The 71,136-nt window shown below is 41.4% G+C and overlaps 4 protein-coding genes, 2 long non-coding RNA genes and 1 other non-coding gene across 8 annotated transcripts in view; 3 read left to right on the top strand and 4 right to left on the bottom strand.

The window, feature by feature from the left end:
* LOC132510711 (AP-2 complex subunit beta-like) overlaps positions 1–10,413 on the bottom strand; it is a 79,545-nt gene extending 69,132 nt beyond the window's left edge. The window contains 2 exon segments of the mRNA XM_060132947.1: positions 9,811–9,979; positions 10,380–10,413. The gene's annotated coding sequence lies outside the window, so the exon portion shown is untranslated.
* Positions 10,414–10,543: 130 nt separating this feature from the next.
* On the top strand, positions 10,544–14,230 carry LOC132511343 (peroxisome assembly protein 12-like). The gene is made up of 3 exons (XM_060134468.1): positions 10,544–11,171; positions 11,467–12,020; positions 12,841–14,230. The coding sequence occupies exons 1-3, from the start codon at positions 11,049–11,051 to the stop codon at positions 13,238–13,240; spliced, it is 1,077 nt and encodes a 358-aa protein (XP_059990451.1). The 5' UTR covers positions 10,544–11,048; the 3' UTR covers positions 13,241–14,230.
* A 499-nt stretch (positions 14,231–14,729) lies between these two features.
* Positions 14,730–17,526, bottom strand: LOC132511344 (uncharacterized). The gene is made up of 3 exons (XR_009537596.1): positions 17,252–17,526; positions 17,052–17,143; positions 14,730–15,258 (listed from the first exon to the last, which is right to left on the bottom strand). It is a non-coding gene; the product is annotated as an uncharacterized LOC132511344 (long non-coding RNA).
* On the bottom strand, positions 15,380–15,476 carry LOC132512432 (Z30 small nucleolar RNA). Its single transcript, XR_009538161.1, has one exon. It is a non-coding gene; the product is annotated as a Z30 small nucleolar RNA (small nucleolar RNA).
* A 7,636-nt stretch (positions 17,527–25,162) lies between the features above and the next one.
* Positions 25,163–32,447, top strand: LOC132510802 (protein SLFN14-like). Its single transcript, XM_060133191.1, has 4 exons — positions 25,163–26,222; positions 27,661–27,789; positions 28,691–29,405; positions 31,613–32,447. The coding sequence occupies exons 1-4, from the start codon at positions 25,163–25,165 to the stop codon at positions 32,445–32,447; spliced, it is 2,739 nt and encodes a 912-aa protein (XP_059989174.1).
* On the bottom strand, positions 29,478–45,706 carry LOC132510803 (uncharacterized). Of its 2 annotated transcripts, XR_009537434.1 has the most exons (4): positions 45,401–45,706; positions 43,996–44,059; positions 35,011–35,173; positions 29,478–31,928 (listed from the first exon to the last, which is right to left on the bottom strand). It is a non-coding gene; the product is annotated as an uncharacterized LOC132510803 (long non-coding RNA). The 2 variants fall into 2 exon arrangements; XR_009537433.1 differs by lacking the exon at positions 43,996–44,059 and having other exon boundaries at positions 45,401–45,704.
* A 9,355-nt stretch (positions 45,707–55,061) lies between these two features.
* SLFN11 (schlafen family member 11) lies at positions 55,062–61,890 on the top strand. Its single transcript, XM_060133800.1, has 4 exons — positions 55,062–56,124; positions 57,043–57,171; positions 59,622–60,345; positions 61,005–61,890. Exons 1-4 carry the CDS (start codon positions 55,062–55,064, stop codon positions 61,786–61,788), a joined length of 2,700 nt encoding a protein of 899 aa, XP_059989783.1. The 3' UTR covers positions 61,789–61,890.
* The last annotated feature ends 9,246 nt before the right edge of the window (positions 61,891–71,136 follow it).

The raw sequence follows: 71,136 nt of genomic DNA, 5'->3' as shown, positions 1-71,136 counted from the left end.
AAAGAAAAGCCTAGATTAGTAGGACAATACTCTTTCATGACAAACACCTAGAGGCAAACATCTAGAGAGGTGTTATGCATGGATTTTCTTTTTAAATTATGGTTTTCATATTTCCAACAACCTACAATTCCCCCGAGTATTTCCCAAAACAAAAAATATCAGTTTACAGTTAAAAACAATGCAAAAAACTGAGATATTTGTTCAGTCACACTGAGTGCTAAAGAGGATCAGAACTGGTGTTAAAACTTAAAAGAACATGGATCCCAGCTTCAATTTAACTTTTCTGTTCCTATTTCCAGAATTAATCCAGTTGACATAAGTCTCCATTGGTAAAACGAAAACAGCATGGACTGATCACACTTCTCCCCAAATAATGAGACAATGTTTTCTGATTTGAGAAACTCTAAGATTTTGTCCAATGTACTTGACTTCTTTAAATACATTAAAACTTTCTTTTAATAATATTCCTGCTGCACTCAAAAATGAGTATCTTCTGGGATTTCCCTGGTGGCACAGTGGTTAAGACTCTGCGCTCCCAAAGCAGGTGGCCCAGATTCGATCCCTGGTCCGACTAGATCCCACATGCGTGCCGCAACTAAGAGTTCGCATGACACAACTAAGGAGCCAGCAAGCCTCAACTAAGGAGCCTGCCTGCCACAACTAAGACCCGATACAACCAAATAAATAAATTGTTAAAAAATGATTATCTTCTTACTGACCACCATCATTAATAATACTTATCACCAAATTTTGGACAGATGCCCTGGCACCTACTCATTATTTTCTGGTCAAAACAACATGAGTGATAATATATTTGGCAAACTTGAGCAATAATATCTCCACAAACAATGGTAATTATGGATCTGAGAAAAAAGACCTAAGCCCTCAACAAATCAATGCAATTAAGGAAAAAAGCCAGAAAATCATAAAATAATGAAAAAAGGTTGGCTCTAGTTTGTTCTCTAAAATGTACTACTTGGACTATTTAAGGGAAATTAGACTCATCTGTTATCTTTCCAAGGAGCTACTTAATGTTTATAGTACTGATCCTTATACAATAGTGCTTTTAGGTTGTGCAAGAATTTCACTGAATTTACCTTGTTAAAAGAAGTGAGCTAGAACTCACACAAATCATTATAGAATACAGAAATTTCTGATTTGACACTATTTGTTATAACTTAAAGTGAGCCTGTAACAGAGGCTTGTCTTATGTAGTATTTTCACAATGTCTTTTCTAGCTAAAATTCAAAGAATTATAATCTTTTAATCCATTTCATCACTTAATCCATTCACAGTGTAAACTAAATGTGAAGTAGGCGAACTGAAAAAAGGAGTCCTTCACATAAAAGACCTGGAAGAGGGACTTCCCTGGTGGTGCAGTGGTTAAGGATCCGCCTGCCAATGCAGGGGATGTGGGTTTGAGCCCTGGTCCAGGAAGATTCCACATGCCACGGAGCAATTAAGCCCGTGTGCCACAACTACTGAGCCTGTGAGCCACAACTACTGAGCCCACGTGCCACAACTACTGAAGCCCACAAGCCTAGAGCCCGTGCTCCGCAACGAGAAGCCACTGCAATGAGAAGCCCACACACACCGCAACTAGAGAAAGCCCACGCACAACAACGAAGACCCAACACAGCCATTAATTAATTAATTAATTAAAAAAAAGACCTGGAATAAATGTGAAGTTATCATCTAAGAACTTATATATACAAAGAGGAAAACCAGTATACAGAAATGATTACAGTACTAGAGCCTGACAGGAGGGCCACAGCTCAAGGCCATTATAGTCTATCCAGGATGTTGTTACACCACTCTAATCCTTTGGGATCATCAAAAGTTAAAACTTGCTTCACATTTAAAGACAAAAGCTGCCTGGAATTTCTCACTGTTTCTTTGAAAAAGGGCACCAAAATCGTTCTGTTTTCTAAAGCTCTCATACACATTCACATATATTAAATTTTTAACAGAAAATTTCAGCATGATCTGTTAAATATTAAATTAACCTAGTCTTAAATCGTACCTTTATTAGTGACCCACACATTTCATTACTTCCCCTAACAAATTTCATCATCGAGGACTAGATTTCTGTCCTTTTACACTGTGAGCACTAAGTTCTTACTAGAGAATAATGTACCAGCCCACAAAATTTCAGGGAAGAGGAGAGAATCAAGTACATGATCTTAGACCCTAAATTAAGAACCCCTGCTTTTGAAGAGAAAGGAGAAACACACCACTCTCTTATCTCGCACTGTCCTACACAACAGTAATGAAATATCCCTTACACATATTGGCAGAGCAACATTTTATCATGTCAGTTCCTGACTTAAGCCAAAAGAAACTCCCCCAAAATAAAAATAAACCAGCCTAAACAAAAACAAATGAGAAGAGTCGGGGTTGCACAACACTGTGAATGTACCAAATGCCACCAAACTGCTCACTCTAAAATGGTTAATTTTATGTTATGTGAATTTCACCTCAAAAAATTGCATATGTATGCATTTTTTGGCTGCGTTGAGTCTTCGTTGCTGCACGTGGGCTTTCTCCAGTTGTGGCAAGTGGGGGCTACTCTGCGTTGCTGTGCGCGGGCTTCATTAGTTGCAGGATGCAGGCTCAGCAGTTGCAGCACATGGGCCCCAGAGCACGTGGACTTCAACAGCTGCAATGCGTGGGGCCAGTAGTTGTGGCGCACGGGCTTAGTTTCTCCGTGGCATGTGGAATCTTCCCAGACCAGGGATCAAACCCCATGTCCCCTGCATTGGCAGGCGGATTCTTAACCACTGCACCACCAGGGAAGTCTCTGTATATATTTTTAAATGAGACACTGTTTTTTTGTTGTTTTGTTGTTGTTGTTTTAATGAGATACTCTTAATCACATACCAGAGATGAATATGGTCAGATTCTCTAAAACATAAGATGGTGAAAACTGTTGTCTGGGGCTTCCCTGGTGGCGCAGTGGCTGAGAGTCCGCCTGCCAATGCAGGGGACATGGGTGCGTGCCCCGGTCCGGGAGGATCCCACATGCCGCGGAGCGGCTGGGCCCATGAGCCATGGCCGCTGAGCCTGCGCATCCGGAGCCTGTGCTCCGCAACGGGAGAGGCCACAACAGTGAGAGGTCCGTGTACACCAAAAAAAAAAAAAAAAAAAAAAAAAAAGCTGTTGTTTGCTTTAGAAGCCAAAGAAAAAGCAGCCAAGATAGAGTTCAAAGAATAAGTCAAGTATTTGCTGAAGAGCCTCAAAAATCAAGTTCCTTCTGGGAGCTGGGGGAGAATTTATTCCTCAGGAGAGTCCCAGGGCAAAGCCAAGCCATCATGGAGCTGGAATTCACACTACCTTTTTAGCAGATCAAACTAGAGAAGTCACCGGCTGCTCTGAGGACCTGAGGTATGACCTCAGGACATTGTTAAAAAATAATAATAATAACGCTGCCACAGTCAAAAGCACAATCACTCTAACTTTCCTAGCCCAGAGTATGTCACTGCATTTCAGAAAAGGTCTCCCTGTACAGGATTATACATCTAGATTTAACATAACCTAGTTTCTACTAAATATAGCTTGTAAAAGTCCCTTCTCAACTATTCCTCCCTCCTTCCGGTGCCCGTAAAGAGAATAAGGCCAGAAAAAAATTAATAGGGTCTTAATTTCAAATGGCTCTCTGGGAAATGGCAGCTAAATTAGAGTTGGCGAGGCCACTAAATCCCCTCTTCGCATAAAGTAGGACTTTACACAGTTGGTGCTAGTAGGGAAAAAGTGAACAGTTGACCAAATTATAAAGCAGAAAGGTCATCTCAGCAATCTTTCATTACAAGGGTGAGAGGTGCTAATCAGATATTTCAATAATGCAAAGACAATGGCATCTTCAGGTATCATTTATTGCCTAAGAAATGACAGCAGACAACTCATTACAACAGACACACCTGCAATTTCCATTTAAAAATGACCACAAAATAATATGTTAATATTATCCGGTAAGAAAAAAGCTCAAAAGTTTTACATCCAATTCTTAACTGAAATAAACTCTGGAAAACTTAGGCCTGGAAGGAGAGAAAAGAAGGAAGAAACGAAAATGCATCCTACCTGATTCGTTCCCTGTTCAGCTTGGTTCGTAATATTTTAAAATACGGGTGTGTCAAAGAAGAAAAAGAAAAGATGGAAGAACTGGACTTTCTTGAGTCTCTTAAGTCACAGAATGTTAGTTTTGTATTACCTTTACCACCCAATTTTCAGTGAGGTTATTTGCAGAACACACTATACTTTCTGCTTCTTTGGGAGTTTAAAACTACTAAGATACCTGCAAACAGTTCTCATCTTACCACCACACTTAGTCATCATTGGAATGTGTTACACGTTTTCTTGTACAGCTGCATCTCCTTCATCTGCTGCTTTCTATTATGACTCTGTAAGTGTACCCTGAGGCTAAGCAACAGAATTATACCAGGGAGGTGATTAATAATTTAAATTGTTCCTCACTGAGACCACTTCCTTTGTCATTCTTCCTTTTCTAAACTTACTGAGTTTTCTTTACTTTCTCTTTTAAACCACATGATTATAACAGTGTTTGGCATTTAAAAAACACTTCTTAAAAGTCAAAGTTTAATGAAGCATTCACACTTTATTCACACTGCTTCATAATGAAGCAGCCAGGTGAGTTGAAAAAAAGTCTGCCCCGCAAATGGGCACTGTTTTCAGTGCTCTGAAAACAAAGAGCATGAATCAATTCTTTGGATTCAAAGAATATGGAATAACAGGAAGTTCCAGTTTCTTTACCTCTGTCTTAATCTACAGTCTTTCCTCAAACCAGACCGCTCCTTTTAAGACCAGAAAGAAAAAACTCCGGGCTAAGATTTACTCCCACCTGCTTCCCCCTCTCTCACAACGGGTCAATTCTGGAGGTTTCTCTTCCCGTTCTCCAATGTCAGGAATTCCTCTTTTTTCCCCAGGTGGTCAAGATTCTAGGGATATGTTCCTCCATTACGAGGTGAGGGAGAGGTGTCTCAACCTCAAATTACAGAAGACGGGTGAGGTCTGCCCACCTATGAGCAAAACTCTGGGGGAACCCCTTTCCCCTTCTGGTACCTGGACACGTCCCAGCCTCTCAGTGAACGACGCCAAACTGGGAAGAAGGTTCTCCCCTCGGCCTCCAGTCTCTACCGGCCACACCCCTGGCCTCTGGCCCTCCTAACCCCCCACTTCGAACATCTTTTCCCTAGTGCCCCCCAACTCCCAGTTGCCACCCCGCGGATTCCCTCACCCCGCTCCAGCGGTGGAGTCCCTTTCTCCAACCCTCTTCCTCATAACGGTCACACCCGACGGCTCACTCCATCTTCAACGGTCACGCTCCTAAGACTGCTCTCCTCCGCCCGTCTCCAACCAAGCGTGGCTCCCTTCCCCAAAAGAGGGACACACCCCAAAGTTAGCCGCCCTGAACTCACCGGAGGCAAGGGCAGGGGTGGCAGCAGCAGCCAGAGAGCAGTGCTGTAATGGTTTCCTGCACGCCACGACTCCTTCTCCAGGTCTAAGCCACTGCGCAAAACCCACTTTGCCAGGGACAAACATGGTGGACAGGAAACTCTGACGTCAGACGGCCTCGCCGTGTGACGTCATCCAGGCGCGCGCGCGCGGGAGAACCAGAAAGGCGGGCATCTTGGTCGCCTTGGAGACGGAAAAATTTTGCGCAGTCGGGAAGTGACCTGAGGTTCGGGCCTCGAGGAAGTTCACTTACGATCGGAACGGATCTATTAAACAAGCTGGCATTCCCTGGATTTGTTTCCTCGCACAGGAGTTCTCTAAAAACTTACACATAGGGCTAGTGAAACATCCTGTTTTCTTAAAAACAACACAAACAAAAAAACCCAGCTAATTTCCCTGGCCAGTTCAGGAATGTGGACAATGGTGATCCAGCCCAAGACCATACAAGGGCAGTGGGACTGGAGGAGAGTGGTGCAAGGAAAAGAGGTTGACATGGCCTCAGATCTGAGTTTGAATCCATCTGAGATCGAATCCCTGTCCTGAATGTGATTAGCAAAGTTACTTAACGTCTCCTCAACCTTAGTCTTACTTGTGAAATAAATCCAGTGATATAACTCTCTCCAGCTTGTGAAGCTTAAAGTAGGTAAGGCGCCCAGCATGTAACAGGCGTGCTTACACAAAAGTAAGTTCCTTTCAGAAACCAAGACCTAGATATCTCTGTACCTTCCCCTCAAAACGAAAACTTCCCACCTAAAACTGCTCTAAGTAATAATAAAGTCTTTAACCAAAAAAAGAAGAAGAGGAATGTGAAGAATGAGAGCCTGAGGCAGAAGTTGGGAAACCAAAGTGCAAAGGGGACTGAGAAGTAGAGAGGCAGAAGGAAAAGCTGGTGGTCATAATCATTTAGGACATTTTTAGAGTTCTATGAAAGTATAGGACCTATATACTATATCTCTGAGGCCTAGCCGCCCCCTCTCCAAAGTTTGTTGAATGGATAAATGTATGAGTGAGTGGTCAACAACAACAGTTGCTAGAGAGAAAAGGAGGAAGGGCCGAAAAGTGTCCAAGGATTTAGCAGCACAAAGGTCTTCGATGTCATTGCTGAGACCATCAGCAGAGATAATGAAGGCAAAAGCCATGCTGAAGAAGTGTGAAGATAAATGGGAGGTAAGGAAATGAAAACAGATAACTCCATAAGAAAGTATAGCTGAAAGAGAAGAGAGATAGGATGGTGTCTGAGGGAGAAAGTAGCAAGCATTTTATTTTTAAGTTCTATATTCATACATTTTCTTTACACTAACCCTTTAGCAATACCATGGGTTCAATCATTTTTCCTACCCATATGACTCCAAAATATCTATCTCTAGCCTTGACCTAGTCCCCAAATTTCACCACCAAATTGCTAACCGCACTGATCGTAAGTCTGCACATATGGCCCACCCAAATTAAGCAAATCATAAAGAGTATTGGGGGAGGTGTTTAAAAACTGTGGTTCCAGGTACAACTCACAGAAGACAGAGGTGGATTTTGTAGAGATGCCACCAGAAAAATCTTTGATTCATACCTCTCCCCGGTTCAGAAACTTTCAACAGCTCCTCATTTCCTAATTGGTACAGAACCTATCCTTCTCCCAGTTTTCCCCATTTCTTTGCTCTTTAGTTTTCTCATCTACAAAATGGGAGAAATACTAATATCCAATCATAATATTATTACAAGGATGAAGTGAATTAGTGTACGTAAAGCACTTAGAACTATGCCTGCACATAGTATGGACTGTGTAAATATTTGCTATGATTGCAATTATTTGAACAAATTACACTGCCAGAAATTACTAGCCAGAAATCTGGGGGTCATTCTTGATTTCTCTCTCCCTTAACTGCCACATTCATTCCATCTACAAGTTGTCAATCCTACCTTCAAAATATATTTCAAATTCATCCAATCCCTTCTATTCACCTCATTATTCCAAGCCACCATCGCCTCTTGCCTCAACTACTAGAAACCTCAACTCTCTTCCCAACCATTATTCATACAGCAGCCAGATTTTTGTTTCACTTTTTTTTTGAAGTATAAACTAACATTCCAAAAAGTACACACCAAAAATATAAAGCTTGATGAATTTTCACAAAGTAAATGTAACCACTAAGGGGTCATCTTAAAAATATAAACCTGGTCATGACTCCGGTGTATAAATCCTTCAATGACCTCCCATTATACTTTGACTAAAATCCAGTTTCCTTCCCATGGCCTATGAGTGGTTAGGCTCCTGTCTACCTCTCTTAATATCATTTTATCCTTTTCAGTCACTCCTCATTTCCTCTTCATTTCACCTCTTGTTAGCTTTTGCAGCTCTCAAATAGGCCAAGCTCTTTCCCATCCTAGGGCCTTCACAACTACCGCTCCTCCTACCTAATATTCGTTTTCCCCAACTCCACACAGGCCTGGCTGGCTTATAATTTAGGTCTCACTTTAATTGTAATCTCATAAAGGCACTCCCTGATTACCCAGTCTAAAAGGTTCTTCTCTCCCAGGCCCCACTGCCACCCCCATCATAGCCCTCTTATTCCATTTGTAAATTATATATTAGTCTCTTTACTTGTTTAGTATCTCTCTCCCCAACTAGACTGTAAATTCCATGAGGGCAGATACCAAGTCTGTTTTTATTACTACTGTCTACCCAGCACCTAGCATAATGCTTGGCGCACAGGATGTATTCAGTAATAAATGAATAAATAAATTATTCAGGAATAAATGAATGAATGTCCACAAGCAAAGTACTAAAACTAGCATTTAAGAGCCTCTATATTATGGTCAACAGTATAGACTATGTATTATTGGTCTATTTTCCTCTCTATATTTAAAGCAAACAATTTGACTTTCTCCAAATGTACTCATCTTTTGAGGTCCACCTAATCCACAAAACCTTCTCAGTGGACATCTGGTCCTGATATAAGATGCAGGAGATACCAGGTTACATCGCTGTATTAGAAAGCAACTGGCAGAAAGAAGCTGAGATAAAACGTGAGGTTAAAAACGATCTTCCCCTTGGTTACAAAGGCCAATATAGCTTCTGTTTAAGCTAGTTTGAACGGCCTCATTTCTCCCAGCTCTTATTGTCTCTTCCTCTAAACTCACCATATTAACCTATCTGATGGCTCTTCACACCTTTTAACATAAGTGCAATCCATTTCTGTGTCTTGCTTATTACACCATAAACCTGGGAGTGGGATTTGTGATGAGGTGTTTATTATTTATTGGCTGTAATAATTGACATTGTTATTTTTGACTGCCTTTTTTCTCACATAACAACATCAGTTTACTTTTGGAATATTCTCAAAGGACTATTAAGGTGTCTTGCACTCTTCTGGCTAAGAGTGAAACAGCGAGTGGAGATGAAATCTGAACCAAGGTCAGTCAATAGGGATCTGAATCATAAGTACAGTGACAGAAATTTGTTGAAGCTCGTTCATTGCAACAGCGATGCCTGTATGACCCTTTGCTAATTCTTGCTAGAAACATCCAGTAGGACTGTGTAATTCCTGTTCCCTCAGAGTTGGTTTTCCTTATTTTGTTAGCTACTCCATATTCTTCTAATAAATTTTTTAGTTTAAATTAGCCTGTTTTCTGTTGCTTGTAACCAAAGAACCCTGATACCAATGTTTAACTAACTTCCCACTCGTCTTAGGTGATGCTATTTCTCAACTTTGTCTTTTTGCTGTTCACTTAAGAAAAGCCTCTCTGTAAGAGATACCACTGACCAAGAAGCTACAGCTAGGTGTTTTATGTAGATACATTATCTCTACTCCTTAAAACTCTGTAAGGTAAAATCTTCCATCAATGTGACTTTCTCCAGCAGGTATCCAATCAGACTATAAAACACTTTTTTTTTTTTTTTTTTGGCCACGCTGCATGCAGGATCTTAGTTCCCCTGGCCAGGGATCCAAGCCATGCATCCTGCAGTGGAAGCACAGTGTCCTAACCACTGGACCGCCAGGGAATTCCCTGAAACACTTTTTGGAACCACAATTAAGGTTAATTTGCAAGATTTTATTTCTCCTATTGAAACAACTAAACCCAAACCTTGTTCCAGCGTTCTCATTATGTGAAACAATTAACTGTCTTTATACCATAACGTCCTCTATGGTATAAAGTAAGCAAACTTCTACTTCTAGCTATTTAGCCCAGGGGTTGAGGGGAGAGGTTGGAGAGAGAGGAGATGAACTTTAACTATTATCCAAATTCAGTAAACCTGCAGCTACTCAAGGCAATTGCATAACATGTAAAAGTAGTTTGCAAAAGGTCAGGTTAATTACATTTACTTTGGTATACAATGAAAAGTACCTTGTCTGCCAAGCCTCCCCAATTCATGCGAGTTAGAATTCAACAGCATCACTCCGTTTTAGCACTGTATTCATATCGCTAATGTGACGCATCCTACCGTGTTCGAGGGTAGGAACCATTTTCATTTAGTGTTGCAAGTGCCTAGAGTTCTGCTTGAACGTAACCTAACCTAGAAGACAATTAAGGTACCAGCTTGAATGAAAAAAATCGTCCCAAATTCTGAACAACAGCAGGAAATTTTTTTTTTGTTAATAATTGGCAGCCATAAGGCTAAGGCTTCTATCTCGGCTTTGTCGCTTCAAATCCTTCCCGAAGGCGGCAAAAATAGTGAGCCACCACACCCGCCGCAAGCAAAGTGAGCCTTCCATCTCCACATTCCCTTGGGTCCCTCGCTTCTCTATCGCCCCAGGGAACAAAGGCCTCAGCAACAGGCCGAGCTCTGGCTCCGGGCGCCAGACGTCAGTGCGGCGACCCAACACCTTGCCAAAAAGACTCTGTAGAGAGATATCAGAGCCGTGGCTTTCCAACAAGACAGCGATGCAAAACCAGCTAAGAAAAGTAAAACCTACCAGCGGAAAACTCCTCTCCAACCGAGCCCGCTGGGGGCGGAAGCGGAAGTCCCTGTGAGATCATAGAGTTCTCTAGTTCCGGTCGCGGGGCCGCGTTCGGGGCTAGAGCGCCTCTCCACGGCCATCGGGCTCCAAGCGGCTTCTATTTCCGGTTGCGGCTTCTGACAGAAAGCCGAGACCTCCTCTTAAACGCGGCGTCGCGGGCTCCTCGCCCCTCGCCTGGGGTCAGTTCGCAAGGACTGGCGCGGGCGGCGGGATTGCACAGCCCACAGCTGAGCCAGGCCGTTGGGGCCGGCCTGCACTGGCACCTTCGATCCCTCAGAGCCGCCTGGCTTTTGAGCCCTCCGGATTGGGAGTCCGTGATTGGCCGCCTCCAGGACTGCCGCTCGAGAGGCCAGCGCTCCTTCGCCGTACCTGTCCCCCCATAGTCACGCTTTTCCCTGTGAGGTGCAGCATTAATCAACTCACCTCTTCCACACACTACTTCCCTAACGTGGGTGTCCGCGTTGACTTCATTCTTCACCTTCCCTTGAGACCCCTCCCCTCTGCCTCCGGAAGAGGTCTTTTTTGCCCAGTTCCTGTAAAATATCACCCATCTGGCACCCCCAGAAAGTTCATGCTTACTAGAGAGTCTGTGGGCAAAGTAAAACCCAGTGCACACACGAAACTATGGCTGAGCACGGGGCTCACATCACAACTGCTTCGGTGGATGACCAGCCATCCATCTTTGAGGTGGTAGCACAGGACAGTTTAATGACAGCAGTGAGACCTGCTCTTCATCATGTGGTCAAGGTAAGGATTTAATTCTCTGAAAAGTTTTAGGAACGTCCGGGTAAAAACCAAGCCAATAATCTGAATTTATTTCTTGGCCTAAGTTTTGAAATAACCAATTAGCATATAATGCACATCACATGATTTAATGGTTATGGAGTCTCTTGTTATGTGTACTGAATACCTAGCACTAAAGGGAGGTTAAGGTAGACCCAGAAAGAAAAGTGTGGAAATTCAGATGGAAAAAAAGGAAATATAAATACAAGGCATAGTAGCTGTGTAATGGAATGAATTTCATTTATTTATTTTGCTTTAGGTTCTTGCAGAATCAAATCCTGCCCGCTACGGCTTCTTGTGGAAGTGGTTTGATGAAATCTTCACGCTGCTAGATCTTCTGCTCCAGCAACATTATCTGTCTAAAACCAGCGCCTCGTTTTCTGAAAACTTTTATGGCTTAAAGAGGATCGTAATGGGAGACACACACAAGCTTCAGAGATTGGCCAGTGCTGGTCTCCCAAAGAAGCAGCTTTGGAAGTCAGTTATCTTCCTGGTTCTTCTTCCCTATCTGAAAGTGAAGCTGGAGAAGCTGATTTCTAGCCTGAGAGAAGAGGATGAATATTCCATCCATCCCCCTACTTCCCGCTGGAAACAATTTTACAGAGCCTTTTTGGCAGCCTACCCATTTGTTAACATGGCCTGGGAAGGCTGGTTTCTTGTACAGCAGCTTCGATACATCCTAGGAAAGGCTCAGCATCACTCACCACTGCTGAGTCTGGCTGGGGTTCGGCTAGGTCGACTTACAGTTCAGGATATACAAGCTCTGGAGCACAAACCAGCCGAAGCCAGCATGATGCAGCAACCAGCTGGGAGGTAAGGCTTAACATTTCCCCAACATATTTGATTAATAAATCCTAAAATCTTATCCCAATTTTATGAAATTTACCCCCTTCAGTCCACTTTGGGGTATTTCATAAAATCATCGAAAAATTCTTGTGTCCATAAAACAAGGATTTCCATCCTGGTAAAATTCCTCATCATACTGGCTACATTTTTGCACACACTTGCTATGTACCAGGCCCTGTGCTAGGTGTTTACATATATTATCTCAATCCTCATCACAGCTCAATGAAATAAATGCATTAGCACCATTTAACAGTTGAGGAAACTAAGTTCTAACATTTGAGTACCTTGCCAAGGCCACACAGCTAACAGGCGGCAGAGCTGAGATTCAAGCCAGATCAATACAATTCTAAAGACTGCTCTTAACCATGGTGCTATCCCGCTCCTAGTGTCTGTGTTCTCTGACAAGTTCAAATATATTCCTCAGTACTGCTGAGTTGTTTTTTAAGTGAGTTATTTCTTTTTCTGGATATACTATCTTCCACCCCCATAAAAGGTCTATATAATCAATGGCTCATTAATTTCTTTCTCAAAACACAAAGCAACAAAGCCCTAGTCATTAAAAACAAAGCTTAGCTCCTAGAACTCCTAAAATACGGTAGGTCAGAAAGAGGAATTGTTTCGAATAGACACTTACAAGAGAAAACGCCAGTCCAGCAACTATTCAATCCCCAAGCTGAATCAACGATTCTAATGAAAAGTGTAAGAATTACACGCGTATTAGTTTTTCTGTGATTGTACCTAAATAAACAGTTTCTCCTTTTGCCTCCTTGTTCTGTTCTCCAAACAGCGTTGGCGAGAAGATAAAGTCAGCTCTGAAGCAAGCCGTGGGAGGTGCCGCCTCATGCCTCTCTACTGGCCTTTCGACGGGTGTATTCTTCCTGCAGTTCCTTGAGTGGTGGTATTCATCCGGAAACGAAGAAACCATCAAGTCATTGACTGCCCTGCCTACTCCACCACCACCAGTACATCTAGACTACAATTCTGATTCTCCCCTGTTGCCCCAAATGAAGACTGTGTGCCCACTCTGTCGTAAAAACCGCGTGAATGACACCGTTCTCGCCACCTCTGGCTATGTGTTTTGTTATCGCTGTGTGTTTAATTACGTGAGGAGTCACCGAGCTTGTCCCATCACAGGTTATCCAACACAAGTACAGCATCTGATAAAACTGTACTCCCCTGAGAACTGAAAGGGATTAGCACCTTGTCTCACAACGAAATGACTGCGCTATAAGGCCAGAGGGCTGCTTTTCCGCACGGTAAATAGCATTGTTTGATCATCCTCAATTAATAATGGTATGAACTTTAAACAGCCACATGGATTTCTTTAAAAGGATGTACTCGTTGATCTTAACCTTTTAGCTTGCTCCGTAGACACCTCTACTTGGAGTTGACCGAGCTGGTCAGAGTGAGAGAATCAGGACTGGCAGGGGATGTGAGGGTCAGCATAGAGAAGGGGATCAAAGAGGGTACTCGGCACAGAAGCTTTTCCTGTCCCCTTCCTTAAAGGACAAGAGGTATACAAGCTTTCAGGAAAAACCCAAGTTAGACCTCGTAGAGTGGGTAGTGAAGGGGAAGCAGGCCTTTTGAGAAAGGAAAGCATTTATCTGCCTATTAGGAATAGGTTTTATCGGTTTGCAAACAGTATGAAATATGGACCTGCTTTATTTTATTTTATTTATTTTTTTAATACAGCAGGTTCTTATTAATTATCGCTTTTATACACATCAGTGTATACATGTCAATCCCAGTCTCCCAGTTCATCCCACCACCACCCCACTACCCCTACCATGGACATGCTTTTTATAGAAATACTTAGAAACACTTTCTCCTTCCATATGCTGAGACTCATTTGTTAAGTAACATTTGCTATAGTTTATCACCTTTTAAAGATCCCTTTGTGAACCACACATATCTTCCTTGGGAAACTGGTTACAGGAAAATAGGGGTTGAATGTATATACAGAATAGTCTGAAGACTTCAGTGTGAAAGCAAAGCTATTAGTGAAGAGATGAAGTAAAATACTGCCCTAACTATGACTGTGTAAAGACAGGATCTTTTCATAAGCTCTTTCTGCTTGCTGTTAAGAGTTTGCTAAGCTGACATGAATTATTCTGGCTATTACTAAAGTTTCTACGAAACGCTTAAGTAAATTTTAAGAATAAATGTTTTTTGGCAAAGAGCTGTTCCATGTCATGATTATGTGGAAACTGAAAGATTAGTCGAGGTATTTAAATTTTTCATTCAGGCCACCTTTGACTTTTTTTTTTTTTTTGCGGTACGCGGGCCTCTCACTGTTGTGGCCTCTCCCGTTGCAGAGCACAGGCTCAGCGGCCATGGCTCACGGGCCCAGCCGCTCTGTGGCATGTGGGATCTTCCCGGACCGGGGCACGAACCCGTATCCCCTACATCGGCAGGCAGACTCTCAACCACTGCGCCACCAGGGAAGCCCCTACCTTTGATTTTTTGAGGCATTCTGTATTAATATTTTGCTTTTTTTGCTAATCCAATATTGGAGAGAAATCCTATTCTCCAACAGCAAGACTTCAATCTTGAGTGAAATACCTTATTTCTCAAGTGAAATACTGCACAAACACTTAAGTTGCCACTGGATTGGCAGGGTTAAACATACAGGTTAAAAACATACGGGTTAAAAAAAAAAATCATTACTACAAGAGGAAGGATGAAAATGATTTTTAAGTGCCTCTGCTGAGACAGGTGTTGTCCAATACAACTCATTTCAGCAATTCAAAGCACATTTTCTGACAGCACTAAGATAATAGAACTAAATTTTGAAATAGAATGTCCTATAGATTTTAAAATATTAACACTTTTATGTACCAAGAGAAGAATATAATGGATATTTGCAAAAATTCTTATTAAACCACAAGGTTTTACCAGAACAAATAGCATAGTTAAGTAAACTTTTTTTTTAATTTAAAAATTTTTTAATTTGTTTCAAAGTTAAACCCAAGACACACTGACTTCACAGGAAATCCAATGAGAAATGTTTTTCTAGGCTGAACACCTGTTTCCCCTTAGTCTCCCCCCCAAAAAACATGTACATGTTAATTACTTTCATTTTACAATCACTGCTAAATAAACATTTTTAATATAGTAATAAGTCAATAAGGGAACCGAACCAGATTCAGGATTGAAATAATGCAGTTTTCCATGAAGACATCAAAGCCATATTTTTCACCTCAACCTACAAAGAAAAACAGAAAAGTATCAGTAATTCAAAAGAATATTAAACACTCTTACATATAATAAAACCAGTATCCTAATAGGCTAAAACATTACCAATGTGGAAAAACCACAACCAGAATCAGCTCAGAGAGAAGATTAAGGGGTCATACCCTGGTCAATGCCAACACTGAAGCAATGGCAATACCAGGTCAGACTGTACTTCACTCATCATTGCATCATTGCTTTTCACCTCCTTGTATTATCTAAGAGCAGCCCAACACCCTATTTTCACATCCAAGAAAACTTAGGTTTGCCCATGAGAAGAAAAGACTTCTTTTTAGATAAGTTGCAACCGTGGGCTTTCAATATTTGCTCTTCTACTATTCACCTCAAGCAACTCTGCTGTACAAAAATGCAAACTTGAACAAGTTTTGTTTTGGAGGTGCTTTTTTAAAATTTTTGAAATGCAGAGTAGAGTGGAGAAGCGTTTACAGTTCAAAAACATTTCTTGTTTTGGTGAGTCCAAACACCATGCATGATAAAATCTCAGGGATGTCTGTGAAAGGATTTATAATCTAGTTCTAAAGCAAAATCTTTAGAAAAGATTTTCTCCTAAAATCCTTTATAAAGTAAACTCCAGTTCATTTAACATACAATTTGATTTACAATTCTGCTGCCAACAAAGATGAAAAGTATAGTCATAAAAAATTTTATACAAGAGTCTGCTAAAGAGTCCAAGACCCAGGGAGGCTAGGATTTGACAAAGGTCCATAGCAAAATAACAGCAATGCTGGAAAGAGAAACTGAGGTCTGATTACCAGATTTATATTTTTCCACTACCAGCTAAATACAAGGTTTAATTTCATTTTTCTCCAGGCCATGGGCAAGATAAAGGAAACAATGCAAAGCCTGGGTAATTCACAAGATGGATGATCAATTTCTGAATGAGAAAGCTGCCTGCATTTTATTCTAAATGACACCTCGTAGTTTACTATCGCTGACATGCTATGCTAAAGTACTAGGATCACAAACAATATCAACCTCTCTAGCTTTTCAGCATTGTATCTAAATAACAATTCCGGAGACACAGCATGCCTCCTTCAGCCATTTATAAATGTCAATAGCTTGATACTCCATAGTTAAAAACGTACAGCTATGGTCTGTGTTCTCCATTCAGCAACTGAATTCCACAAAGAGAGGGAAACTAGTAAAGTGCCTGTTTAGAGGCTCGAACCTTTATCTCATCAACCTGTGCAGAAGTAAGTACACGTTACAAAAAGCAAACAGGCTAAGAGAACTTAAATAACCTTGTCTAAAAGCATGAAACTTGTGAGCAGAGCTCCAAGTGTGCTCCAGCCACACACAGAGGGCACACTTTCCTAGTTCTCTTCCTCAGTACGCTTTCCTCTGTCTGGAGCGCCTTCTCTACCCCTTTCAATCTGGAGAAAGTCTGTAGTTCTAAAACCTTGTTCAAACGTCACCTTCTCTGTTAAGTGGTCCCTAACTCCCTCAGTCATCCCCTCCTGACTCCCACAGCACTTTTTCCCACCACAGTACGCATCACACGCCAATTATTCACCCATTCACGTCCACCACCTCCCGTCTCTCCCACCAGCCCCATTACGCAGAGCTCCTAAAGAACCAGGACTTCCTCTTACTGGCCTTTGCATCCATTACACTCAGAATGATGCCTGGGACACAGAAGGCGGCTCAATAAGCGACAGTTTAATTCAGTCAGTGAACGACCCTCCCTACTAAACCCTAACCGCCTGGATTATACAAGCATCAGCACGGTTTATAAAGCCGACTTACCTCCAACATTTCACATAGGTTAAGGACGTCCCTCAAGCATCTCTAAGCCCTCCGTCCTCCAGCTTCTAACTCATGGCATTCTGCATGGCGTCCTGCGCAGGACCACCAATACTTATACACGGTGTATCCTCAAAACGATAATAATAACAACAATAACAATACTACTGCTGATAATAATAATAATAACATCCAAACCCCACCAACTTCAGGAAAGACTGAGATGCCATCCTTCCGAGGAAACACAAGGCCGGATCCGGGGCTCAAACCAAAGCCTCAGGCAGGGGGTCCGCAGCCCGCTTTCCGAACCCCCCAAAACTCTTACGCCCTAGACTCTCAGGAGGCCTGCCCAGGCCTGCAGAGGCTGACCGCAGCCCACCCGCCGCCGTTCAGTCCCAGAGGTACGGGCTTGGGGCTTCCCACACTGCTCCACCTCGCTACCCCGCCGGCTGCCGCGGCAGCCCGATCCGGACAACCAATCCCGCGACGACCAGTGGACCACGTGGGCCGCAGCCCTGAGGCTCGGCTGGTGCGAGGAGCAGCCAATCGGAGGGCTAGGCGAACGCCGGGGTTGGAGTGGGGAGGGAGGGCCGGAAGGCGCAGGCGTCTTTGCAGTCTCTTCTTGGCTTGGCGGGCTACATGCTCAAAGTTGAAAGCAAGACCCTGAGTAGTCCCCGCCCGCCCTCCAATTCCCTGATCCCCGACCTTGGGGAGACTGACATCCGGAGTGGTTTTGCTGGTGCCTCGTTTCACAACTGAGGAAGGGCATCTGAGGTGGGCTGTAGAGGGTGTGTGTGCCCTGGCTTTCCAGGAAGAACTATCGATTCAGTGTTCTGAGAGTATCGTGCTTGCGCCGAATTCCCGCCTGAGGGCTAGGGGTTGGGGCGGACTTTGATGAACGTGTCCCTCTCTCCCCGACCAGGAGAAACTCATTGGCTTGTCAGGGGCTTGGACGCTTCCTGAATAAGCAAGAGGTGCCACTAAATATCAAAGAACTGCGAAAGAGAGCAAGAAAGACTTCCTGGGAGAGGTGGCATTTGATCTGGGTCTTGAAAGATGCGTTGGATTTGGAGATTCTGGGAGAAAATAATTTAACTCCCGAATTAAATGAGAAAGCATAGGGGAGCTTACCAAATTTAGGTAAAGTTGAAACTGGTGTAGTGTTTTCCAAAATTCAGTGAGTTGGAAATACCAGGAGGAAACTTAACAACATAGATGTCCCCCAGCATCAAAACCAAACGACAAACTCCCACAATCCAGACTTACAGAATCGTTAAGGTTGAATCTGGAGTTGGAACCCAGGCGTGTATATTTTTAATAAGTACCCCAGGGGAGATTCTGATTCACACCAAAGTTTGAGGACCAGTGTTAGCGTAAAGAAATGAGGTGATAAGAGATTTGAAAGACAGGGCAAGACTTTGTTAAAGATAGTGGCTTGCTGGCTGTGTAGTTTAGACTACTCTGGAGAAAGTGGGAGATTTAAAGATTTCAGAGTCTGAGGAGATGGGTGATCACAGCTGAAAACTCAATATGCAACTGTGTTTTTAAATAGATTGAAGGAAGGCAGAGTGAAAGAAGGGGAAGCTATTGCCAAGTGATTGCAATGGTCCAGGTGAGAGCTAGTAAGAAATGGAGAGGTGGCATATGAAGGACAGCAGGAGGAATATGATGAGTGTCAGATAGGGATGGGGAGAAAGATATGAGGAAATAAATGGAGAAAAATGGAATGTCCTCTGTATCAGACCTGTGAAGGACCTCCATTGTACTTTAAGGATAGACTTTAGAAAGTGAAGAGAATGGGCCTTTGCAAGTGCTGTTTCCGCTGCCTGGTTTTCCCCTTCCTTCTTCATCGCCCTTTGTCAACCTGATGCATTCTTTTTTTTTTTTTTTGCCGTACGCGTGCCTCTCACTGTTGTAGCTTCTTCCATTGCGGAGCACAGGCTCCGGACGCGCAGGCTCAGCGGCCATGGCTCACCGGTCCAGCCGCTCCGCGGCATGTGGGATCTTCCCGGACCAGGTCTCAAACCTATGTCCCCTGCATTGGAAGGTGTATTCTTAACCACTGCGCCACCAAGGAAGCCCTCAACTTGGCGCATTACTTGCAGGTTTCAGCTCACATACCATCTCACTTATGAGATCTTATCTTGTTCTCACAAGCATAGTCACTGACACCCCTTAGAACACCCCAAGCACACTGTTCATATGTTTCTAGCTCTCCAGAATGGCACTAGAGTGTAGTGGTCATGCATATGGACTATAGTATTTGCAAGCACCATAAACTCTCTGTTCTTCAGTTTCCCCACCTGTGAAAAGGGAATAATGACAGTACCTACCTCACAGAGCTGTTACGAGAACTGAATGAGAACAATGCGATAACACCTGGTGTTATCACATATGTTGTATTGCAATGAGTTCTTTAATATATGTGTTGCCCCTCTAGATTGTGAACAGGACATGTGCCTTATTCTTCTTGCTAACAGTAAAGGCTGCATGGCAGAATGATAGTAAATGGGTTTTGGAATCAGATAGATAGGAGTCCAAATCCCAGCTCTGCTACTTACTAGGTGTGTAATCTTCAACTTTACTTCCCTGAACTCAGTTTCTTCAGTTATAAGATAGTGAAAATAATGCATGCCTTACAAGTTGTTACGAGGACAATTTGAGATAATCAAAGTTGCCGATCTGGCCCAAAGAAGGCAGTCACTAAATGGTGCAAATGATGGGTGGCCCCAGGACATAGTACCATGTTCAGAACACAATAAATGCTTAGTAACTGATTATCCTGATATCGAATGAAAAGCTGATGTTATATGCCAGGCACCATGCTAACCTTTTTATATACATCATCGCACTTCATTCTCACAAGAACTATACAGAGAAGGCACTATTATTATCTCCACTTTACAAAGAAGGAATGTGAGGTTTGGATTATCTTAACAAAGCTTTCTAAGCTAAAAAGTGCTAGAGCTAGGATTTCAAGGCCCTTGGTGCTTTAAAAAACAGCTGACTGAATGAGAGAATGAATGAAAGGAGACTTACCCAGAGTCAGGTGGTGGTGTGGTAGAACCAGCACTGTTACTCTTGGTCACCATGCTATCTAGTCTGCTATTCTAGCCGAATCATCTTGACAAATGAATTAAGAGTGAGATGGACGCTGGTATTTGGCAGTTTGTGTCTACTGACCAGGAAAGCTGTGCTATACCTATCTCGGCTGATAAATTTAAGTGCTCGGTGAATAAACACAAATAAATTGGGAGCTCTAGTTCTTCGCCAACTGTCAGCAGTGTGGCCAGATCATTTTCCCAAGACCTAGAAAAAATCACTGTACAAGCTACTGATTTCAAGTTGCTTTGTATCATGGACATTTGCTTTGAGGTATCAGAGCCAGAATGTGAGCTCCTCGCTGGCCTGATAACATACTATTCATAGCCAGAGGACTTAACTAAGGAACTCTGAAGAAGGAAGAGAAACCCTCTTTGCTCATCTTTCAATTATCCTTCCTTCTCCTGATTTGGTCCCTAACAGTGCATTAAAGAATAAGAAGGAGAAAACAATACAGTTCCTAGTTCTTCTGCCCCCAAAATGTCCTTCCTGTTGATTGGGAAGGAAAAAGGAGGTACTTAGGTAGATTTCAGATTTTGAAGACTCCAAAGCAATCCAGAATCCCAAACTTGAAAGGCAGTGGAAGGAGTAGGGGCATTTGTATTAAACAGACCTGGCTGTGCATGCCAGCTCTTCCACTTAACTGGCCATGTAATCTCAGGTTCCATATCATGTGCCACACTCCCAGCTTGGTCCCTTGTGCCCAAATGCATATGTCCAGTAAATGACGGTCCTTTTTATCTTTCTAAAAGTAAGTGATATCAGAAGGATTTCAGTGTGAGAGTGAAGCTGAGAATTAAGGTAGGTAGTAGAACTAAAAATGGGACTGGGGACTTCCCTGGCGGTCCAGTAGTTGAGACTCTGTGCTTCCACTGCAGGGGGTGCAGGTTCGATCCCTGGTTGGGGAACTAGGATCCCAAATGCCGCGTGGCACGGCCAAGAAATAATAATAATAAATTTTAAAATGAAATAAAAGTGAGACTGAATTTGGAAATGACGTGAGTGAAAAAGGGTTAAAGTTGAAGCTGAGAGCAGACCTCTGCAGTTTACTATGTTGCTGTGCTGATTATTCGTCATAGTATGTATTCTGCCTCCTATCCTGGAAATAACTTTTGAGCCAGACAGGTACAAAGTGTCATGCCAACAAAGCAGAACTCCATAGGAAGAGTAACCTCAGTTTAAAAAAAAAAAAACCCGAGGGGGTATTCAGAAACCTATTTCAGAATGCCATTTCAGCATAAGCAAATTGGAGTAGAAACAAAGAGTTGTTTGATGGTTTGACTTATGCGGAGAGAAGTATGTTAGTTTCCTGTGGCTGCAGTAACAAATTGCCACAACCTTGGTTGTTTAAAACAACATTTTATTCTCTCACAGCCAGAAGTTTGACATACGAGGGCAGAAATCAAGGTGTCAGCATGGGCTATGCTCCCCTCAGACGCTCTAGGGGAGAATCCATTTTGTGCCTCTTCCAGCTTCCTGTGCCTGCCGGCATTCCCTCACTTGTGGCCACATCACTCCAATCTCTGCCTCTGTGGTCACATTGCCCCCTCCTCTTTTGTAGGTATCAAATCTCTCTCTACCTCATTCTCTTTTTTTTTTAAGATTTTTTTTTGATGTGGACCATTTTTTCAAGTCTTTATTGAAATTGTTACAATATTGCTTCTGTTTTGTTTTTGGTTTTTTGGCTGCGAGGCATGTGGGGTCTTAGCTCCCTGACCAGGGATCGAACCCACACCCCCTGCATTGGAAGGCGAAGTCTTAACCACTGGACCGCCAGGGAAGTCCCTCTACTAAATTCTTATGAGAACACTTGTGATTGGATTTAGGACCCACATGGATAATCCAGAATAATTTCCTCATCTCAACATCCTTTCTTAATCACATCTGCAAAGACCCTTTGTCCTTGTAAGTTAACGTTTATAGGTTCATCATCATCATCATCATCAATAATTGCTGGGCAATATTCACTTGTTCCAGTTTAACCAGCATCCCCACAAGAGATAACTGTCTCTTACCTGTTTATTTTTTTTCACTTAATTGTTTTTTTTAATTACGCAAACAATTGATGTTCATTGTAGACCATTTAGAAAATACAGAAAAGTTAAAGAAAAAAAGGAAAGGAAAAGAAATTCAATGAAAAATCATCTGTAATCCTCTCACCCAGGGGTAGCCAAACCTTCACCAAAGAGTATTTTTCTAGGCTGGGTCTTGTGTCCAACAAAGAGGAAAAGTAGGAAAAAGAGAATAAAAGTGAATAGAATAGGACAAACGATTTGGAAGGTGATAGAATAGGTTAATATTGTTCATAATAGATATGTACAGGACAGCTTAATCTAAAATAAACGTAGAGCTTTGAAATGAAATGAAATTAACTGTGACAGGAGATGCTTGTATGATGTATAGAAATAACACTCAGCCCTTTAGAGGAGGGACGTTTTAGCTTTGGCCTCTCACTTGAAAACCCCTGAATTTCCCCACTAATACTTCATTCTCTCCCAGAGGTCAGACCCTGGCCTGCCAATCTGCCCTGTCATAGGCTTTTTTTGAGTCCTTATCAGCCTTCCTCAGGGGTCAATGTTATGAAGACTAGGGGAGTCTGGCAGAGTTCCTGCTCCTCCCAGGCTGATATCAAAGGGCAACAGGGGCTGTGACAGAAGGCAAACATTCAGACCAAAGCCAGATGTGGAACTGAAGCAACAAGAGGAAAAGCAAGAGCATCAGGTAAAAAAAAAAAAAAGTTTTTTTAAAATCTTATTCCTCTCAGTTTATGTCTGAGAGCATGAAGAGCTTAGTAAAATCATAGCTCAGGAGCAACTTGTAAAGGAGAATGAGTGAGAAGTTTGGGGAAATGTGGAGCAGATGTTCATATGGAGCTAGACTCTCAGAAAACTTTGTATCTATCATGGTTGTCATCAGCAACCAAGTAACATCAATGAGCCTTGGGAGTCATGAGAGTATAGTTCTGCTAGTTCAAAAGCAATTAGATTTGTTTGTGAGTCCCAGCAGGTGGAAGTTATAGGGAGACAAATTATAGCTGAAAATAAGGAAGCTATTTCTTTTTTTTTTCTTTTTACGGTACGCGGGCCTCTCACTGCTGTGCCCCTCCCGTTGCGGAGCACAGGCTCCGAACGCGCAGGCCCAGCGGCCATGGCTCACGGGCCCAGCCGCTCCGCGGCATGTGGGATCTTCCCGGACCGGGGCGTCCCCTGCATCTGCAGGCGGATTCTCAACCACTGCGCCACCAGGGAAGCCCAGGAAGCTATTTCTAACAGAGCTGTCAGAAAATAGACGGGGACTAATTTGAGAGATAATGAGTTCGTTGTTATTGGAGGTGTTCAAGCAGTTGCTGGAAAGCAATTTGTTCAGAGTTGCTAGTATTATAGAGCATTGGTCCCCAACATTTTTGGCACCAGGGACCGGTTTCATGGAAGACAATTTTTCCACAGACTGGGGAGGGGGGAAGGGGAGGGGCAGGGGGTGGTTCGGGCAGTAATGCGAGTGATGGGGAGCTATAGGGAGCGGCAGATGAAGCTTCCCTAGCTCGCCGCCGCTCACCTCCTGCTGTGCGGCCCTGTTCCTAACAGGCCGCAGCCCAGGGGTTGGGGACCCCTGTTACAGAGAGTATTTAAGGTAGATGGTTGGACCAGATCTTTAAAGTCCCTTCCAACACTTCTGTGATTCTATGATATAATAGAAACTTATCAGAAATTTCTCTAAGAGCCAAACATTTACATTTGCCTATAGGAGATGCTCACCTATGAAAAAACAATTCATCAGGTTGATTTTGGTTTGCCTGGAGGAAGTGAGAAGGCAACCAAGGCAAGCTAACAGCAGAGGAGAGGACCCATCCTGCTGGATGCCTGCTTTTTTCCCTTCTGGTGGATATAAACAACACCCACCTGGCCTCTGCTTAGCAGAGATCACACAGAAAAAAAAATGGGTTCCCTTCTTCTAGAGGAAGAATTTGGGTTTGGGTTAGTAAATATTTTATTTTGCAGTTAACAAAGACTAAGGGGGCTGTCTCTGAACCATCTGCTTCCCGGGTGCTAACTTCAATGTAGGTGCCTGTTTTCTGGTCTGGGAAGCAGAAGGAGGTTGACCACAGTTTAATATCTATGTCTCAAAGGCTCATGTCCATTCCCCAGTCTTAGGGGTTCCCACAGCACAGGCAGAACTATTAGGAGGGATGGAAAACTCCTGTTCCTGCATCCCACTGAATAAGAAATGTACTTTCAGAAGAATGCCTGAAGAGCTTAAAAGATTTCTGCATTTGGTATCAATTGTTATTCTTTCAGGAGTAGAATAAGACTTTTTTAAATGTATAAAATAGCACATAAAGAATACCAAGTTTGGGCTTCCCTGGTGGCGCAGTGGTTGAGAGTCCGCCTGCCGATGCAGGGGACAAAGGTTCGTGCCCCGGTCCGGGAAGATCCCACATGCTGCGGAAAGGCTGGGTGGGAGAGGCCGCGACAGTGAGAGGCCCGCATACTGCAAAAAAAAAAAAAAAAAAGAATACCAAGTTTTATGCTTGTTTTTATAGCCAGATCTTCTACATCAAATATACTCCAAAGCTATACTCCCTTGGTTTGTTGTCTTCTCTTCTTTCCCCTCTGAATTATAAATAGGGGCATCTTCTGATGGCAACTACTACTTCTGTGTAATTTGCTTTGGCTCCTGTGCCAACCTTATATCTGGGCTCACTGTTGGTGCTTCCTGATTTTAAATGAAAAATGGCTAAAAGTTCAGCAATTTTTCCATTATGGTAAAATATTAAGCATTCAGTTTATCTATTCCTGTTCATGCTGTGAAGGCTAAAGTTCTTGGCAAAGTTGTGAGAAAACAGTAATATCAAAGATGATTTCCAATGTTAAAATGTATCTCCAATAATCTAAAGCTTTGAAGAAAATTTTGTAATCTCTGTAATTCTTGTTAACGTAGAAGCAACATTTCTGTCCTAATTATTTATTGGAACCCCTTTCTGTCATTGTTTGGGGCACAGAAGGGCTGCTGAGATGGAGAGTCTCAAGATGGATACGGAAATGCTCTATCCTGAGATAATTGTAGAAGTGGGCAAAGTCACTCTTGGAGAAGAAAAAAGGAAGAAGATGACCAATAGCTATTTGAAAAGAACTGAGAATTCTAAAATCATCCAAGCGACATGTGCACTGTTAAATTCTGGAGGGGGTGTGATCAAAGCAGAGATTGATGATAAAACCTACAGTTACCGATTCCATGGGCTGGGACAGGACCTGGAAACTTCTTTTCAAAAGCTCCTTCCTTCAGGTTCACAGAAATACCTTGACTACATGCAGCAGGGGCACAATCTTATGATTTTTGTGAAGTCCTGGAGCCCAGATGTCTTCAGCCTCCCGCTAAGGATTTGCAGCTTGCGCTCCAATTTATTTCAGAGAGCTGTGACTTCCACCGTCAACTTGAGTGCCAGCAGTGCTCTGGAGCTCCTCCGAGAGAAGCAGTCCAGAGCTCAAAGAGGAAGATCAAAGGTGCAGGAGCTGCATTCTCAGAAAGCTCTTGACAAATACATTCAGGAAGAGGAAGATATGAGGATGTGTGCCTCAGAATTTGTTAAAAAAGATAAACTCATCTATAAGGAGAAACTCGACTTCAGTGAATCCACACATGTCGAGCTTAAAAGGTTCACCACCAAAAAGATCATCCCTCGGATTAAAGAAATGCTGCCCCATTATGTTTCTGCATTTGCCAACACCCATGGGGGATACCTAATTATCGGGGTGGATGATAAGAGCAAAGAAGTGTTTGGATGTAAGAGAGAAAAAGTGAACCCTGAATTATTAAAAAAAGAAATAGAAAACTGCATAGAAAAATTGCCTACATTCCACTTCTGCTGTGAGAAGCCAAAGGTGAATTTCACTACCAAAATCTTGAATGTGTACCAAAAAGATGTCCTGTATGGTCATGTCTGTGTGGTACACGTGGAGCCCTTCTGCTGTGTAGTATTCACAGAGGCCCCAGATTCCTGGGTCATCAGGGACAATTCTGTCACAAGGCTGACGGCTGAGCAGTGGGTAGCCATGATGCTGGATATTCAATCAGGTAAAGCAGACAAGACGTCATTGTCCAGTCAGCAGGGAGGAGCCCCTTCTCTGCCTTCTTTTGGGTATTTGGTCAATATTTTGGTTAGAGAATAGAAAGCTGGTTTTGCTTACAAATCTTCTATTAAAGTGTTATTTTCTAACATTTTTAGTTCCAAAGACTCAGAATATGAACTGTGTGAGGTCAAGAAATGCTTGGATTTTCATCTCTTTGGGGAAAGTTATAGTATGCCATCAGCCATGAATTCATGAAAGTTCCTTTTTATGCACTGTAAAGGTCTGCTGAAAAAAAAATTGCAGGCTGATAGTCTTAGTCTAAAACATTCATCAATAGTCTCTCTCTAAAGATGATATTTCAGAGAAATGTTGTTTAAGAAAGACTCTCCACTAATTCTTTCAAGGGAAACTTGTTGACAAATTTGAATTGTTTCAGTAACATTAGGAGCCAGTACCTTGAACCACTAGGCTGAGGGCACCACCAAGTGGAGAAAAACTTAACGCAAAAGAAGGTGCCAGGTACGGGCCTCCCTCATGGCACAGTGGTTGAGAGTCGGCCTGCCGATGCAGAGGACACGGGTTCGCGCTCCGGTCCAGGATCCCACATGCCTCAGAGCGGTTGGGCCTGTGAGCCATGGCCGTTGAACCTGCACGTCTAGAGCCTCTGCTCCACAATGGGAGAAGGCACAACAGTGAAAGGCCCACATACCTAAAAAAAAAAAAAAAAAAAAAAAAAAAAGGTGCTGGGGAGGGGATGGTGGTGGGGGAGGAGGATTTCTTGTGTTTTCACTTCCTTACAGTTTTGCTGAGCATCAGCCCTGGTGATTTCACATCAATCCATAAAGGACTTAACGGGCTGAATGAAGTTTATCGGTTTGCCTTCATGGTCAGTAAGTTCCAGATTTGATAAAAGAAGCTCAGATCAAGCCTTCAGTGATTTTATTGACACACACACACACACACACATACACACACACACACATAAACCCCAAACTAGAGATCCTACTACTTTCCATTCCATCTAAACTTTGGGGTGGGGGGGACTTTAACAACTATAATAATATTTTTAAAATACTGTGCCTACTTTTTCTGACACCACCCTACCACCACCACTACCACCACTACTGGAAGCCTTTTCTTCTTAGAGGTGACCTGGAACCAGAATATTAGAGTTGGAAGGAACCTTAGGGATCACCTGCTCACCCTTGCAGGAGAGAGGTGAAATGACTTGCCCAAGATAAGTCACAGGTGACTTAGATGATGCATGGCCCTACAGGAGTCCCAGACCTCTTTTCCTAACATATGTGAACTGTTTGAGGCATAGAAAGAATGAGAACAGCTCAGGCATGACACACACCATATGTCAACAGTAGGAAGAGCAATAGAAACATTCTTTAACTTTTTTTTTTTCATCTGAAACAACTCTCCATGGATTTGTTTAGCTCCTTCCAATTTGGCCGCAGACTACAGCCTTCACCTGATTTCACCAGCTTCATCTACACAAAGAAGCCCGTCATCTCCCATCAAAGTCCTGGAATTTAAGGGGGCTCTACAACAACGCTTGTTTCCAGGTATTCCTTCTTGATTTCAGCTGAGGGGATTATTTATTTTCTAAAATTAAGTTGGGAGGAATTGGTAGCAATTCATCCAAGCCTTTCTCCTTAGAGAAGATCAAATGTAGTGCTTAGCAGATACAATTGTCCTGAATTAATATACATGGCGAATTCTTGATTTCAGTCATCAAATCCACCCTACACCTCTGTGTGTTTTGGGCTTCCAGTCACAGATGGCTTTTGTTCTCCAAATATGAGAGAATACATTTGAAAGAGCTGCCCCCTGGCTTTCCAAGGTAGAAGGAGGTGAGCCTTGGGGTCACCTAGACTCTTCCTAAGGCAGAGTTTCTCAGTCTTGACCCTATTGATATTTAGATCAGATAATTCTTTGTTAGGGAGGCTGCCCTGAGAATTGTAGGATGTTTGGCCGCATTCCTGGCCTCTAGCCACTAGATGCCAGTGGCACCTCTCCAGCTATGAAAAATCAAAACATTTCCAGATACTGCCAAATATCCCATGGGGGCAAAATTGCCACAGGAAAAGGAAAGTTCTTAGTTTCCCAAAAGCATCAGGTTCTGTATCTGTCTCTGTCTCTGTCTCTCTGTCTCTCTCTCTCTCACACACACACACACACACCCTTAACAGGAAGGAATACCTTCCTAGTACTACTGGACCATTTGGGGTTGAGGACAGAGTGCTAGAAGGCTGTTCTGTGAAGACCCCTCCCTGATTGCCTTCCCCTGTATGAGAGCTGCCAGAAACAGTGACTTCTCAGCCCTGGCCTGTGAAGAGGAGATGCTTTCTTTGCAGACAAGGAAACCCATAGTTCCATGGCTAGGCTCATCTCTTCTTACGATGTTGCAGGAATACTTAAATATCCTTTGGAAATTTTAGTAACTTCTATTCCTTGCACTTTCAGTGACACAGGAAGAGATACAATTTAAACCAGAATCCCTCTGTAAGAAGCTCTTCTCAGATCATAAAGGACTGGAGAAATTAATGAAGACACAGATATATCCTTGTTCTCAGGGGTTTGTGATATTTTCCAAAAGCTGGGCTAGTGACATTGGCTTCAGGAAGGAGCAGAATGTCCTGTGTGATGCTCTCCTAATAGCAGTAAACAGCCCCCTTGTACTCTATACAATCTTAACAGACCCCACGTGGATTGGGGGGCTTATGTACGCCCGGAACACTGCTCGTCAATTAAAGCAGAAACTGGGAACTGTTGGTGGTTACACAGGGAAACTGTGTGTCATCCCAAGGCTGATATACCTGCCCAGCACACAGTGTAGACCACGTGAAATCCCCATGCACTATCCCCGAGCCTACAGGCTTGCTGATGAGGATGAAATGGAAAATTTGTTGCAGGCCCTTATCATGGTCTCACTCTGCTCTCGATCTCTTCTGAGTGACCAGCTGGGCTGTGAATATTTCAATTTGCTTGTAGCAGAGCAGTGTGAGCTGCTTTCAGAGAGCCTTCAGGAGACACGAGAATTGTTCCTCCACTGCTTTCCAGGAACCAGGAAGACTGCCCTGGCCATAAAGATCATGGAGAAAATTAAGGACTTGTTCCACTGCAAGCCCAAAGAGATCCTCTACGTTTGTGAAAGTGACGCCTTAAAGGATTTTGTGATGTAAGAGTTTCACTAACTAAACACATTTAATCAGTCTTTCAACAGTATCACACAAGTAATTTGTGTCTTTAGTTTAAGATTTTGCAATGCCTTTGCTGCATATGGACAAGAGCCCAAACTATATACACATTTGCAAGTGATCAAGTAGTTGAGCTAGAAAACGGCACTTTGCAATGTTCAGGCTTAAACATCTCATTAGAAATTAGCTACATATGCATAACTTTAAGTTTATATAACTAGAAACATTTTCCCCCCACAATCTATGGCCTTAAATTTAAGAAAGGTTGAAACGAACCTATCTTGTTTCACATATACTTTTTGCTTGATATTTAGTGCTTTAAAGTCATAGGGTCTTTCAGTCAATTAGACATTACACCTAATGGGAACTTGAATTTAAATACCATTTATTTCGTTTATAAAATATTTTTACTTGTTTGACTTGTTCTGAGTCAATAATTTTAGAAAACATGCACATTTGCTTCTGATTTAAATCTTTAGCTTTCGATTTAGTAAAAGAAATTGGTTGTTAGTCAATCCAGCAACTGAGGGCTTTTAATTTTGACTTGCTTATTTATTCAACTAATCTTTTTGAACACTGTTTATATGCTAGGTACTGTGTACATTTAGTGTTAGAGGAGAAAAACATATTGCAGACCTTGCCGTAAAGCCCAATAAGAGAGACAAAGAGAAAAATAAGCAATGGGAGTGTTGTGTAACTATTATGATACTAAAGATATGCTTAACTTGGGCTGGATATTGGTCAGCAAATACTCCCCAGTGAAGGAGATCTTGACTTCCTTCTTAAGAAGTGAGTAGGAGAAGTGAATAAAGGCAAAGGGCACAGCAAGTGCAAAGGCATGGAGATTAGAGAATTATAATGGTAGGTCTGTCTGGAGCCATGAGGGACTGTGGGTATGCGACAGATGATGAACTTGCAAAGGAGGCAGATGCCAGACTATGAAGGATCTTGTAAACTGTGTTAAAGGCTACGTTCTTTATTACGCTTTACAGGTATAAGGTTTTTTTTTTTTTTTTTTTTGCGGTACGTGGGCCTCTCACTGTTGTGGCCTCTCCCTTTGCGGAGCACAGGCTCTGGACGCGCAGGCTCAGTGGCCATGGCTCACCGGCCCAGCCGCTCCGCAGTATGTGGGATCTTCCCAGACCGGGGCATGAACCCGTGTCCCCTGCATCGGCAGGCGGACTCTCAACCACTGCGCCACCAGGGAAGCCCCAGGTATAAGTTTTTAAATATCCCCAGTCAAAAGACAAATTCAATTCAACAAACATCTATGAACTTAATGTGAGTGGGTTACGGAGATGACTAAGAATCAATGCTTTTCTTCAAGAAGTCTACAGAGTCCAAGCTGGAAGAGAGGAACGTGAATAGTTATGATTCAGGACATAGGGAGTAAAGCCCCAGGGACTGCACATGCAGTCCCACATCTGCAGGGATGGGTGATATGACTTGATTCCAAATTAGAGGTGGCAAGAAACAACCAAGTTTGTTTTTAAGAAAAAAAGTATACACACACACACACACACACACACACACACGTATGCTAAAACATACTATAAAGGAAAATTGAGCTAAGTAAGTAGGATTGGTAGCTCCATAGAGGCAAAGACCCTGCAGACTTGGTACCCTACTTGACATGTCATGGAACTCAGCAACCTCTTAATGTTTTCCTTACCAAAATCTAAAGAGGCTTCTGCTTTTGTACTACAAGTAAGTGGGGAAATAGGATTTTCTTTAGAGGAACTTGTATGAGCCCATACCTCTTTTGCATACGAAAATTATGATATGCCTCTAGGTGACTGTTCTCCAGCTCTAAAAAAGACAGAAAGTAAAGAAATAGTAGTAACAAGTGTAAATTCCTTTTGATATTTCCTTTAGATGTAAGGAATTTACCTTCAGGGATTGTCAAGCAGCAGAAATGGACTATGGTAGAAATAATAAAATCTCCTACCTGGGTTCATTTCAAAAGTATCGCATGCAGATTCAACTTAATAACCCCAAAGAGTAGGGTTTGCAATTATGTATTCTGTCTATCAGGTAACTTGTAAGTAGAGCATTTTTGTAGTTATTGAATCAGTGAATCAGTCTCCAGATGAGAACCAGTCTCTAATGCTAATCCAGAGAATAATAAATGCATGGTATTTCCTTTGTTTATATGGCTGAAGCCCTATTTTCTCCTTCATCCTTACAGCCAGCAAACCACCTGCCAAGCTGTGACCCGGAAAACCTTCATGCAAGGGGAGTTCTCAAAGATCAGACACATAGTGATGGATGAGACTGAGAATTTCTGCAGTAAATATGGTGACTGGTACATGAAGGCTAGGAGCATCACCCATCCAAAGGTGAGGGGCGCCGGAAGTGAAAATCTTCACCACGGGATTCTCTGGCTTTTTCTGGACCCTTTCCAAGTCCGTCATGCAGATATCAATGGCCTTCCCCCTCCATCTGCTCAGTTTCCTCGAAAAACAATCACCAATGGGATCCACTGTGCTCTGGACATAGCGATGCTGATGAAAGAAGAAATGAAGAGGATCAAAGAAAATCCTCACCCCAACGTGTCTCCAGACACATTGGCATCATTTAGGGAAGCTGCCTATGAGGAAGCAATGTGCGCTCAGGCTCTGCCTGGGGTGTGTGAGACAGAGACGAACCTGACCACAGAAGAAATTGCAAAACACGTGGCAGAAAGATGTCACAACCTGTTCCAATGTGGATATCTGCCCAAAGATATAGCAATTCTGTGCAGGAGAGGGGAGGACAGAGGACGCTATGAGCTTGCACTACTAAGAGCGATGGAATTATTTGAGACCCACGGAGCAGTGAAGGTCGTGTTCAGCCAGGTCTCTGGTGTTTTGGATGGTCACATCATTTTAGACAGTATTCAGCAGTTTTCAGGCCTGGAGAGGAATATTGTGTTTGGGCTCAGTCCGGAATATGCCCTGTCAGAGGAAGTTCATAAGCTCTGTTTTGCCTCGAGAGCCATTAAACACCTTTACCTGCTTTATGAAAAGAGGGCAACCTTCTGAAAATTATTTCAAACAGTACAGGAAGGGAGAAAGAGCAGAGTCCCTGCTCCCAGGCAGGTGGCAGCTATGCCTTTTCATGTGTTACAAGTGAGGAAATCAAGGCACAGTCAGAATAGCATGGAGCCACAGAAACATCTCTTGGGACTGGGCCTTTCAGTCTGTTTGCAGTGTCACTGTCCTTTTCCCACTCCACTCCACCTCTTCCCTGGTACTTATCACTGGTGCCTTGCCTCTGGTTTTTCTAGTCCAATCCAGCTTCCATCTTGTCAACCACAGAAGTCCTCCTCAAATACAGAACTGACTTTGTGACATCCCTGCTAATGTATCCCCAGGGAGTCCCCGCAGTCAAACCAAACTAATTTTCAAGGCTTTCCAGGATACACCCTGACTTACTGTCCTAATGCATCCTTTATTATACCTCTATCTCCCAGTGTTTCTAACGCACCCCAGCCTTGCTGGCCTATTTTGGGGATGGGGTAGGGTGCCCTCCAGGCACAAATCCAGGAGAAAGTGAGGAAATATTCTTTTTGGTTATAATTTCAGATAAAGCCCATCATCTTTCCAAGAGGTGGAAGAGCAGGCAGGGCTTGGAAAAGTGCTCTTAGCTGCCTCTCTGAACTGCTCAGGCCCCCAAGCCAGCCATCTGAACCTAGTGGTCGGCTCTCCTGATACTGGATTGAACAGAAGAACCTCCCCACTTACTCCTGTTGCTCCAGCTACCTGATATTTCATCATTTTTACCTTTCCTTGGGGGCTTTAAGGGTACTTTTAGATGGGAGAAAATAAAGTTCAGCAATTAGTTAGTTTTTGATGAAGCAAAAGATACCAGCGTGTTAACATTCGGAGAATGGGAAATGTGTGAATTCTCTAAAAATAAAGAGTCAAAAGTGGAGGAGGATTGAGGGAATGGAGAGAACAGGGGTCTGCTAAATTTTAGTCGTAAGCCTCAGTGCCATTTGACTTTGAACTATTTGCATACATTGTATAATTTTTGATAAAATAATTGATTTTTTAAAACAAATTAATTGTTTTAAATATTGCATTTGAGAGTCTTTGTCAGTTCTATGCAGACAGTTTGGTCGGGCTCAAAGTAGAAGGCCTAATCCAGTAGTTCTCAACACTGGCTGCTCATTATAACCATCTGGGGAGCTTTAAAAAATAGCAGTGATCAGGCCAGAAACGAGACCAGTTAAATCAGCATCTCTGGGCATGGGCCTGGGCAACGGTATTTATTAAAAGTTGTCCAGGGACTTCCCTGACAGCGCAGTGGTTAAGAATCCGCCTGCCAATGCAGGGGACATGGGGTCAAGCCCTGGTCCGGGAAGATCCCACATGCTGTGGAGCAACTAAGCCCGTGTGCCACAACTACTGAGCCTGTGCTCGAGAGACTGTGAGCCACAACTACTGAGCCCACATGCCACAACTACTGAAGCCCGCAAGCCTAGAGCCCATGCTCCGTAACAAGAAGCCACCGAAATGAGAAGCCCGCGCACCGCAACAAAGAGTAGCCCCTGCTCTCCACCACTAGAGAAAGCCCACACGCAGCAACGAAGACCCAATGCAGCCATAAATAAATAAATAAAAGTTGTCCGGATGATTCCAATGTGCCACCAGGGTTGAGAACTCATGAATCTTTCTTCTAGTCTGTTCTTTCTGGCCCCAAATGTATGTGTACAGATTTCTCTTCCCATTAGACTGTGAGACCCCTGACAGTAAGGATGGCACTTACACATCTTTATTATTTCCCTGAAAGTAACTAGTGCAGCACCTTGAACATGGCAGGTGCTCAGTAATTATTTACTGAATGGACTTGCTGCTTTCAGAAAATCAGAATCTACTAGGACAATGCTTCTAGCCAATAGAATGAATATCTAATTTTGGAGACTTCAAAGAGGTCAGTGTGGAGAATAATTAACACTGCCATAATGGAGAATAAGAGAATAAAGGAATTTAAACTGTTTTTAGGCAACAGCTAAAGGTCCATGTTGATGGAAGTTTGTTAGATTTGAGTTTGAGATTAGGAACTGGTGGAGACTAAGAATAAATGGCTAACTTGAATGTGCTTAGAATTCTACATTTTTCCTACAGACCCTTAATATAATAGATAAAACAATTTGTTTGGTGAAATAACATGCCTGCTGTGAGAAGCTTCTAAAACTTACTTTAAAAAAGAAAGGTACTATATTATGTAAGTTTGAGAAATGGAGAGAGGCAAAATAAACAGTTCTTAGCCACTTGTTATCCAGTCATGATTTTTTTCATTTTTGCTTATTTATTTCTATTCTTTGTTGACTTGCAAAAAATATTTTTACATAGTTATGATCAAGTTGTACAATCAATTTTATATCCTGTGCATGTGTTTTTTCCATGTAATCTTTTTGTGAGGCACTGTTGTAGACTGTATAATTCTTCCCAGTACTTCATCACTCCCTACACCTATACCATGTGTAGTTCCTGAGATTACAGCTGGAGTATATTTTCCACCCCCTTGATGTCAGCTTGGCTGTATGACTTTATTTAGCCAATGAAATGTTAGTAGTTGTGATGTGTACAGAGGCTTTACCCATTTCAGTGCTGGGTCTGCTCTCTTGGGCTTCTGCTACCACCTTGTGAAGATGATGTCTTGGGCAGCCCACTAGTCACGGAGGAATGAGAGATGTGAACTCAACTCATGGCTGGAGCCAAGTTCCACTGATCCCGACAAGATTAGCCAAAATCCAGCTGACCTGCAAATGCAGAAGTGAGAGAAAAAGACTTATTGTATGACTGAGATTCTAAGCTTGTTGTTTGTTTTGCAGCAGTAGCTGACTAATGCAGGCATTTCCCCATGTTGTAGTGTAGTCTTCAAAATGATCATTTTTAATGGTTGCACAATATCCCAGAAGATTATACAAAATTTCAGTAATCATCCTCCTAATAATTTGGGTAACTAGCAATTTTACACTATTAAAATCAAGCCAGGCACATACTCTACTCAGGCATATGACCTTTTCTTTCCTTGGTATATTTATGAATCCCCAGAGGTGAGATGACTGGCTCAAAAAGGTGACCTTGATAAAAGATTCACCTTATTCGTACTGTACATAACAACATTCAGATTTGTTGCCTTAAACAAGAGAACAAAATGCTGACCAGGTTTTGATGACAAAAGAGGCACTGGCATCTCAGAAACAGGTGGCTCAGAGCACGCTGTCTGCATGCAGAGTAAAACCAAGGCCCATCACCATAACCCAGAACCTCAGAGGAGGAATCTAACTTGGAAAATTACAGATGGGAACATGAATTATGTAACCTTAACATTATATGTAAATAAAAAGCTCTCATCACTTGAAACCAATGTAGGGTGTTATCCCAGAGAAAAGAAAAGGCAGGATACCTCTAATCATCAATAGAACTCTTTTTTTTGGCCGCACTGCGTAGCTTGCAGAATCTTAGTTCCCCCTACCAGGGAGCGAATCCACGCCCCCTGCAGTGGAAGTGCGGAATCCTAACCACTGGACCGCCAGGGAATTCCCATATAGGACTTGTTTTGAAGAAAGACTGTGCCATCTATGAAATGGAAAGAGGAAGAACCAGAGAGGTAAACTAGATTTCTTATGAAGCTGAGCTGCCTCAGTTTCCCCATGGTTTGGGAGAGGCTGAACATCAAATTATTTTCAAGAAGCTTCAATTTCAAATAAGCACAAAATTTATAATAACCGTATGTTTCTATTTACTGAGATGTTACTACAACCAGCTACTATTTGCTAATGCTTTGTGTACATTCTCACAACAACTCATATGAGGTATACCACACACATGTTATCACCACTTCATAGATGGTAAAACTGAGGCGCAGAGAATTTAATTTTCTGAAAGGCACATGTCTAGTAAGTGTCCAAGCTGGATAAATATAACATTTAAATAGATTTAGTCATCTCAACTCTGAGAATGTAGAAATACTCTGAAGATACTCTCCAAAGGCGAGAATACTCATGTTTGCTAACAGGATCCTTGGTCAAGCTCTCAACTCTAGAAAGCATTGGCCTCCACTGCAAGTGAAAACAGCTGAGTAGTCTATACTGTTTCCTATACTTAATATCTGTCAGTTCTCCCAGAGCCTCCTGATCGTTCTAGAAAAATCTGAATTTCTTCTTCTGCAAAGCTCAGGATCAGACTCAGGTCATATTCCTGACCTGTCCAAAGTCAGGGACTCCTAACATGGACTGGCAAATCCCCTCCGAGGCTGCTGCATCTTGGCTTCTCCCAAGATTTAGTGTAAAATCCCCATTTTCCTCCTTTTTGCAAAGTCCTTTTGTGGGGGGAGGGGAGAAATATACATCTATCTTGCTCGTTTTCAAATGGAATGGGCATTTAAAAGTTCCAGAGACAATGTTTTCCTTCTGAATCTACCTCATGCACAAGCGGAAGGAGACTCAAGCTGCCTCTTAGTTCAGTATCTTCAGCTGACAGAGGTGACATGATTTTGAAATAAATGGGATCAGTTTTCAATTTTGTTCCTTCTTTCATTCTCAGCCTAAAATGGAAGTGAAGAATGAGGAATTAGGACACAGCCACTATGTTCATCCTCTTTTTATTGTTTATTGTTTCAGAATCATCTCAGACCATTTGCATTTAAAGTCCACCTTCACCTCTGCTTTAATCAGGGAAAGTTGTCTTCTTTGCCCAATTATACAGCTTGGAAGAAGCATGTCTTGGGTGGGGGGGAATGAGGGAAGCACGGGCTCCCTTCCAAGACAGCCAGATATGACAAATAAACCCCATCAGTCAATGGCTAATACATCAAAATGCCTCTACAGCTCCATCCCTGTATCCTCTGATATCTAAGATTATAGCTAACATATAGTGAGTGCTTACTATGTGTCAGATACTGTGCAAAATGTTTTAAATACCTTATATCTTTTCTCATCCCCTCAATCTTTGAATTATGTATAGCAGCCTCAAGCAAGGTAGGATAAAGTCCTGTTAAGAGCTTGACTCCTAGGGTCAGATTGACCAGAGCTTTGAATTCCAACCGTATTTCTTAATCGGCTGAATGACCTCAGGCAAGTTAATTTCCCCCTTTAAGACTCAGCTTTCTCATTTGTAAAACAGAAATAAAATTCATACCTATGCCTTAGATAAAGATGAAGGTTGAAATAAATAATATATTTAAATAAAGCCTGGCATATAGAAGGCTCTCAATAAATTTTGGCCCTGATTAGCTTTAATTTACAGTTGAGGAAAATGTGCCTTTCCTGAGACCACCTAGTAAATTCTGAACCCAAGATCTGAACCCATGTCTGCCTGACTCCAAAGTCTACTTTAGCCTCTTTGCTATTCTGCCTTCCTGCACGTCAAAGTTAAATGCATGAGTCTCCATGTTAACAGTAATTTATTTGCTTTGATATGGAGACTAGGATTGGATATACTCGGAATATTTGTGATATTAAGCAACATGGCTCTTGTTAGCTTCTAAAACTTTTCTACAAAATCTGTATGATAACAAAAATGACTCACATCACAGAAATGTTTAGGGAAAAGTGATTTCTACAGTAAGAAACTTTAAAAATATACCTTTCATAGGGGCTTCCCTGGTGGCGCAGTGGTTAAGAATCCGCCTGCCAGTGCAGGAGACACGGGTTTGAGCCCTGGTCTGGGAAAATCCCACATGCTGCAGAGTAACTAAGCCCGTGCGCCACAACTACTGAGCCTGCGCTCAAGAGCCTGCGAGCCACGACTACTGAAGCCCACGTGCCTAGAGCCTGTGCTCCACAACAAGAGAAGCCACCGCAGTGAGAAGCCCGCACACCACAATGAAGAGGAGCCCCCGCTCGCCGCAGAGAAATGCCTGCGTGCAGCAACGAAGACCCAACACAGCCAAAATTAAAATAAATAAATAAATAAAATAAAATTATTTAAATATACATATATCTTTCATTATGAGATCTATATAATGACATTACAGAAAGATTAAAAAGTAGAGAATGACAATGGAATATTACTCAGCCATAAAAAGAAACGAAATTGAGTTATTTGTAGGGAGATGGATGGACCTAGAGTCTGTCATACAGAGTGAAGTAAGTCAGAAAGAGAAAAACAAATACCGTATGCTAACACATATATACGGAATCTAAAAAAAAAAACAAAGGTTCTGAAGAACCTAGGGGCAGGACAGGAATAAAGATGCAGACATAGAGAATGGACTTGAGGACACGGGGAGGGGGAAGGGTAAGCTGGGACGAAGTGAGAGAGTGGCATGGACATATATATACTACCAAATGTAAAACAGATAGCTAGTGGGAAGCAGCTGCATAGCACAGGGAGATGAGCTCTGTGCTTTGTGACCACCTAGAGGGGTGGGATAGGGAGGGTGGGAGGGAGATGGAAGAGGGAGGAGATATGTGGGTGTAGGTATATGTATAGCTGATTCACTTTGTTATAAAGCAGAAACTAACAGACCATTGTAAAGCAATTATACTCCAATAAAGATGTTAAAAAAAAAAAAAGTAGACAATGACAGGGAATTCCCTGGTGGTCCAGAGATTAGCACTCCATGCTTTCACTGCTGAAGGCCCAGGTTTGATCCTTGGTCTGAGGACTAAGGTCCCACAAGCTGTGTGATATGGCCAAAAAAAAAAAAAAAAAAGGTAGAGAATGAGAAAACTCCTTCCTACCGCTGTATCATACAGCTGCTTCCACTTTTGCTTATTCATTTCCAGTGTTAGTCCATCGGCAGATATATTTTAGCAAAGTTGTAATCATAGTATACACTGTGTTTTGCATCCTGTTGGGGTCAGTTGTTCTGGAGGCCCCTTCCCACTCTGCAGTTTCCCACTGAGACACTGTCCACATTACAGCCTAAGGAGGGGTGATTCCCGGCACAGCAGATCCTCTAATGTTCCAGTTGATTTCTTAGCCAAACCCACCTGAATTCACGCCTACAGAAAGAAAGATGATGATGGGCAAGTAAAAGATACAGAAGCTCTTCACCAAACTCCATCACATACGGAGGTAGGGGTGGAGTGAAGACATTTTAGGCAACTCAGCAACAGAGTAACATGATTAGGACGGACGCATTCTTCTCCCCTCATTTCCCCACAGGTCAGTGTGAGAAGCTGCCATTGGTGGTTGTGCCCTCCCTCAAGGGTGCCTGTTGCCAGGCACACAATGCAGGAGGTCTGTAAAACAGACTCTGTTCATTCAAAGCTACCTAAACAGTGTTGTCCAAATTTTCCTGATAAGAATCACCTGGTGTGGTTGTTAAAATTCCAGATCCTAGGCCCCTCTCAGCTTTAGGGCAGGGGCCTAAGACTGGAATTTGGAGATCATTTAGGAAACGTTGTATTGACTGTTGAAATGGGTGGAGACTGTGACTGAATTACAGCAAGAACACCCACTCACTACTTACAGTGCTACCCAGGAATGACCACAACATCCATCAGACTGAGCTTGGAGGAAGTACCCATGTACTTGTGTGGGTTTCAGAGCCAAATGTGACAAGGTTCAAATATAGCCTCAGGTACCCAAATGTGATCTGGGCAGGTTAACTGCTCTTTCTTACATAAAATGGAAATAATAATATAGCCATGTCTCAGACGGTTGTCATAAAGATTCAATGCTGTGTTCCATGTGCTTGGTACAAAATCCAAGTGTCGACAAACAGTAGCTATTAAACCACCACTAAATTCTCAGTGCCTGGCATGTGATGAAACACTGCTACTTAACCTTTCTGAAGCTTAGTTTCTTCCTAGGTATAAGAGATGTTGGGAAGGGGGAAATTTCCCCCCTACCCCTCGAGTTCTTTTAGCTGAAGATTGACACAAGACAAATTAACAGGAGAAAAAAAATTAATTAGAATGCAGAGAGGTCTCATAGAAATGCCTCCCCAAGCGACCAAAGAAGGCTGTTCATATAACATTTTTAGGCAGAGAAACAATTATTTGTGAAGATTTAACAAAGGGGTTTGTGCTTGGGGTAGCCGACTCAGGAAGGAACAGAGTTTGCTTATTCGGCTTTCTTAGCCTTGAATTCCTTAACTGGTGATAAGGATACTTTCTAATCTCCTGGTATAGGGAGGATACTTTGACACGGGAGATTTCTTTTCTACTTTCTGGGGGAAAACGGGGGGGGGGTGGGGTGGTCAGAATGTTTTTTTTAATATCAGTCTTTCCCCCACCACCTGTTTCTCAAGTAGTTTTCACTCAGAATAATCAATATGCCATTGTGGCATATCTTGGGGCAGCCTACTCTGAACCCCAACACAGGGGTACTATGAAATGCTGGCCTAATACTAAATCCTCTGTAAATGGTGGCTGTTAAGACATGCCCTGGAGATTAGATAGTAATAATATATCAGTGTTTATTTCCTGACTTTGATGACTGTCTTGTGGTTATGTAGAATAATGTGTTCAGGGATAATGGGAAATCAGGTTAGTAATTTACTTTCGAATAATTCAAGAAAAAGTTATTTACAACTGTACTTGCAAATTTTCTGCCAGTTTGAAATTATTTCCAAATAAAAACATTATACAAAAATGTACACTATTAATAATGTACTATTTATATATAATATGTACTTCTTTGATTTTCATTTCTGATATAAACCAAGATACCTTGTAGAGAGATAAGAGAAAAATGTGAAGAAATGGCAATAAATCCAATTGTTAATTACTAAAAAACAAAAAGACATCCCCTGGACCCTGCTGAGTTTTTCTCACTGGACACGTCTCAGGTATAACTTTTTTAAAAAATGCTGTGTCTCTGGGACAATTTGTGGGATGTATTGCTTTTGTGCAATCAGATTATTACCTGCTCTGTTTGCCACATGTAGGCAATGTCATGAAGTGATAATGCTCGCCATATTAGAACCAGATTTGGTACAAACTGGATTTGTGTGGCAGTCTGTAATAGTAGTAATTTCTAGGACAATTCACCATGAATAGTGAGCTGAAAGACTGTAACAATGGGAGACAGGAAATATGGGAGTCCAGTAGTTCCTGAACCTGGCTGACCATAGAATCACCTGGGAATCTTAAAAATACAGATTCATTGTTTGCTGCATCGTGTCTGGGGAGAAGCCTGAGAACCTGCTTTTTTATTTGTTTTTTTCTCTTTTTAAAAAATTTTTAGTTTATTTTTTTTTATTATTTATTTATTTTTTTTTGGTACGCGGGCCTCTCACTGTTGTGGCCTCTCCCGTTGCGGAGCACAAGCTCCGGCCGCGCAGGCTCAGCGGCTATGGCTCACGGGCCCAGCCGCTTCGCGGCATGTGGGATCTTCCCGGACCGGGGCACGAACCTGTGTCGCCTGCATCGGCAGGCAGACTCTCAACCACTGCGCCACCAGGGAAGCCCTTTAGTTTATTTTTATTTTTAAAAAAAATTTAGAATCTGCATTTTTAAAAAGTGTGCTGAAAGGTTCTGATGAGCAGCCAAGACTGGGAACTAATTATTTGGTTGTAGTGTAGAACCTGATAGTTGACGTTTTTTCTTTCCTTATTCATTTCAAAGATGTCTATCTTGATTAAACACATTGCCAGCCACCTCCCGGCAATGAGGAGGCTCTTTTGTTTTTGTGAGCTTGGTTGATTTCATAACTGACCATTTGGGTTGCTGGACTTTCTTTGTGTTTTGTCTTTTTTTTTTTTTGCAGTACGCGGGCGTCTCACTGCTGCAGCCTCTCCTGCCACAGAGTACAGGCTCCGGACGCGCAGGCTCAGCGGCCATGGCTCACCGGCCCAGCCGCCCCGAGGGAAGAACCCGCGTCCCCTGCATCGGCAAGCGGATTCCCAAGCACTGCGCCACCAGAGAAGCCCCTGTGTTTTGTCTGTTTTGGTCACACGTCTTGTGGGATCTTAGTTCCTGACCAGGGATTGAACCCAAGCCCTTGGCAGTGAAAACACTGAGTCCCAACCACTGGAGCGCCAGGGAATTCCCCGTGGGTCGCTGTTTTTCGCTTTTTTTTTATTTCTTCCTGTTTTAAATTTCCGCCCTTATGTTTCAAGTTCACCAATAGGGAGCCCGCCAAACTCTAAGCTCCCATCCTCCACCCCAGAGAAAGCGGAACCCCAGGCCAGCATGTTCTCTTTTTCTCTCTACCCACAACCTCGCTGTGTGGCCCCAGGTCTGCTGTGTATTTCCAGATCCTGTAAGTAATAACCCTTTATTTTTTTCAAAGGTTCCTGATGGTTATTGCTGAAGGGTGTCTCGCAGTCATAATAAGAACGAGAAGGGCCAGTCAATTCCCTTTGGTGCACGACACCTTTTCTCAATATTAAAAATTATTGCTGGGCTTCCCTGGTGGCGCAGTGGTTGAGAATCCGCCTGTCGATGCTAGGGGACACAGGTTCGTGCCCCGGTCCGGGAAGATCCCACATGTCGCGGAGAGGCTGGGCCCGTGAGCCATGGCTACTGAACCTGTGCGTCCGGAGCCTGTGCTCTGCAACGGGAGTAGGCCGCAACAGTGAGAGGCCCGCGTGCAGCAAAAAAAAAAAAAAAAAAAAGATTGCTAAGTCTATACTGTAATAATTTTTGCAGTCTATAAGGATGGCTACCCAAAAGAAACCAAAAAAGAGCTTCAGGGGACTGTGATTTGTGTAGGCTGTAGAGGGAAGCTGCAGATCAAAGTAGTAAGTAGAAGAAACTTAATCAAAACAATACTAACAGTATTAGCAGTCAAATCAATAACAGGAAACCCAGCAGCAGTTTCAACAGGATTTAACTGCAACTGTTGGGCTTATAGAGGCTACCAGAAAAATTCAGTGAGAAGGTCAACGAGATGCACTGCTTAATTACCTATCTGACTCTAGCACTGCTTTCTTTTCCTTATTGCATTAAACGTTTCTCGAGTAATACAGGCATAATGTACAAAATAACAATTTCTCCTCCCCTTACCATCTTCCTTTCCAATTCTACTCCCCAGGGTGAAATCCTTAATAATAGTTTGATGTGTATCCAAACAGGTTTTTCTGTAGTCTTGTTCTCCAAGAAGTTTAAAGTTTCAAGCCAGAACTAACTCACTTTTCACCTACTTATTAAAAGGACAAATTTCTATTGATAGAAAGGCAATATTCAGCCCCACCCCCGGCTCTTGAGGCTGGAAAGACAGCCACTAAGAGGCAAATGCCTTCTAATTAGTTTTCTGAGAAACTGAAACCTAAAAGACAGAAGCATGTTTACCTTTGGTTTCAGGAAACCAGGTTTAAAAAGGTGGGGAACATTCTCGTTTCCCTTCTTAAGGAAATAAAAATTTCTTCTGGGCTTGCTTTTGTTAAGCTGCAGACACCCAAACAGGTCAGGACTCAGGTGTTTTCAGCACCCAGACCCTAAGGAATCTTCTAATTCGCTAGGTAGGTAGAGACTACCTGGAGAGACCTGAGCCATGCCTGTTCAACAGAAAAGATGGGCTGAAAAAACGACCACAGAACCCTAAGATAAAAATCCACCCTGCGGCTAGAGACCCTTCCAGATATATCTACTTTAGGCAAGAGAGGCTGAGGTGGACCTGTTATGCCCACATTTTTCTTAAGTGAAATAGACAGGAGAACTGGCCCTTAGATGGGACTCACCTTCTAGCTGAGGCCAGGGATGCAGGATTCCAGCCAGACAACCTGACAGAGGTCTGAGACAGTGCTGTAGAGAGTTATAAGGTGGACTGATCAACGAACTATCTGGAAACAAACTTTCAGATGGGACACGGAGGAGCTAGAGTCTTGGTGGGAAGGGGTGACTGTGACAAAGGATTCTTTGTCAGGTACCCAATTGGTTGATCTCTACGGAAAGGGTTTTCTTGTTTTTCATAATGTATACACTTTCATTTTCAGAAAAAAACTTTAAAATATATTGACCCGGAAGCTCTGACCTAGTTGGATTTTCCAGGTTATTTTTTGCAAGTGTGTCAAAAATTCATTTAGTTATTTTGTTTACCAACATTTATTAAAGCACTGGAAAATAACTTGCCCAACTTTATTTTTTATTTATTTATTTTTTTAATAGAAAGTTCTCTAAGTCTTTTTATTATTATTACTGAGATATAACTGACATGTAACACTGTATTACTTTAAGGTATACAGCACAATGATTTGATATATGTATATATTGCAAAGTGATTACTACAAAAAGTTTAGTTAACATCTGTGACCACACATAGTTACATTTTTTTCTTATGATGAGAACTTTTAAGATATACTCTTTTAGCAACTTTCAAATATACAGTAAAGTATTCTTAACTGTAGTCACCATGCTGTGCATTATATCCCAGGACTTATTTATAACTGGAAGTTTGTACCTTTTGACCACCTTAACACATTTCACCCTCCCTTCCCTCACTTCTGGCAACCACCGATCTGTTCTATGAGTTCAGTTTATTGTCATTTTTTAAGATTCCACATATAAGTAAGATCATACAGCATTTGTCTTTCTGACTTATTTTACTTAGCATAATACCCTCAAGGTCCATCCATGTTGTCACAAATGGCAATATTTCCTTCCTTTTATGGTTGAGTAATATTCCATCATATATACACACCACATTTTCTTTATCTACTTATGGACAATTAGGTTGTTTCCACATCTTGGCTATTGTGAATAATTTTTTTTTTATTTTCATTGGAGTATAGTTGCTTTACAATAGTGTATTAGTTTATACTGTACAGCAACTTCCCAACTTTAACAAGTTGCTTCTTCTAATCTTTTTGGAGATAGGGCACGAATGAATGTAAAATTAGGAATAATTCAGCAAGTGGATGGTTGAGAAATTTACCACTCTATAATAGGAAAAAAATCATCTGTGATAATAGATACTTATTTTCCTAGACACAGGCAACACCTACAGATATTCTGGGTATCTTGCAGACATCAACTGCCATACTCATTTTTACAACATAAATATGTTTTTATTACTGCAGCCATAGATGTAAGATGATTTTTTAGACCCAAATTAAATGAGGACAAACTACTAGAGAGTATACTTACAGCATTGATGTGGGGAAAAGAAATAAGTCAGAGAAGGTCATCTAATCCTGAGCAGGTCATAACTTCTCTGGTTTGAGTCTTCATCTTTGAAATACAAGATAGCATAATGCCTGGGGCAGACAGAGCCAGGTCTGAGGTTGTGGGTCTCCTCTGTCCAGGGTCTGATTGTTTGTTTGTTTGTGGATTCCAATTTTCTCAGCCCCGGGGACTCATAACCCTTCCCCATTCCATTCTTCCCCTTGGGCCCACACGCAGAGGCTCTGCTTCTCAGACTAGCTTTTCCCAAGCTGCGCGCGCACGCACGCTCAAGAAACCCTTCCGGTTGGGGGCGGGGAAGCAGGAAAAGACAAACCAAAACGCCAGGTGGGGGAGGTGCAGGGCGCAGGCGCAGAGCCGAAGGGCAGGAGTGCTCAAGTGCGAGCAGTGAGCCCGGGAGGGAAGGACTCGTTTGTGCGTGTTGAGCGCGGGAGAGCGGGACTCGGGTTTTTTTGGGGTGTGCGTGTGTGTGTGTGTGTGTGTGTGTGATGTTACCTTAAGACTCTTAGATTATACACTAATATGTGTGTGTGTGTGAGATGTTACCTTAAGACTCTAAGATTATACACTAATATGTATAAAATAAATAACTAATGAGAACCTGCTGTATAGCACAGGGAACTCTACTTAGTGCTCTGTGGAGACCTAAATGAAAAGGAAATGCAAAAAAGACGGGATGTATGTATACATATGGCCGATTCACTTCGCTTTACAGTAGAAACTAACACAACATTGTGAAACAACTATACCCCAAGTAAAAAATAAATTAAAATCCAAGAATTTCGTGAAGAAAAAAGACTCCAAGATTAAAGACTCAGGGGTGTGTGTGTGTGTGTGTGTGTGTGTGTGTGATGTTGCCTTAAAACTAAGATTAAAATACCCCCCTGCTACTCTTCTTAAATAATGCTTCTCTAGAGTACTTTGTAAATATATATTATCAAACAAATGTTTGTATTTATTGAGATAATTTTGACTTTCTATTAATGTTCCTATGACTTTTTTATTAATGGTTTTTCTTGTATTGTCTAATCTTGTATTCTGGGCTAAACCCAATTTGGGTCTGTGTGTGTGTGTGTGTGTGTGTGTTTGTGTGTGTGTTTAATAATAGCAATAATAATAAACTTTAAGTACAAAAAACAAATCTAAAAAACTCTTCTTTTGTTATCCCCAATTTTTGTTACTCCATTACCTCAAATTGACAACTGCTGGCATCTTGCCATAGTTACTTCAAGCTTTTAAAAAATTCAATAAGTAAAATATTGTAGATAAGTTTGAGGTTCTCTTTGCCTTCTATTTCCAGTTTCATTTTTCTCTCCTTTTCTCAGAAGCAACCAACATTCTGAGTTACTGTATATCTTTTACACTTTTTTTTTTTTTGCGGTACGTGAGCCTCTCACTGTTGTGGCCTCTCCCGTTGCGGAGGACAGGCTCCGGACGCGCAGGCTCAGCGGCCATGGCTCACGGGCCCAGCCGCTCTGCGGCATGTGGGATCTTCCCGGACCGGGGCACGAACCCGTGTCCCCTGCAGCGGCAGGCGGACTCTCAACCACTGCGCCACCAGGGAAGCCCTCTTTTACTCTGTTTTTAACACACATTGTTTTACACACACACACATACAGGAATAATATGTAATATTGTTGTGTGCATTTTTAGCTTATTTAAATTGTTTAATGTTATATGTATATTTCTGCAACTTGATTTTTTAACTCTACATTTTGTTTCTGATATCTGTGTCATTGTGTGTGTGTTTTCGTTTATTCTCTTCAAGTGGCTCACAATACTCCTTTCAGCAAATATTACCACGTTTCATTTCCTTATTTCATTATTGATGGACAGTTAGGCTATTTCCAAAATTTGGTGTTACAGACAGTGCTAAAATGACTGTTCTTGTCTCCTTGCACACATTGTTTACCTATTCATCTGTTGAAAAACATCTCGGTTGCTTCCAAATTTTGGTAATCATGAGCAAAGCTACTATAAACATTCATGTGCAGGTTTTTGTGGACATAGGTATTCAACTCTTTGGGGTAAATACCAAGGAACACTATTGCCAGATCATATGGTAACAATATGTTTAATTTTGTAAGAAGCAACTAAACTGTCTTCCAAAGTGGCTGTACCATTTTTCATTCCCACCAGCAAAGAATGAGAGTTCCTGTTGCTCCACATACTCATCAACTTTTGGTGTTGTAAGTGTTTTGGATTTTAGCCATTTTAATAGGTATGCTGTGGTAGCTCATCGTTGTTTTAATTTGCAATTCCCCAATGACATATGATGTGGACATCTTTTCACATACTCCTTTGCCATCTGTGTATCTTCTTTTTTTTTTTCTTTCTGGCCGTGAGTATGGCTTGCAGGATCTTAGTTCCCCAACCAAGGATCGAACCCAGGCCCATAGCAGTGAAAGCGAGGACTCCTAACCACTGGACGACCAGGGAACTCTCCCATCTGTATATCTTCTTGGTGAGGTGTCTGTTCAGATATTTTACCCATTTAAAAAATTGGGTTGTTTGTTTTATTGATGAGTTTTAAGAGTTCTTTGTATGTTTTGGATACCAATCCTTTATTAGATATATGTTTTAAAGAAATTTTCTCCCAGCCTGTGGCTTACCTTATCATTTTCTTCAGTGTCTTTTGCAGAGCAGAAGTTTATAATTTTAATGAAGTCCAACGTATCAGTTCTTTTCATGAATCATGCTTTTGGAGTTGTATCTAAAAAGTCACTAACTACCAAACCTAAGGTCACCTAGATTGCCTCCTATGTCATCTTCTAGAAGTTTTATGGGTTTGCATTTTACATTTGGGTCTATTATCCATTTGAGTTAATTTTTGTGAAAGGTATAGGTCTGTATCTAGACTCATAGTTCTGCATGTAGATGTCCATTGTTTTCTGCACCATTTGTTGACAGGACTCTCCTTTATCCATTGAATTGCCTTTTCCCCTTTGTCAAAGATCAGTTGAATATATTTGTATGAGGCTATTTCTGGGCTGTCTTATCTGTTCCACTGATCTATTTCATCAACATCACACTGTCTTTATCACTACAACGTTATAGTTAGTCTTGAAGTTGGTTTGGTCAGTCTTCTGACTTTGTTCTTTCAATATTGTGTTGGCTATTCTGGGTCTTTTGCCTTTCCATGTAAACCTTAGAATCAGTTTGTTGATATTCACAAAATAATTGCTGGGATTTTGATTTGAATTGCACTGAGTCTATAGATCAAATTGGGAAGCACTGATTTCTTGACAATATTGAATCTTCTTATCCATGCACATGGGACTATCTCTTCATTTCTTTAGCTCTCCTTTGATTTCCTTCAACAGAGTTTTGTCATTTTCCTCCTTAGAACTTGTATATGTCTTATTAGATTTATACGTAAGTATGTCATTTCTTTTTTTTGTTGTTGTTCTAAAGTAAGTGACATTATGTTTTAAATTTCAAATTCCAGTTGTTCATTGCTGGTATATAAAAAAGACACTGATGAAAGAAATTAAAGATGATACAAATAGATGGAGAGATATACGATGTTCTTGGATTGGAAGAATCAACATTGTGAAAATGACTCTACTACCCAAAGCAATCTATAGATTCAATGCAATCCCTATCAAACTACCACTGGCATTTTTCACAGAACTAGAACAAAAAATTTCACAATTTGTATGGAAACACAAAAGACCCCGAATAGCCAAAGCAATCTTGAGAACGAAAGAAGGAACTGGAGGAATCAGGCTCCCAGACTTCAGACTATACTACAAAGCTACAGTTATCAAGACGGTATGGTACTGGCACAAAAACAGAAAGATAGATCAATGGAACAGGATAGAAAGCCCAGAGATAAACCCACGCACATATGGTCACCTTATCTTTGACAAAGGAGGCAGAAATGTACAGTGGAGAAAGGACAGCCTATTCAATAAGTGGTGCTGGGAAAACTGGACAGCTACATGTAAAAGTATGAGATTAGATCACTCCCTAACACCATACACAAAAATAAGCTCAAAATGGATTAAAGACCTAAATGTAAGGCCAGAAACTATCAAACTCTTAGAGGAAAACATAGACAGAACACTCTATGACATAAATCACAGCAAGGTCCTTTTTGACCCACCTCCTAGAGAAATGGAAATAAAAACAAAAGTAAACAAATGGGACCTAATGAAACTTAAAAGCTTTTGCACAGCAAAGGAAACCATAAAGAAGACCAAAAGACAACCCTCAGAATGGGAGAAAATATTTGCAAATGAAGCAACGGACAAAGGATTAATCTCCAAAATTTATAAGCAGCTCATGCAGCTCAATAACAAAAAAACAAACAACCCAATCCAAAAATGGGCAGAAGACCTAAATAGACATTTCTCCAAAGAAGATATACAGAGTGCCAACAAACACATGAAAGAATGCTCAACATCACTAATCATTAGAGAAATGCAAATCAAAACTACAATGAGATATCATCTCACACCAGTCAGAATGGCCATCATCAAAAAATCTAGAAACAATAAATGCTGGAGAGGGTGTGGAGAAAAGGGAACCCTCTTACACTGTTGGTGGGAATGTAAATTGATACAGCCACTGTGGAGAACAGTATGGAGGTTCCTTAAAAAGCTACAAATAGAACTACCATATGACCCAGCAATCCCACTACTGGGCATATACCCTGAGAAAACCATAATTCAAAAAGAGTCATGTACCAAAATGTTCATTGCAGCTCTATTTACAATAGCCCAGAGATGGAAACAACCTAAGTGTCCATCATCGGATGAATGGATAAAGAAGATGTGGCACATATATACAATGGAATATTACTCAGCCATAAAAAGAAACGAAATTGAGCTATTTGTAATGAGGTGGATAGACCTAGAGTCTGTCATACATAGTGAAGTAAGTCAGAAAGAGAGAGACAAATACAGTATGCTAACACATATATATGGAATTTAAAAAAAAATGTCATGAAAAACCTAGGGGTGAAACAGGAATAAAGACACAGACTTACTAGAGAATGGACTTGAGGCTATGGGGAGGGGGAAGGGTAAACGGTGACAAAGCGATAAAGAGGCATGGACATATATACACTACCAAAAGTAAGGTAGTTAGCTAGTGGGAAGCAGCCGCATAGCACAGGGAGATCAGCTCGGTGCTTTGTGACCGCCTGGAGGGGTGGGATAGGGAGGGTGGGAGGGAGGGAGACGCAAGCGGGAAGAGATATGGGAATATATGTATATATATAACTGATTCATTTTGTTGTGAAGTTGAAACTAACATACCATTGTAAAGCAATTATACTCCAATAAAGATGTTAAAAAAAAAAAAAGCAATTGACTTTCGTATACTAATCATGTATTCTGCAACCTTGCTATAATTGCTAATTAGTTCCAAGGGTTTTTTTTTTTGGTTTTTTGTGGGGGTTTTTTTTGTTGATTCTTTGGAATTGTCTACAGAGATAATCATGTCATCTGTGAATGCAGACAGCTGTACTTTTCCCTTCCCAATCTGTAAACCTCTTATTTCCTTTTCTTGTCTTAATGCATTAACTAGGACTTCCAGTACTATGTTGAATAAGAGTGGTGAGAGGGGATATGCTTGCCTTGTTCCTGATCTTAGTGGGAAAGTATCTAGTTTCTCACCATTAAGTGTGATGTTAGCTATAGATCTTTTAAATAAATGTTCTTTATCAAGTTGAGGAAGTTTCCCTCTATTCCTAGTTTGCTGAATTTTAGAGTTCTTTATATATTCTAGATTTCGGATATTTGTCAGGTATGTGATTTGCAAATATATTCTCCCAGTCTGTAGCTTGTCTTTTCATTTCCTTAATAGGAGGTTTCGCATGGCAAAAGTTTTAAATTTTTGACGAAGTCCAATTTAATGATTGTTTTTCTTTTACAGATTGTGCTTTGGGTATCCTCTAAGAGCTGTTTATCAAGCCCTAGGTCCTGAAGAGTTTCCCCTATCTAACCCTTTTGTTTGTGCAGAGTTCTTTTTAAATAATAAAAATGCTAGGACCTTGGGATTAACATACACACACTACTATATATAAAATAGATAATCAACCAGGACCTACTGTATAGCACAGGGAACTCTGCTCAGTATTCTGTAATAAACTATATGGGAAAAGAATCTGAAAAAGAGTGAATATATGTATATGTATAACTGAATCACTTTGCTGTACACCTGAAACTAACACAACATTGTAAATCAACTATACTCCAATAAAATTTAAAATAAATAAATAAATAATAAAGATGCTAGTGGCTTGTCTAAAAAACAAAAACCAAATAAGCAAAAAGCAAAACAAACAAAAACAAAACTCTCCATCTTGTTAATTAATCAAATAATTCCTTTTTAATTTTCCAACTTCCGTCTGCCCTTCCATCTATTATTCCTTTTCTTTTGTGTTCCTTTGCAATCTGGTTCTTTTTCTAAGTTCTTTCAATGTTGATGAGAGTCACTCTGTTTAAATTTTTCTCTCTTACCAATATAGGGATTAGGGCTATGGGTTTTTCTCCACATATCGTTTAAGCCATATCATGGTAATCTGATGGACCCTAAACCATACATCTCCAGCAGTCAGATTCTTTGTGTCTCTCACAGCAGTTTGTGTGCCCACAGTGAGTGCTCATTGAATGTTTCCTGTGCTAAAAAGTTAATAAATGAAATGTTTCGATGGCATGCTTCAGTATATAATCAAGCAAGAGAGAAAAATGACTGTAGGTTGCAACACATCCCTAAGAGTTTTAAGAGCCCTCTCCTCACTATGGTACTGTTGAGTTTTACTGATTTGCTCAATCACTCCCAAATACAAGTGTTTTTTTGACATCAAAAATCTTAGAATCCACTGATCCTTCTTTTTCCCCATTTCTCAGATCCACCTTCTGCCCGGGCCATCTTTGTTTTCCACCCTATCCACCTAAGAATGCATAATCCAAAAGTTCAACCACTTTCTTACTAATAATCTAAATTCATATGCCCTACTCGCCTTTAAAAATTTTTTGGAGGCAAAAGTTTTCTTTTTTATGTCATGAATAATTTCAAACTTACAGAAAAATACAGAGAGCAATATAATGAACACCAATATGTCCACCACCCAGTTAATAGATGAAGTCAATTTTAAAACTTATTATGGAAACTTTTCAAATATGCACAAAAATAGAGAGGAGAGAATAGGAGAGTGAATCTCCACTTATCAATCACCCACCTTCAATAATCATTGATCTTTTGCCAATAAGTGGTACCACTAACCACCCAGTTGCCCAAGCCAAAACCCACTTACTAAATTTTAATCCTTTCTCCTGATCTCTATCTGTTCAATACAGAGCCATGTTAATTTTATTTTCTAAATGTCTCTCAGATATACTCACATCTCTTCATTCCCATGGCCCCAACTGTGGCCCAGGCTACCATCATCTCTCACCCGGATTACTGCAAAACCCTCCCTACTGGTTTGCTCCTCTCTAATTAGTTCTCCACCTGTAATTAATAATGTGCCCCCCCTTAATTATTTATCATGCAAAAAAATTAACTTTTTGGGTGTGCAGCTCTATGAGTTTTAACACATGAATAGATTCATATAATTACAACCACAATCAGGAAACAGAACAGTTTCATCACCTCAACAAATTCCTTTGTGTTATCCCTTTGTAGTCACACCCTTCCCTCCCCATAACCCTTGGCAACCATGGATCTGTTCTTCTACATTAATGTGTCTTTTAAAATGTCTAGGGACTTCCCTGGTGGTCCAGTGGTAGAGAATTCACCTTCCAATGCAGGTGACGTGGGTTCGATCCCTGGTCAGGGAACTAAGATCCCACATGCCGCTGGGCAACTAAGCCCGCGCACCGTTACTGAGCTCGCGTGCCTCAGTGAGAGAGCCCACGTGCCAAAAACTACAGAGACCACACACTCTGGACCATGCACGCCATGACCAGAGAGAGAAAACCTGCATGCCACAACTAGAGAGAAGCCCGTGTGCCACAACAAAGAGCCCATGCCACAGCAAAAGGTCCTGCATGCCACAACTAAAGATCCAATGCAGCCAAATAAATAAATAAATAAAATAATAAAATGTCTATGTGTTCATGTCACTCCCTTCCTTAAAATCCTTCTTTGGCTTTCCACTGTTGTAAGCAGCAGCCCTTTTCTAACTTTCAGGTCTCCTCTTTCACCACTTCCCATCTCACATCCTCTGTCACTCTTTTTTTTTTAGCTCAGTGTAAACTTTTTTAAAAAATTTATTTTATTGGGGCTTCCCTGGTGGCGCGGTGGTTGGGAGTCCGCCTGCCGATGCAGGGGACGCGGGTTCGTGCCCCGGTCCGGGAAGATCCCACATGCCGCGGAGCGGCTGGGCCCGTGAGCCATGGCCGCTGAGCCTGCGCGTCCGGAGCCTGTGCTCCGCAACGGGAGAGGCCACAACAGTGAGAGGCCCGCGTACATCAAAAAAAAAAAAAAATTTATTGAAGTATAGTTGATTTACAATGTTGTGTTAATTTCTACTGTACAGCAAAGTGATTCAGTTATACATATATATATTCTTTTTCATGTTCTTTTCCATTACAGTTTAGCATAGGATATTGAATATAGTTCCCTGTGCTATACAGTAGGACCTTGTTGTTTATCCATTCTGTATGTAATAGTTTGCATCTACTAATCCCAAACTCCCAGTCCATTCCTTCCCGCCCCTCCCCGGCAACCACAGTTCTGTTCTCTATGTCTGTGAGTTGGTTTCTGTTTTGTAGGTAGGTTCATTTGTGTCATATTTTAGATTCCACATATAAGTGATATCATACGGTATTTGTCCTTCTCTGTCTGACTTCCTTCACTTAGTATGATAATCTCTAGGTCCACCCATGTTGCTGCAAATGGCATTATTTCATTCTGTTTTATGGCTGAGTAGTATTGCATTGAATATATGTACCACATCTTCTTTACCCATTCAACTGTCGATGGACATTTAGGTTGTTTCCATACCTCGGCTATTGTAAATAGTGCTGCAATGAAAATTGGGGTGCACGTATATTTTCAAATTATAGTTTTTTCCCGATATATGCCCAGGAGTGGGATTGCAGGATCACATGGCAACTCTATTTTTAGTTTTTTGAAGAACCTCCATACTGTTCTCCAAAGTGGCTGCACCAATTCACATTCCCACCAACAGTGTATGTCCTCTGTCACTCTTAAGTTCTGGCCAGACTGAACTTCTCTCTACCATTCCAATACACTAATCCCTTTGATGATTTCACGCCTTCCTACATACTTTTCACTCTGACTGTAATGCAATAACTCCTCCTAACCTCAGATTCCTTCACATGGCTAATTCAGATCTTAGTTTAAATGCCCTTTCCTCCAGGAATGCTTCCCTGTTCATATTAGGTTGATTGTTGCTGTTTGGTGCTTCCTTTCAGGGTATGTATCACACATTACTGCAATTACTCTATTCAATGTTCCTGTCCAGACTGTAAGCTCTGAGAGTCAGGGCTATGCTTATTTTTTATTTACCACTTAATTTCCAGCCCCCAGCACTTAGCAAGAACTCAATAAATATTTTTTAATAAATTAATAAATGCACTTTTGTATACTATGCAATCTACTTCTTCATCAACATGATATGTATTTTAATGGTTTCAATTGCAGAATGAACATGGAGGAACATAATTCATCTTTGGTGGTAGAATCATCTTACCCAGACTTGGTCATCAATGTAGGAAAAGTAACTCTTGGTGAAAGAAACAGAAAGAAGCTGCAGAAAATTCAGAGAGAACAAGAGAAGGCAAAAGTCATAACAGCTGCATGTGCTTTATTAAACTCAGGAGGAGGAGTGATTCAGCTGGAAATGACAAACAACGATGAGCATCCTGTGGAGATGGGACAGGATTTAGAAGAGTCTTTGAGAACACTTATTCTGTCTTCAAATTTGCAGGATTTCTTCAAGACTAAGCAACAAGGGAAGTGTTACTACATTTTTGTTAAGTCTTGGAGCAGTGACACTTTCCCTGAAGACAGTTCCTTTAAGCCCCGCATTTGCAGCCTGAATTCTTCGTTATACTGTAGATCCGGCACTTCTGTGCATCTCATGGATTCAAGAGAGGCATTCAGTTTCCTGAAAACCAAGAAAATAAATGCAGAAGTCTTGGGGAAAGAACCTTTTGGTAAAGTTGTCAAGGTTATAAATCAAGACCTCCATAACTCGGATCCTACTTACCTAGTTTTCCAAAAAGACCAGCTTGAATATGGTGAAATCGTGCCTTTTCCCGAGTCTGAATTCATAGAGTTTAAGCAGTTCTCTACAAAACGCATTCAAGAATATGTGAAAAACATAATTCCAGTGTACATCTCTGCATTTGCAAACACTGAAGGAGGCTATCTTTGTATTGGAGTCGATGATAGGAGTAAGAAAGTTCTGGGATGTGCTAAAGAAAAGGTTGACCGTGATTCTTTGAAAAATAAAATAGAAAAGACAATATACAAATTACCTTGTGTCCATTTTTGCCAGTCTCAACGCCAGATAGATTTCACAGTCAAAATCTTGGATGTGTTAGCTGGGGGAGAGCTATATGGCTATGCTTGTGTGATCGGAGTGAAGCCATTCTGTGGTGCACTTTTCTCAGAAACTCCCTGTTCCTGGATGGTGAAGGACAAGCATATTTGCAAACTGACAACTCAGGAATGGGTAAGCATGGTGATGGACACAGATCCAGGTAAGATGGAGAAAACTCCCTCCCTGTCCTTTCTACCTCTTTGGAACCTGTATATAAACAGGTTTCCCTCTGTTTCCTATGACTTTGAACTTCCCCCACACACTAAATTCTGTGTTTTTTGAATCTTCAAGTATCCTACTTTCCATACATGAGAAAATTTTGTTGGGTGACGAGAAGCCCAAATAAAGTATCTTATAAAAGGCAATTTCCTACATCAGATGAAAAGAAAATTGTCTGGGGATGATTGCCTTGCAGTGGTGTATTGGAACTGGCTCTTACTGGCTCGAGAGCCATTTGTTAACTTTTCAGGAATGTTTTGAGCCAGTTGTTAAACAGTCATTACTAAAAATTAAGTTTTATAAACTTACAGTTCAATAAATTGTATTTAAAACAAATTTAATAAATACAAAACCTAATGATTTACTACATTTTAAGATTATCTATATGCGTGAGGTTATTTACATCTACTGTATCTATATGATGGAAATACTATAAAATGGTGTATTACGGTGCATGTCTTCCCAACTCTGCATTTAGTGACATCATATTGGTAGCTTAAAATTGTCCATGGTGGGAATATTTACACCACAAATATATGCATAGATAGGTGTACTAAAAGAATGTGCTATGTACCATAAAAGAAATTCAAACAAAACGATATCCAGAAACAGAGGGTGAAGACATATTGAATGGGAAACACATTCAAACTTCCGAATAACATCTCTTTTATGATGGATTTGGCAACTTTCATATGCAATGAAGGCACTTGTCCATACAGGGTGAATGGGGTGTTATCTTGCCATTATGTCTCAAGTCATACCTAGACAGTCTATAATACACCCACTCATAAGGTCTTTTTCAGTGGTGAAGAGATGAACTAACATGTCAGAATAACATGAATTTCCCTTCTTTGTTAAGATTTTACATGGTTGTGCAAAGACTTTGAATCTCAGCTGAGTCTGTCTAGCGGGCCTCCTCTTAGCAGACCAGTGTACTCCAAGAAAGGCCTGGAACATAAGAAGGATCTCCAGCAACTCTTATTTCCAGGTAGTAACTATGGTTTGCCTACTTGACACCAGCCAGTTTCTATGTTAGGATAAGGGGAGATAAACTGTTATGTTTTATATCAAGGTGGAGCACAAAACAAATAAAATGAAGATCAATTACAACATCCATGAACATGTTTTGGGTTTAGGAGAAACAGTCGTGTAAAAGCGCGAAATCACGTTTCAGAACCAAGGACAGTGCCTGTCCTCTGCTCTCATCCTTTGCTCCCACCATGATATGCTTTAGCTATGAGTCCATTGTTGTCCTCTTTCTACACTTCTGGAGAGGAAGAACCACTTGATCAACTCTATGAAGTAAATCAATGGCTTATCTGGCACTAGAATCTGATGCATAAACGTCCTATATATGTGTAAATATCTATTGAGGACCATTAAGTTAATAAATAATGACTGCTCAATTTAAGATTTTATTTTTCACCTTACCTAATTGAGGTCTTTGCATTCGCTTGCATATCAAATTTATATTTTAAAAACTGTCCACAATAAACAGTATTAGATCCAAGAGTAAACATAAACATTGGTAATTACTCTCTAAACTCAGTAAACTCTGTTTTAGTAGAGCTTATTATCATGGAATAAATTATATCTAAAAACAAAATACTGGGCTTTATCCTCATAGAGTGATAACCTATTATTATGGTATAAAAAAATCAATTTTCCAGGAATTGTACCAAACATTTGAGGAATAAACACTTCCAACACTATTTAAACTTTTCCAGAGCCATAGAAAAAGAATGAAAATTCCCAGGTTATTTTTAAAATGGGAGTAACAGTATTTGCAATACTTGACAGAGATAGCATAAAAAAGAAAAATTCAGACTAATCTTACTTGTGAATGAAGACGCAAAGACAGAACTCCAAGAACGAAAGGATGGATAAACATTAAGAGAGTTATTACTATAATCCATCATTTCTATACATTTATGCAGAAAAAATTTTATGATTGTCTTCTAATATACTGAAATGGTTTTGAAAAACATTAATATACATTTTGATTTTTAAAAGATTCCATAAAATATGAACCCATAGGGCTTCCCTGGTGGCGCAGCGGTTGAGAGTCCGCCTGCCGATTCAGGGAACATGGGTTCGTGCCCTGGTCCGGGAGGATCCCACATGCCGCGGAGCGGCTGGGCCCGTGAGCCATGGCCGCTGAGCCTGTGCGTCCGGAGCCTGTGCTCCGCAATGGGAAAGGCCACAACAGTGAGAGGCTCGCGTACCGCAAAAAAAAAAACAAAAAAAAAAAACCAACCCATAGATACTTTTCTTTAAAGATTTTTAAATTACTTTTTTAACATTTTTTTATTCAAAGTCACAAAAATTATAATCATCCTCATCAGTTCACTCAGTCCCATGTAATTAATTTTTTTAACTTGATCTTTTGTTAGCACTTTTATGAATTCATCAGTTTTCCATTAGAGTTCTGAAAATGCTTATTCATTCAGTTCAGCAGTATAGTCAATTACCAGAGACCTGTACTTGTCAGAGTCTTATCTATGAATTCCTTGAAGATGAAAACCTTTTATAGTAACATTTTTGCAAAAGCATCAGAGTACACCCAGAACTGTCTGTAAATGACAAAAGACTTAAAAATGACCACAGCTAATTATTTGATGAAAGTTCATAATAATGCAATTGACAAGGAAATTTAGTTATTTCTGAGATATATATTTTAAAGTAATAACTAGAATTATGCCTTATAACATTATAATAGAACATATAAGATTTTTAGGAATTTCATGTAATGTCTGAAACATTTATATTAACATATTTCTCTTGTAGACTCTTGTGATAGATGCATTATTACATAGATCTGTAAGTGAGTGATGCTTAAGGAGAGTTATCTCAGAGACTAATCTTAGGATCTCCCAGTGGAGGGCTGCACAGAGGTCCCTCCTAGTAAAGTTTTCATAGCTCCATCTTCTCCACAGATATTTAATGAGCACCTTCTTCCTGGGAGGGCTGATCCTACCTCCATCAATGGGGACTGTTAAGGGACACTTTGAGATTCAGGTGCTTTAAGAGTAGGAAGGGAAAGAGAACTAACATTTCTCAAGCAGCTACAATGAGCAGATACCTTTATGCTATTTCATTTATTCCTCACCATAAGAGATGTGCTATTTTTGTACATGTGGATTTTTGTTTGTTTTACAGATGAGGGAACAGAGTCTTAGAGAGGCTAAGGAATTTTCCAAGGTCATAAACGTAATAAGCACATAGGCTTAGATGAAGTGTGTCAGACTTTTCAAGGCTTCTTTTCCTTCACTGTAATATAATAATATTGGCAAAAGAATGTATACAAAAATAAGTAACATCATAATTAATAAAATTAATTATAATTAAGTGTAAGTATAGTAATTTTGATTAATTACAATTAATCATTAAAATAAATGTGATTTTTGCCACTAAATTTATAATTCTTTCCATATCTAGTGCTACCAGGACGTCTGCAATGTACTCCCAAATCCCTCTGGAAGGAGCTGTGTTCACAGAATGAAGGTTTGGAGGAATTAATAAATATGCAAATATATCCATTCTCCCAGGGAATTTTAATCCTTTCTAGAAGCTGGGCTGTGGACCTGAACTTGAAAGAGAAGCAAGCAGTCATCTGTGACGCTCTGCTGATAGCATGGAACAGTCCCCCCATTCTCTACACCATTCTCAGGGAGCAGGATGCCGATGAGCAGTCCTATTGCACCAGCACCGCCTTCACTCTGAAGCAGAAGCTGGTGAACTTGGGGGGCTACTCTGGAAATGTGTGTGTCATTACCAAGGTCCTCCACCTGAGTCCTGAGAGCAATGCGGAGTCCTCAGAGGGTGCAGCATCCCTGATTGATTACCCCAGGTCCTATTACATTGCAAACACTCAGCAAATGGAAGCTTTGTTGCAGTCCCTTGTGATTGTCTTGCTTGGCTTCAGATCTTTCTTGAGTGACCAGCTTGGCTGTGAGGTTTTAAATCTGCTCACAGCCAAGCAGTATGAGATCTTCTCAAAAAACCTCCGCAAGAACAAAGAGTTGTTTATCCATGGCTTACCTGGCTCAGGGAAGACAATCATGGCCATGAAGATCATGGAGAAGATCAGGAATATGTTTCACTGTGAGGCAAATGAAATTCTCTACATTTGTGAGAACGAGCCTCTGAGGAAATTTATCAGGTAAGCAGTTGGATCTTCTTTTTTTTTTTTTGGCCGCGCCCCATGGCTTATGGGGATTGAACCCAGGGCCACGGCAGAGAAAGCACCCAGTCCTAACCACTGGGCGGCCAGGGAAGTCCCAAGCAGTTAGATCTTATTGTCAGCAAATGAGGTTCAGTCTAAATTCCCTCCAAATCACCTTGTTCCTTTTTAAAATTATTATTATTTTCAATTTTTTTCCAATTAATTTATTTTTGGCTGCACTGGGTCTTCATTGCTGCACACAGGCTTTCTCTAGTTGCGGCCAGTGGGGGCTACTCTTCGTTGAGGTGCTCGGGCTTCTCCTTGCTGTGGCTTCTCTTGTTGCGGCGCTCAGCCTCTAGGGTGCCCAGGCTTCAGTAGTTGCAGCGCGCGGCTTAGTAGTTGTGGCGCACGGGCTTAGTTGCTCTGTGGTATGTGGGATCTTCCTGGACCAGGGATCGAACCCATGTCCCCTGTATTGGCAGGTGGATTCTTAACCACTGCGCCACCAGGGAAGTCTGTGAATCACCTTGTTCCTTGAGAGTAAGATGGTAAAATGATCTGTGACAACAGTATCGTGTTCATAGGAGTATGATAGAGTAATTTTCCTCCTTTATCGACTCAGAGAAAACCTGAATGTGTCTTTTTAATTTTTACAGTGACAAAAAAATCTGCCAGGCAGTGACCCGGAAAAGCTTCATGAAAAATGACTTTAAAAAGATTCAACACATCATCATCGATGAAGCTCAGAATTTCCGCAGTGAAGATGGGGACTGGTATGGCAAAGCGAAAACAATCACTCAGAGAGACAAGGATTGCCCAGGAATTCTCTGGATCTTTCTAGACTACTTTCAGACCAACCACGTGGAGTGCAGCGGCCTCCCTGCTCTCTCAGCCCAGTTTCCAAGGGAAGAGCTCACCAGAGTGGTCCGCAACGCATATCAAATAGCCGAATACTTACAACGTGTATTGCAGGAGGTCAGAAAAAATCCTCCACCTAACATCCCCCTTGGGTCCCTGCAGATGCTTCTTGAAGCTGAATGGGCTCAGGTTGTTGAGGGAACCTTAAATATTGAGGAAAACTTGCCTCTGAATAAAATAGCGACATATGTGGCAGACACTTGCAAGCTTCTCTTTGAAAGGGGCTATTCTCCCAAGGACATTGCTGTGCTTGTTAGCACCGCAAGAGATGTGGAGCGTTACAAGACGGAGCTCTTGAGAGCAATGAGGAAGATAAAGGTAGTGCACTTCACCAATGCGAGTAACATGTCAGGTGATTATATTGTGTTGGACAGTGTCCGAAGATTCTCTGGCCTGGAAAGGAACATCGTGTTTGGGATCCATCCAAAGACAGTTGAGCCAGCTATCTTATACAACATTCTTGTCTGTCTGGCATCCAGAGCAAATCAACAGCTACATATTCTGTGGCACCGTGACGTTTAGGAAGAATTCCAAACCAAAACAAGTTTAAGCGATTACTATGTAAATGTCCATAGGTGACAATCCGCTTGGTATTGGGAGAAACTTCTCTTTTCTGTTCATAGGTCAGCTAGAGATTTGGGCAGAGCTGACACACAGAATTTGGAACTTTCCCTCTCTGGCTCTCTCCTTTCAGGGATTCCTCCCCTACCTCCTTTCAGCAGCTATTATTGTCCCAAACTCTGTCCCCAGTTCTTCCACCCAGAATAATAGTGGTTTTCTGAAGGAGATTTAACCACCCTGCACAGCACAGACTATGACCCACCCTGCGGTTAAAAACCATAAAAACAATATACTCGTCCTGTGGCCATTCTTTCTTCTAAGTCTGGACCTCCACAGTGCAATTTTTTGTTTTTTAAAATTTGTCCAGGGTTTATATTTATCTGCAGAAGGGTGGCCTGGTAGAAACTACCTTAGCCATACCAGAAGCAGAATTTTTGGTTCCTGAATTCTTGACATTTCTCTTTGCTATATTGATCCAGGACTTGGGAGATTCCCAAGATAATTCAAACTGTGACCAAGTGGGCCTTAATAATTTTGACAGAACAGAGAGCACTGATAAAATTATTTACTCCTTTAAAACTGTAATCTCCATTTTTTTTTTGCCCTCAGAATAACCCAGATCAAGCTTTAATTGTGATAGTAAGCATTAATTGTCACTTTACTGAGAAATTGTAGGCCATTAGAAAACAAAAATAAAGCTGTTTTCTCTGGCTTTCAGTGAGAGATAGCATTAGAAACCAAAATCTGGTTCTAAAGATACACATAGGCCATTAAGTAAACAGAGCTAGGAAAGATACAGCCTTTACAGATCAACTTCTCAACTCAGCTCTACGTATTGTTCTATAACATATCAACTTAAATTTTAAGTCAAGTACATTCTTGAACTGTATTTTTCCCCTTTACTTTTATATTTTGGTGGGCTACTGTTATGGACTGAATGTTTGTGTCCCCCTGAAATTCATAGGTTAAAGCCCTAACGTTTAGTGTGGCTGTTTTTGTAGATTTGTAAGGAAGTAGTTACAGCTAAATGAAGTCATAGGATGGGGTCTTAATCTCATAGGATTAGAGTCCTTATGAGAAGAGACACCCAAGAGCTCTCTCTGTCCCTCTCCCTGTGCACACATAAACAAAAGGTCATGTGAGCACAGAGAGAGATGGCGGCTACCTCCAAGCCAAGAGAAGAAGCCTCAGAATGAAACTAATCCTACTGACACCATGATTTTGGACTTCCCAGCATCTAGAACTATGTGAAATAAATTTCTGTGTTTAAGCCACCCAGTCTGTGGTATTTTGTTATTGCAGCCTGAGCAGACTAATACAGCCACAGAATTATTCTTTGAACTAAAACACATCAGTGTTATCGCTTAATAATGCTAATACAATGACTTATTTTTCTGTTTATACAAAACATTTAAAAGTGTTTCTAATCTAAAAAATAACAATAAAATATTTGTATAACAAATGGAAATTTAAACATTACATGACTAATATTCCACATATTAGTAATCCTAGTCTACTGATTTCCTCCATATTGCAAGTTGTGAATTTTCCTGCCTGTCTTTCTCCTATCTGTGTTTACTCATGGAATTCCAGCCTCTTGCCTTGAAACCGTAGGCTCTTCTAACTTCAGCAAAATAAAATATATGAGCAAAATAAGGGAAAAAATGTTCTTTCTTTCTGACTACATTAGATCAGATACAACTCTGTACCAAACAGTTATCCTTGTAAATGCTGTCTCTAATGAATTGGTTTTGTAAGATCCCTGGACTTGAGTTGCAATGTCTGTGAAAGTAATTCTTTAGAAGTCTAATTCTGGAGCGAAGACTGCCACCATGTCCTGCCGCCATCCACCGCACAGGGGTGGGGTGTTGCTCCAGGACCTTGCTTCAGACGTGTAAGCTCCCACATCCATTAAACCATTGATGTGTCTGTTGCTGACTCTGGGCTCTTTCTTCAGTCTTGAAGCTGGACAAGCGCAGGCATTGTAGGCCTGCAGGGTGCAGCCCAATAATTAGTGGAGCCAGCCAGAAGACCGAGGAAACTCCCATGAGCGCCAAGATGTCGGAAAATACAGGATGGGGAATGGAAAGTTGCGGGGGCCGTCCACCAGCGTGTGGGGCCCGAAAGTTGCAGGGGTGATCCTGAGGTGGCTGTCTTTGCTGAATGGGGGCTCCCAAGAGATCTGGAGAATAATGGCCTCCAACGGCTCTGCTATTGTATCAAATGAGCTAAGCTATCTTTCTAGAAGGAATTGGTATTTCTCTTGTGCCTTTGAGATATAAATGATCTACGTGGGCTCTCTGGAACTTTAATCTTATGTGATCTCTAAGAGTAAAGGAGAAAAAATAGCTTTTAGGTAAACTCTATAGAAATAATTATGTTTTGGGAATGTCTATTTAAAGTAGTCTCTCTAGATTTTGGTAACTTGAAAATAAAGTTGAAGGAAGAGAATTCATGGGTCATTTCAAATAGGATAAAATATTAATTGCTGGGCGAGTCTAAGTTAATCTAACTTTGCCTGCTTAGGAGAGGAAGAGTCAAGCATTCAAGTTTTCCAATCAGGAAGTGCACAAATACTTGCTTCTTGGTTTTTGCCAGAGATTAAGGTTTTCAAGGGTTAAGGTTATAATCAGTCATAATTCCTGTAACCAAGTTTCTTTATTGATTACATTGTGATTAGGTGTTTAACTGTACCTTTTAAGTCTTTCGTCATTTGTAGACAGTTATTGTTGTACTCTAATGTTTTGGCAAAAATGCTTCATCTTCAAGAAGATTCATACCATTGTAAAGCAATTATACTCCAATAAAGATGTTTAAAAAAAAAGAAGATTCATAGGAAGGCCTTTTTGACCATAACAGGTCTTTGATAAATTTCAGATCATACTGCTGAACTGGGTAAGAACTTAAAGAATGCTAATGGAAGACTTAACGGCTTCATAAAAAGTTAACAGAAGGATTGGTTACTGAGTGAACTGGTGAGTATGGTAATAATGTTTATGGGTTTTGTCTGGAATGTTACTGGTTTTGATCTGTGTTTTGCAGATATGGGGAAGCCCTTCCCCTCAAGTTGGTTATGATTTATAGCAATTTGGTAAACTACACCTGTGGGTAAAATTCAAGCATTTTTCTTTTCTCTCTCTGCCTGGTCCCTCCAGAAACTGGGGACTTTTGGGTTCGAGTGTTTCCTGGCATGTGCAGGAATCTCAGTATCTTGGAGACAGAGAAATCCACCAAGGCAGAGCCTGATAGCAGACCTTTGGCATGCTTTGCTGGCTTTGAGAGGACTTTTGGGAATTCAGTCTGAGACTCCTGAGGAGTTCACCCTCAGCCAGTTTGGAGGAGGCTATGTGGTCAATTGACCACACTTATTTTGCAAACAAATTAGTTTTGATTGGCTGTGTTTGCTGGAGATGAGGGCAGATTTAGAGAGAACAATGTTATGTTTCAGTGGATGTTAAATTCTAGTTCTGTTAATTGAGGTCTGTATTTATAAAATTATTGTATTAGCCATACTTTTGTCCTGATGTTCTGGATGGAAGGAAAATTATCTAGTGAAATTGTCACAGAGTATAACTACTCATGAAGTGTGACACTGTTTGCTGTAACTCTGCTACTAAAAGCACATGTATAATGCTTGTGTGACAATTGGGTGTAAGTGATAAAATATATGACCTATAAAGTGTTTCCCGATTAACGTATCTCTGAGCCTGTTCACGAGGTCTGATTAGTTTTCCCCCAACATGAATGGCTTGGCGAATATAAAGGAAGACTAGCACCGAGGGACACGTTCTGAACCTGGGGTAGGAGTCAGCACCCCAGCATTGAGGGATGGATATTTTGATCATCAATGCTTTCTATTGAAAGATTTGCAATCAAAAGGGGAAATGATGGAAAAATCTGCACGTATTGAGGTATGGGGAAGTCAGAAGGCTTATACATGGTTGAACTTAAATTTTACTGACCAGAGCAGCCTGTTTTTTGGCCTTTCAGACATGCATTGTACATCTGCTTTGTCCATTGAGGAAGGGAATGCATTTGAAAGTCAAGATGGAGTAGCTGAGGTTTAGACAACCAAGGTGAAGCTAGGCGGCCATTGTATACATGATTTTGGACATGCTCTTGTATTACCGAACACTCGAGTTTTCTGAACTGTATTGCAGACCAGGACAAAAACCACAGGCAGGTGTGGTATTATCTCTGAATGCAGTTACGGCTTGTATTTTGCTTAATTGTCATGATCTCCCCTGTGTTGTGCCTGTTAGATGTCTTACATTTCATCCCTAGCCTGAGTGGAGGAAATCTATTCGAGGACTGAGCAGCAACACTGGCCTCACTGTGAAATAAGTCTAACTGCTGGGTCCACAGTGAGATGCTCTTGACATCCTCCTCTGGACTTCCATGAAAAATCAACCCGGCTACTGTGGCTAGTGGGGAAAAGACATCCCATATGCCAATACATCAGAAGGACCCTGTCAGCATATGTTAATGTACAATTGACTGCCCATGAGCCCCTCTGGGCTATGCTGTGTGGAATGGAACAGGCTGGCTTCTGAACACACAAGTCCAACTAGTGGGATTAATTGTTTTTTGTTTGGAAAGACCTAATGGGTCCACCCCTAATGGCACTCAACATAACATGGGGTGACAGATCTGTACTGTGCCTGCTGACTCCTGGCTAGACCACCAGAATGTTTCTTTTAAAGCCGGGCCTTCCCCTCCCCATAGGGGTGGCTCTGGGTTTGTGAAAACGGTGACCTGTCTGTATTGTATTTGTGGCATCTGGTTGCAGCGCCCCCTATATACTTAACCCCAGGGATATCATGGAAGAGGGGCAGACCAAGGTGGTAAGGGTTGTGCAGGGTTAGTAGGGGTAGAGTGTATGGTCAGGCCACTCAAGATGGCTGCTCTCTTGCTCTCTGTACATCCCCTGCCCAACCAGTGCCAGCTTCACCTACACCCTACTCACATGACTGACCTTTCTGCGTACTTGTCCCAAGCCCCAGCTAGTAATTGTTCTTATCAAAGGGGCAGTGAGGGGCTTGCCCCTCTACTGGTTTCCGTGCTAACTAATGAGCCCACCCAACGTCAGTTCCCCTATAACTGGCAATCTCCCTCCTCCCACCCTCCCCAGCTCCCCACCCCTCCTCCGGGAGTGAAGACTGCCACCACAGTGGGGTGTCTCTCCAGGACCTTGCTTCAGACATGTAAGCTCCCCCATTCATTAACCATTGATGTCTCTGAAAAAAAAAATGAAAATAAAAGTCTAATTCTGACTGGTTGTGTCACTTAATGATTTATTTATCACCCTAGTAATAATATTTTTAAACTATAATATTTAAAAAATATATAAATACTCATGAGTTTCTCTTTAGACTGAAGAGGATTATTGATGCCGCCTTCTTCTTCCATATGAATGAGGAAAGCTTTACCTTGTATATCTGCTGCATTTCTGTTTTAAGTAAAAATTTGAGAGTTTGTGTCTCATTAAACAGAAAAAAAATGGTGCTGTAAAATAAATTATTAAATTTTGGAAAAAGGGAGCACTGAGGCCAGTGACTCCATGAGAGGGTCAAATATGACCCAGCAAAAGGTTAAGCAAGATTAACCTCTAGTTGGGTTTTGCTGGGTGTACCTGCCTATCTGCAATCTGGCTCTAACCATTTGGGACCTAACTTCACTAAGATCTGAAAATCTACCCAGCCATTGTAAAAATAAAACAAAATGTTTTTTAATTTTTACATTTAAATTTTGTTTTAGACTTACAGGAAAGTTACAATGTTGGTACAGAAAGCTTCCGTATACCCCTCACTCACTTTCTCGTTTTGTTACCATCTTATCTATGGTTCATTTGTCACAGCTAAGGAACCAACCTTAGGACACTACTGTTGGGACTTCCCTGGTGGCGCCATGGTTAAGAATTCGCCTGCCAGTGCAGGGGACATGGGTTCAATCCCTGCTCCAGGAAGACCCCACATGCCATGGAGCAACTAAGCCTGTGTGCCATGACTACTGAGCCTGCGCTCTACAGCCTGCGAGCCACAACTACTGAGCCCACATGCCACAACTACTGAGCCCTCATGCTGCAACGACTGAAGCCGGTGCGCCTAGAGCCCATGCTCTGCAACAAGAGAAGCCACCGCAATGAGAAGCCTGGGCACCGCAACAAAGAGGAGCCCCCGCTCACCACAACTAGAGAAAGCCCGCGTGCAGCAACGAAGACCCAACGCAGCCAAAAATTAATTTAAAAAAAAATTATTAAAAAGGGACACTACTGTTAATTAAACTCCACACTTTATTTGGGTTTCTTAGTTTTTCCCTAATGTCCTTTTTTTGTTGTTCCAGGATCTCATCCAAGATACCACATTACATTCAGTAGTCATGTCTCCTTAGCTTCCTTTGTTCTGTGACAGTTCTCAGACTTTGTTTCTGGTGACCCTGACAGTTTTGATGAGCACTAGTCAGGCATTTTGTACAATGCCCCTCAATTTGGGTTTGTCTGATGTTTTTCTCGTAATTGGACTGGAGTTATGGGTTTTTGAGAGGAAGACCACAGGGGCTAAGAGTCATTCTCATCACATCATATCAAGGACATAGGCTCTCAATGTGACTTATCACTGATGATGTTAACTTTGGTCACCTGACTGAGGTAGTGCTTGCTAGGTTTCTCTACTGTAAAGTTACTTTTCCCCACTCTTCATGTCAGTAAGTGCAGCCCACACTCAAAGGATGGAGATTGAAGATACACCTCCTTGAAAGCAAGGAAATCTACATAAACTATCCAGATTTTTTTTCCATTTCCTGGTGTAACGCTTTAAATATTTTTAAAATTTTAATTTAATTTTAATTGTTTTAATTAGCATACAAAGTATATTAGTTTCAGGTGTACAATGTAGTGATTTGATATTTTTATACATTTTGAAATGATTAAGACAATAAGTCTAGTTACCATCATCACCATACGAAGTTATTACAATATTCTTGACTATATTCCCTATGCTGTACATTACATCCCTAGGACTTATTCATTCTTTAAATGCAAGTTTGTACCTCTTAATCCCCTTTACCTATTTTGCCATCCCCCAACCTCTCTCCCCTCAGGCAACCACCAGTTTGCTCTCTGTATCTGTGAGTCTGTTTCTGTTTTGTTTGTTCATTTGTTTTTTAGATTCAACAAAGAAGTGAGATTCAAACTCAGCCTGTTGGCAAAGATGCAGTTAATGAAGTGGCTATTAAACCCAAGGGTGAAATCTCTGAATCAATTAAGTTGACAGTGAATAAATTATTTCAGTCGACAAAATGGCTCAGAGAAAAGAGCTTGAATACATGGGTCTCCTATGGAAGCCTGCTAAGTTCAAGGTACATGGAATTAAATCTAAAGAGAGAAGTATATTTCAAAAAGAATTCTAGGTATTGACACATGGAGTTAACTGGAACCAAATAGATTCAAACAACACTAACAAAAAATGTTTTCGAGAAAGTTAAATTGCCAGAAAGTCATTGACTAAAAAGCCAAAAACTGTGACTTCCTGAGACTTGAAACAAACCTTGGGCCCCCATCATTCTAGGGGCAGGTGGTATGTTGAGGAAGCTGCTCAGCATGCAGGGAGAGAATGGTTCCCAGTTTCCTCTTTAAATGTGGCAGAAGAAGATGATGCAAAAGGAGGAACTCTCTGAGGGTGAAACCAAGAACCTTGGGGAGTAGTGGACAAGGGGAACGACTTACTGGGAGCAAAACTGATCAAAGTACACTCTCCTCCCCAGGTCAGAAGTCCAAGTCAATGTCTGCCTGACCAGACGAATTTCAGAATTTTTACGGATCAGTGACTATCCTGTGCCTCCCATTCTTCCCCTGTCTGAATGGGAGGATTTACTGAGGTTATCCACTTACTGTTTCACATTGCATAGTGTGTACGTGTTGTGTTGGGGGCGGGGGAGGGTAGATAACTTAAATCTCCAAAAAGAGTCCTCTCCAGACCTAATATGAAGACTATCACAATATCAGGACTTACTCTATCATGGGACATCCCACTGGGATGGAATTTTTGAGTTGTTTTCTTTAGGGATGGAGGTATATCTTGAATATGAAAGGAAGAGAAGTGAATTTTTGTGAGCAAATATTTGTGATGTATTGTAGTCTTTTCCAAAATATTGTCTGTCCCTCCTTGGATTAGGATTACACTTACTGCCACATTGAAATCAAACTTGGCCATTTGATTTGCTTTGGCCAATTAAATATGAGAAGTAATGTGTGCTACTCTGAGCAAAAGCTCTAAGACCATCATGTAGTTTCTCCTTGCTCTTGTCTTCTTCTGCCACAAGACTGGTGATGTCTCAGATAGGGTTCTTCTGGCAGCCTGCATCCCCACATGAGAAGGATGTGGAGCAGAGCCAAAGTGAACCCCCAGCAGACCTGCAGTGTAAGTGAGAAAGCAAATGTTTGTTGTAAGCCACTGACATTTGGGGATCGTTTGTTCCTGCACCATGACCTGGCCTATATTGCTTAACATGTGAAGCATGTCAAGTGAGGCAGAGCAACAAAATGGAAGAGGTCTTGGACTTTGTTGACTTCTCAGAGGAATAACACATCATTTTTTACTTCTTTATGAGAAATACACTTCTAATTTCTTTAAGCCATTGTCAACTTGAGGTTTCTGCAAAAGCATCAGAACCAACATCCAAACACATGCCAACTTTACCCTCATCTCCTTTCATGCTAAACCATGGGCCTCTCTTTCTCCCTCTTACTCATCCTAGGTAGTGAAATACCTTTGTTCATATATCAATTTACGTCTGCCACACTACGTATCTTTCTTAGGTCTACAGAGTCTGCTATATCCTCTCACATCATGTTGCAGGTTGAGTTCTCCAGAAGCAGATGCTGAGCTGCAGTTTAAGGTGAAAGATGTTTATGACAGAGCAGCACCCTGAATAGAATGGGAGGAAGCAGAATTGGGTAGAGAAAAGCAGTTGAACTGGGATGCAGCCCTCAACAAACCTTAGCCAACCAGGCAGGATGCTGTACAGTGAATTTTGCCCAACAGAGTTGTCCTGCATTGAGCTGAATGTTTGAGACTTTATATTGTCCATAACTCATTTTCCAGTTGTCAGTTGTAGATTGTGAGTCTGGGAGTGGTTTGTGACCCCAAGCAATGCAGCTCATTGCAGCTGAGGCGGGCCTTGAAGGAGCTGACATTTAGAGGCTGGTCTGCCGACTGCCCTCTCCAAATCTGGGCAGGAAACCTCCCTTGAAGGGAGATCTGGGTGGTGCATTCCCCATGTCTACCACACCCCACCTTCCTACAACCTCCT

The sequence above is a fragment of the Lagenorhynchus albirostris genome, chromosome 20, assembly GCF_949774975.1.
Source record: "Lagenorhynchus albirostris chromosome 20, mLagAlb1.1, whole genome shotgun sequence".
Classification (NCBI taxonomy): domain Eukaryota; kingdom Metazoa; phylum Chordata; class Mammalia; order Artiodactyla; family Delphinidae; genus Lagenorhynchus; species Lagenorhynchus albirostris.
The sequence above is the reverse complement of the archived record's forward strand: the minus strand, read 5'-3'. Positions and strand labels throughout refer to the sequence as shown.

Bases quoted from the DNA above. Each gene is read 5' to 3' on its own strand.
- LOC132511343 (XM_060134468.1), top strand. From the start codon at position 11,049: ATGGCTGAGCACGGGGCTCACATCACAACTGCTTCGGTGGATGACCAG. The intron at 11,172-11,466 runs GTAAGGATTTAA...ATTTTGCTTTAG, and splicing joins CTCTTCATCATGTGGTCAAG to GTTCTTGCAGAATCAAATCC. The intron at 12,021-12,840 runs GTAAGGCTTAAC...TTCTCCAAACAG, and splicing joins ATGCAGCAACCAGCTGGGAG to CGTTGGCGAGAAGATAAAGT.
- LOC132510802 (XM_060133191.1), top strand. From the start codon at position 25,163: ATGGAGAGTCTCAAGATGGATACGGAAATGCTCTATCCTGAGATAATT. The intron at 26,223-27,660 runs GTAAAGCAGACA...GGATTTGTTTAG, and splicing joins GATGCTGGATATTCAATCAG to CTCCTTCCAATTTGGCCGCA. The intron at 29,406-31,612 runs GTAAGAGTTTCA...TCATCCTTACAG, and splicing joins GCCTTAAAGGATTTTGTGAT to CCAGCAAACCACCTGCCAAG.
- SLFN11 (XM_060133800.1), top strand. From the start codon at position 55,062: ATGAACATGGAGGAACATAATTCATCTTTGGTGGTAGAATCATCTTAC. The intron at 57,172-59,621 runs GTAGTAACTATG...TTCCATATCTAG, and splicing joins CCAGCAACTCTTATTTCCAG to TGCTACCAGGACGTCTGCAA. The intron at 60,346-61,004 runs GTAAGCAGTTGG...TAATTTTTACAG, and splicing joins CCTCTGAGGAAATTTATCAG to TGACAAAAAAATCTGCCAGG.